The 56,390-nt window shown below is 38.1% G+C and overlaps 3 protein-coding genes across 3 annotated transcripts; 1 reads left to right on the top strand and 2 right to left on the bottom strand.

Annotated features, from left to right (window-relative positions):
- Positions 1-6,299: 6,299 nt before the first annotated feature.
- LOC139714001 (mitochondrial inner membrane protease subunit 2-like) lies at positions 6,300-9,772 on the bottom strand. Its single transcript, XM_071625726.1, has 5 exons — positions 9,643-9,772; positions 8,642-8,745; positions 7,804-7,869; positions 7,373-7,475; positions 6,300-6,579 (listed from the first exon to the last, which is right to left on the bottom strand). Exons 1-5 carry the CDS (start codon positions 9,763-9,765, stop codon positions 6,370-6,372), a joined length of 606 nt encoding a protein of 201 aa, XP_071481827.1. The 5' UTR covers positions 9,766-9,772; the 3' UTR covers positions 6,300-6,369.
- A 5,325-nt stretch (positions 9,773-15,097) lies between these two features.
- Positions 15,098-35,172, bottom strand: LOC139714003 (protein NEDD1-like). The gene is made up of 14 exons (XM_071625728.1): positions 35,148-35,172; positions 32,473-32,637; positions 31,504-31,598; positions 31,145-31,261; positions 29,934-30,074; positions 29,230-29,459; positions 28,608-28,809; positions 25,907-26,114; positions 25,265-25,381; positions 24,320-24,507; positions 23,024-23,195; positions 17,346-17,601; positions 16,264-16,330; positions 15,098-15,604 (listed from the first exon to the last, which is right to left on the bottom strand). The coding sequence occupies exons 2-14, from the start codon at positions 32,606-32,608 to the stop codon at positions 15,500-15,502; spliced, it is 2,034 nt and encodes a 677-aa protein (XP_071481829.1). The 5' UTR covers positions 32,609-32,637; positions 35,148-35,172; the 3' UTR covers positions 15,098-15,499.
- A 5,843-nt stretch (positions 35,173-41,015) lies between these two features.
- LOC139714002 (TBC1 domain family member 30-like) lies at positions 41,016-54,770 on the top strand (the record flags this gene model as incomplete). The annotated part of the gene is made up of 5 exons (XM_071625727.1): positions 41,016-41,679; positions 43,004-43,168; positions 43,614-43,675; positions 52,726-52,917; positions 54,585-54,770. Coding segments are annotated over exons 1-5 (1,206 nt in total), but the record flags the coding sequence as incomplete, so codon positions are not given.
- Positions 54,771-56,390: the final 1,620 nt, after the last annotated feature.

Here is a 56,390-nt window from a genome sequence, read left to right as displayed (position 1 = left end):
AACACATGTGTAGAGCAGGCAAGAATGGTAAGCATAGAGCATCGTGTCAGTTTACACTTCAGCCTGCAGCCTCATTCTTAAATGCATTCTTCATGTGCTTAAACGCAGGCCTAAAATGTTGTGCCAATAAATAACCTGTTGCCTAAAATTCTCACTGACATCATGTCTGTAGCCCCAAATACAACTCAATAGCTCTGACGATTACATCATTGAGTTGTGTTATACTGTTACAATCAATGAAATTATTCCTTTAAAACAGGGCCCTTTACTTCTAAACATGACTCTAAAAAGTGCCAGTGTGTGTGTGTGTGTGTGTGTGTGTGTGTGCTAAAAACTGACATGTGCCATATAATGTGTATTAGAATGTTATTTTAACAACCACTGTTGTTCAACTATAGCTGCTGCTTCAGAATGTTGTTTGTTAAAATGTAAAGACTGAAACTGAATGTACATACACTTTGAAAGTGTGGTTATGTTATGAGCCTTGATGGTGGCAATTTTTCAGCACAAAATACACAATCTTTCACAGCTCATTGTTTAGCTTACAACGCTGTGATAAAAGTTGGGTTGCATAATATGATTTGAAGTGGTGAACACATGAAAATAAAATCTTTTTCCAGTAGGAGCTTTATGTGATTGTAAAATTATCACTTTTAACTGCATACATACATTGCAGATCGTATTATGCTTTTTCAAGTCTCCATGCACAATGGGATATGTCACACTAGGAGTTTTATTTTCCTCCTATCAAGCAAATTAGAAGAATAACCAGTGATTAGGAATTTCTGAAAGGCTGTTAATTTATGGCCCTATTTTCTTTGTGTTCCATAACTTGGTGAACCCATGCAATCAAGGAATATGTTCATTCTGCAACAAGGGTTTCATAGCTTCTAATCACAATGTGCTGCATGATTTGACTCATTTCCAGCTGCCACTGCATTACTCTTTGTTTTCCGTTTTCATTTCCGCAGAATGTCTTACTGAAGAGGAGTGTTGAGAGTGCATCATAGCGAAGAAGAGCTCTATTTTTCAACTTCAAAGCTGTCTAGGACTGTAAATAATTTAAGATTTTTTTTCCTCCTGCTTCTCTCATGACATGCATCTGTCATTTTAAACAGTGAGAGTCAAATATTGCATACCTGCAATTTGACAGTAAAACTGTCTACTCGAGACAAGCTGGCCTGCATATCAAAACTTTAGCATTTAACTCTTCCGCATGCTTTTGTAAGTGTGCAGTATTCATTTGTTAATTTCTTTTTGGGGGCAAACGAAAACTAAGAAAATATTGACTAACATCATTCTTAGGCAAGCTGATCAATATTTACCATAAATTTTGTGCATCATTATGTCAATCCGTCATTTATAGAGTGAACTGGGAGTGTAGAAATAGGAATTATTTCAAATCAGCCATGCTTTTGTCCCACCCACAAATGTACACGTGAAATTGAAAGTTTTCCAGCAGAAATCCAAGGGCCATTATGCCCGAGATTTGACAGTATCAGTAAGACATCTCAGCTACAGTGTACTCACAAGGGAAATACACTGTATACTACAGTGTACTGATATCACTGCAGAGCAGTAATAAATACAAATGTACTCCTGCATGCAGACGTAATGACAAGAGCAATCTTGTATGAGCTATGCAGTAAGTTAGATAAATACAGAGATTGTGTTTCAGGACTTTGGTAAACAACTGATTTTGACCCGTGTGCCAAGGTTGAAGATGTGCTTATGCTGTATTGTGGGCATCAGATGTCATTGGAATCCACCTGCCTTTTATTCAAGGTGTTGTCATATTGTATTCAGTTATTGCTCATCCCTGCTGATAAATGTCAAAACTCTGAAAAGCAAGAGGAACATCAAAACTTTCAGTTCTATAACAACCGAAGTGAGCTGTTGGGTTGTGTTCTTATCAGTATGAATGGGACCACCCGTACCGAAGATGAGGCATTATACAGTAAAACGTCTAATCTGAAGTTGGTTATAATGACAAATTTGTTTCATCTCTGAGAGATATTTTGTGATAAAATATAACTACCAGTAAATGTCTGTTCACATAACAATATTTGACAGAATATGGCTTAAACTGTTGAAATGAAGTTCATCTTTTCCTGCCAATCTTGTTGAGGGCAAGTGTATGTGATCAGTCAGTTGAGAAGTACAAGGGCATCATTATATTCTCTTACTATGTTTAGGCCCTTCTGGTGCACAATTTACAAATGTTAGCACACACCAGGATGTACTGTAAGCTAAATATATTTTGCTGCTGGTGATGCTGCTGGTGATGTTGAATACACATATTGCATCATTCTGCAAGACGTTAACAATTAATTCATTAATTCAAATTCATTATGACATACCTGTTGATTATGGAGAAGTTAATAAATATTTGTAACTAAAGTTATGATCCAGTTTAGGTCAGTGTGTTTCAAATACATTGTCATGTATCATGGACAAGATACTGTATGTCCAAGTACAAAAACCAGGTTGGTATTGGTCAAATTGTATCAGAGAGAGAGGAGAAAGGAAGAGAGAAAGAGCTGCTTATGTAGTCGTACCACATATTAATATTTAAAGACATGGTTTACAAAAAAGCATCAATTTTGACTATTAAAAATAAAGAATGCATGGTATGATATAAATCTCTGTATCCCGTTTTCAAGAAGCATAATGGATTGATGGCTGCATTCTTGGACATGAGACAAAATGTTTAAAAAAAAGAAAAGAAAAAAGAAATGCCAGTGTTCGTGCAATCTTGAATAAACATTTTGTGTATGAACACATGAATTCATTGTCTTGCAGTTGTTCATTTTGGTGCTTGGATCATCTTCAGCTTTTATGTACAGTGCACTACTGTTATAACAAACGCGGTTATAACAAAATTCCGGTTACAAGGAAGTAAAAGTTCAGGCCGCAACATTATCCACTCTATGTATTTTTATTGTTTATTTGTTCGGTTATAACGAAATTTCGATATAAGGAAAGAAATCTGCCAGTCCCGAGGACTTCGTTATAATGGGAGTCAACTGTATTTGTGAGCATGTGTCTGTGTCTGTCTACGTATGTTCGGATTTTCTTTGGATCATTTCTTTTTGGTGATTTGATCGCCATTGAATTGTTTGGTGTTAGAATCTGGAGGGGAAAATCCACGCCATGTTAAAGTTGGCGTGAAGAGGGGGCAAAAAGTGAAATTTCTGAACAGCAAGTTTTGTGACAATTTGCCAATGAATGGAAAGTTATGAAATTTTATGTTTTGATTTCACCATACTTCACAAGGGTACTTCTGTACAAACACAGAAAAGAAGAAGAAAGAACAAACAATAAAACAGACACAGAAGTTCACTCCTGAGAAGCTAGTTGTAGTACATACAGTACTATGTACTACATGTACAATTATGTACATCTATACACCTACATATGTGAGCTGTATCCTGTTCAATGTTGTCCATTGAGCTCAGTAATTGGCGATTCCAGCAGACTTAAATGTGAAATAAATATACATTGTACATGTACATGTACAACTTGGGCAATACAAATGTACACGTGTACCTTTACATGTGCATACACTGCAAGTTTGTTTCTGTTTTTAAATGGCTTCTTCTGGAGAGAGAGAGAGAGAGAGAAAAAAAAAAATCAATACACATGTTCCTGAGCCAGAGTTGAATTAGGTACAATTGTACAATGTACATCCTAAGAGCAAAAACATGTACACTGATTTCCATACAATTTACTTTATTTACTTTATTTATTTATTCACAAGGTACTGCAACAGCCCAATATATCACGGTAACAAAAACTGAGAATACAAGTGAAGATACAGGGGACCGTGACAAAATATTGGGATCACAGAAATTCCTGCACACAAATTGTATTGCAGCGGGTCTTCACAAATCGGGGGTGTACACAGTGTACTATCATCTATTTTACTCTGGGTAAAATCTTGAGACAATGATCTACTTCTATAACAACATTAAAGGAGACCTCCAGATTTCTACATTTGAACAACTATAAATTAGTTATACATGTACTGAGGACAGAGTTTCAGAATTTGTGATAATTGGGATGAAGAATAAGAATATTTTCAAAATTTAGAACAGATTACAATGAACAAGGATGATGACATGGCAGGGTCACCATAAGAATGTATGGAGTTGGGGCTCAAGGAAGCAGAACAAAAGAAGAAGGCATGCATTGATTATACACAGGTGAACTTGCAAGCAAGCAGTATTGTAATGGAATTACACTGCTACATTTCTGAAATATGTGAACCTCCTATGTCATCATCCTTGTTCAGTGTAATTTTTTAAAGGTTTTTCAAAGTATTGTTTCTCTGTTCAAGAACCACAATAAATTCCACATATCTATACATGCAGTTGTAGATTTATGTATACTACATTATGTGACATCATGAAAATCGTCTAGAATGTCCCTTTAAAGACTACCCACAAAGAATGAACAGGAGGGGATCTCTGCAATGGCATTTTCAAGAACAGTGTTTTCTTCCTGTTGATTTGAACAAACCTGAGCTCAGTAACAATTTATGGCTATTTAGTTATCAGCCAGCACAAGGAATGATAGACACGATCACCTGCTAAAAGCTGAAATGATTCATGTTCACAATCTATCATACATGCTGTACCATTTCACTGAATTGTAAACACTGAAGGATAATACTGGTACGGAGCATGCACACTTAAATGGGTCTCTTGATGAAGTGTGTGCTGACATTCAAGACATATTTGGCCCAGCGCTGACTGAATTGGCTAAAGTATACATATATTTACTCTACGCAACTTTTACATGAAAAGTTCAGAATCTCGAGGTGTAACCTCCAGTATAACACAGTATAAGCACTGTCAATACTCTGGCTCACTCTGTATGAGATATCTTTCACTAGTCTGTTTTAACAATTCAAAGCAGAGATGGATAAAATATGTTATACATTCAGAAAGGTAATTTCTTCTCTAAACAGGTAATAACCGAGTACTCAAAAAATTTCTCTGGACCTGCATTCAATGCTTTAACTTCTCACTTTCTCTTCAAATCCATGTCCAATTTTTACACTAAACTTTTCACCTCTACATGTTAGATTACACCATTCACAAGAGTCCATCTCAACTAACACAACAGCCTAAAGCAAGGACGGCATTCATGACCTAGCAAAGCTCAGCTGTAATAGATTATTTGTGGCTATTTTGTGCTGCATACGACAAATCTGATTTTGTATTGGACATCAAACAAACTCTTCATGTTTGAGTACAGTTAAACTCGCCTAATAAGTCGACATTGCATATGTCGAATAATTGCGCAAGTCGATTTTAAAAAGTCCCGATTTTTCCCCATTGACTTACGTGTATTAATTCACTAACAAGTCGAATTTTGTAAGTCGAATACTCGCCTAAGTCGATGAAATTCTAAGAACACTTTCACGGAAAAAACATTAAATTCACTGTGCCTAAGTCGAATAAGATTTTATTGTGCAATAAATAACTGTCAAAATCACGAGACGCCAGTTTTTGTTTACATAAGACCTAGCCCGACCAGACAGGTGACAAAAAAATGATCTAAAGTATCAAAATTCAAAGCGATCGCATGCGATTGTTGAACTCTCTTCGTGTCACAGCCTAGTCGCTGGTACAGCCCTGTCACGATACGTACAGCGACTGGGCTGTGTATAGTTGTGCGTACAGCGACTGGGCTGTGTATAGTCTGTGTATGTTTGTAGTCTGCGCTGTGCAGCGGATGGATGAAGCTGAGCTGAGTTTTCAAAGCGGAAAGTAGGGGGAAAGTTACGGGCACGGGTAAATCAGAATTACACCTCTACACGCATTTCAAGCCACGGTATGGTAAACTGGAATCAATCGCTGCTCAAATATCGTTCATATTCACTTCCCCAAGGTTTAACAAGGGTGTAAAGTCATCGGACCTGTGCCAATACTAATGCACTGTCCATGCAAAGTTAGCCGCGGCAGTGCCGGGCGACCCGTGCTGCGGCACACCTCTCCAGCTCTCCGCTCCAGAGTAGACAACATAAATGTACATTTATACATAATGTATGTGTGTGGTGTAACTGTTGTTAAGTCGATTTTTTTTCGACTTACGCACAAGTCGAAAATCGCCTAAGTCGATGTGTTTTGCTCAGTCCCGAGAAGATCGACTCATGCGAGTTAAACTGTATTGTGTTTTCTACAGAAGCTCTTACTTCACTCATATACTGTACTATATAGCAAAAAAGTTTGCTCAAGCTACCTCACATGGTAGTGCATGAGGTAACTGGATGTGTAGTCCCACGTACACGTATTGCACAGGAGAAGCAGAGTCAATTCACTTTTCTTGCACACTGCTGACGGCGTACACAGAAAGCCTGTGCTACCTGTCGTCTTCAAACAGTTCAATGCCACCCTCAAACTGGCTATCAAGGGATTCGTCACTGCCGAAGTAAAGTTCCGCCATGGCCTCCGAGAGATGGACTCCGGCCAGTGGCTTGCGGTCATCAAGCTGACAGCTCTTCACCTTCTGATATCGTTGTGGAGGCCAAACGATGTGGCTGGCCTTTGCATGGACTAGACCCAGAGCAATCTGTCATCCAGTGAACAGGACAAAAGCAATGATAAACACTAACATACAAACTGTGCAGTGTATGAGTGTAAGAGAGAAAAACTTTTCCATGGACGTCTATTCTACTGGGAAGAAGAACTCACTTACATGAAACAGCTGACAGAAATACTTCTATGATGCAACCTCAACGACATCATCAGTTTGTTAAATTGCTAGCTCTAAATTTCGTACTGCATTTCTTAAATTGGAAAGGGATTAACAGTAATTTGTCACAGCCATAAAATAGGCAAAAAGAAAAATCAGGAAGAAATTGTACAAAAGCTGCCAAATTGAAATGAAACCAGGAACTTTAACTCTTCTAAACACATCTTCTTAAATATGTTAAAACATTGCCAAATCAAGAATCAGTTTAGTCTAGCAAGTTAGAGGCTTTTGTAAATTCTGCTACCAAAGTGAACATTATGAATGACAAAGACATCATATGAAGGAGAATTCTAACTCTACATTCTATTAATGAAACACTAGCAATGAATAGGAAAAATCAAATTAAAAATATATGAGTCAATGACTCAGGAACCACAAAAATATGGTTTCTGGGAATTCTGTTATTGGATTAATGGGAAAAGCATGAATGTACAACATAGGGGTCATGAACATTGCCAGTCACACAATCACGAGTTTCATGCTACATGTATGCACTATCTATCCCTCAACTAATCTCTACACTGTCTTTGCATGAGTACACAAAACGTGGCAACTAAGGCATCTTTATGTGAAGTGGGCACATTGCCTGCACATTGCACACTTTACTCACTGGTCCAAAGTAGTTGCTATCCAAACTAACTCCATGGTGGTCACCCTCTAACCAACAGTGACCTTCAGGAATGACCACAAACCGGTTCTTATATCCGAGTGTCCTGTAACAGAGACAGTATAAAATATTGGAAAGACAACAGAAAAATATACAGAAAGTGGTAAAGCTGATAAAACTTGTAGACATGCTTTCTAGGTTTATCCATTTTTAAATATCTAAATTGACTTATCTACTTCCTATGAATGCAAATTTAAAGTACTATACAAAAGCATACAAACATGAGAATATCTGTACGAGAATGACATCACAGCACAAAGTGATAGGAATTGTAGAAATATTAATTTTCATAATCATTCAGAGCTACATATTTATTGTAAAACATGAAAGAGCAAAAAACCAATAAAAAAACACTGAAATATGAATAAGATTACCTTATTGTGTCTCCCTCTAATGCAATCACTCTTTTGATAAGCACTTCCCTAGGATGGTGCGGTGATCTGTAAAGTAAAACACAAAAAGATGTTTTACAATTTCAAATCAAAGGTTGTCTAGTGTGCACCCTAGGGTAGAATATGATGCAAGGCACTGATGGAAACATCAGTCCAGAGAGGAATAACTTTTGTGACAATGGAAACGATCATCTATTCAAATAAAAATCACTGAAGAATGATAGGACAAAGCATGACCACGTGAAGTAAATTCATGCTAGGATTTCATCTACAAAATGTACAATCTAAAAAGAAAAAAAAAAAAAAAACCCAAAACAGACAAAAGCCCTTTGCTGTACAACAGGTAAGCTAAAAGTAATCAACAAATTCTTGGCATGTACCATAATGTAGAATGAAATTATGATTATAATGATAATTTATTAATAAGAATGATAACAGTTCTGACGATAAAATAATGATATCAATAACGATGATGATAAAATAATGATAATAAATGTTATTAACAATCACATTATTATCTGATCATTGTTATCTTGCATGGTAGTAGTATGGTGGATAAGACTCCTGTCAAGATATCAGGTGATTGTTGCTGGCTCCCAGTTCAGCTTGAATACGGTATATATGCCCATGAATTTTTATCTTAGTTACCACTAAAACACTGAATAACGGGTGCTTAATTTAAATTAAAGGGCACTTTGTCAATCACTTGCAATAAAAAAAAAGTAGACGCAAGAATTCAACAACATGACATTTATCTAATTCTGAATGTCGTATAAGATACAATGTAGATCTCTGACTGTTGATAGCGTACTAGACTTACATAACAGAAACAACATCTCCACGATGGATGTCGTAATCTCTCACAGCCCATCGACTCAAAAACAGGATGTCTCTCTGCCTGGAAAATTCCGGATTGAAGATTGGCTGCAGTTTAAAAGAAAAGAAAACATAACACTCAAGAAACACAGGTAGCTGTGATTAATAGAAGACAGTGCATAAACATTTGTAAAACAACAATTTTCAATCAAAGGATGATGAATATAAGGTAAAATAATTTAACTTTCAATTGTCTCACAAAATAGTCACATCTTCATTTTGTTAACAATAACACTTGGTTTGTAGCTAGACTTAAGAAAAAAAAAAAATTAGGCAGGGCTTTAGCTTTTATCGAAGTACGTTATACTTATAGGCCCTAGATGGCTAGAATTTAGAAAGGAGAAAGTTTTTTAAAAACCCGTTTCGTACTCATTGATTTTCTAGACGTAGGCTTTCTAATTATTGGGCCTGTAGATGCTAGATTGGTCTGAACTTTATTTCTAACGGCACGTAATAGGTTAGAACCTAGTAAAGCTCAGCTTTTCTTGTAAGTTGTAAATTTAGTTATAACGAACGTTTAGTGTGTAAATTGCGTATCTATATGGGCATAAAGACTAAAAGTGGCAAAGGAGGATTTCTAAAACTTCCACAAACTTTCTATTTTCTTAATTCTAACGTTAGTCGAAGAACCACTGCATACAGTCTCACAGAGTTGTTACACCGAATGAACACAACTGGCAACTTTTTTTTTTTTTCAGCTCTTCACCATATCGTAGACCACGCACGCAAACGTAAGACTTAAGTTACATTACTAAAATTAGGATTAGTGTGTAGCGGATTAGCGTCTAACCCCGCCACCGCCAGTCACTGAGCGGTCAGCCGGGGAGGCGGACGGCCTAGCGTACTGGCGTAGCAAAGGAGGAGGAGCCCGCTCAAGGCATAACCCTAGAGTATAGAATGTTGATGTTGAGTGAGTAAATAGTTAGATGTCCAATTTGTACGTACCTGCATTGACTTGCCTGAGACTGTTGCAAAATATCCTACATTATCAAAGAATGTGAGAGACCCAACAACACCGAATGCAAATCCACCGGTGAATATTTTAAAGGCTTTTCGACCAGCGCTCATGTTTCGATATGACCCGAAGATCTAAAGAGAATCGCTCATGCAGAGCTAGCGCTAGCCTCAGCTTCACATGCTCGTAGATGATCGTACTCTCTTTGCTGAAGATATCAATTTGCTGCTGCTAATTTCAGTTGCAACATTCTACGGTATCCGTAATAAGTCAATAAGGATGCATGACCCATTGAGACCGAGTACATTTACTGGTACTACATGTACCGGGTACTCAGTACCGGTACTGTAGATTTACATTGTACATGGTTTAAGCTGTATCCCCTCCCCCTCCGTCCCCCCCCCCCCCTTTGAACATGGGCCTTCATACTGATGCTGCATTACATCCATACTTGACAACATACACAAATTTCTATGCTACCCCTAGCTAACACACACTGACGCTCAAGAGCTACCAAGTCTCACGCATTCTGCATGAGACTCAAGCATTTAGGGTCTGTCTCACGATCTCACGCATGGCACCCATTTTTCTCACGCATCTGGTGAAGTCTGCAATTTGGGCCAAAATTAAGGAGCATAGCTCAAAGGATTAGAGTGATAGTTGCAATTGAAGGTATATTTCCCTTTTGCCTTTCAAAATATAGTAAAAAATAGTCACTGAAGTACCTAGATCGCATCATTAAGAGCTAATAATTAAAAAAAGCTCCCTACCATGGGAGGGGGACACCCTCCTCGTTCGCGTGCGCATGCGCACGAGCGCCGAGACGCCGAGTCATAAAAATCTCACTCATAAAAGTTTTTTTAACTTGGCATCTCTGACGCTCACATATGGTACTCTAACATACAAAGCCACATCTCACGTGCAACACAAACCCTATGTAACTTCAACTGCAATGATTAACTTTTATTTTTTCAGATATGACGTTGCCACCGCATGGAGAATCTCCATTTGCATTTTCCAGTGTGAGCAGAATGTAACATTGAATTATCAGATGTGAGTAAATTGCCTATTAAACATCCCCCCCCCCCAAAAAAAAAAGAAGCCTACTGCAGGCTGGCAAACCTCTTTAAAGAAGCATAACTATCGAATAATTGACACGATGCTTTTGGAAGTTTTAAGTGGTTGATATACCATAGGCGTGCATGTAATTGCTTACAATAACAGTACTCACGTGATACACATCCCTTCAACTATGCAGTTTTGTCCATTGCACATTTTCATTTCTTTGTTTCACAGCTAATGTTCCCACAAAATTCTATGTTTGATATTTGCAGTTCATGACTTTTTTATTTTCTGAAAAAGATTTGACACAAAGACAGAGACAGATTGAAACAACAACAACAACAACAAATCAATCAGCCCCATTTTGATGTCAATGCAAAAGAGATTTTATTCTCAGTATGCTTAAATTCTGCATTTTTCATTTTGAACAATGTAGCATCAGTGGTATTTCAGGACATTTGCTACGAGCAAAAAATGGAGCATGGAACATCTACGGCCATCACTACCTCTTCTCGTCAGGATCCTCAAAGAAGTATCTCATTGATTTCCATGAGAGAAAAATAAAAATGAAACTTAATGAATGTATACAATGCAGAGCATTTGTGTGAGAGTGGTTGCTACTGAGCAATGACACGCAATGTCAAACCACTCTCTTTCTTGAGTGCACCGCAGCGCATCTTCTCTGGCAACAAATCTATTGAAGGTTTTACTAGTCTTATTCCATCTTGTTGGCACATCATCATTTTAAGCTGCAGCGCATTTGCATGCTCATGAAATGCTATGATCTATGCGATGCTTTTTTTTTTTTTTTTGGTGCTGTCAAAAATCACGCTCAAGCATGCAATGTTTTAATCTCATTCCAGAACACTAAATCCCTAAAATTCAACACAAATGAAATGCTGCGGAGAAAGCTTGAGAAAAAGAAGCAGGCACATGTAGTTCCTGGGTGTTTTCCTTCCCCTTCCCTATTTTTGCCTGCTAGATAAAAAAAAAAAAGTATGATCTTTTGTTTTCATTTTGTTTTCATTTTTTTTTTACAAGACATGGAAGACAAGGTGAAAAGAGATCTGTACACTCTTACAATTACAATTCCTTTCAGCGCTTTAAATACCATTGCTTTGTGCAGTCCAGAAGCAAGACATTGGAAATCACAAAGAGTTCAACATTGCACCAGTTTACATTTCATTTGAAGCATTGGGCACAGTTTTATCACTCCTCTCAGATATACATACATGTATTGTAAGGGTTATGGCATTTGTCAACTGCATACCTTCAATGATAGAATCTGTCAATTTCATTTGATGAGATAGGTGGGCGAGAAGTCTCAGCAAAGATATAGACCGATTCTGTGATGCGCTATGTGTATTTTTGGCATGGGCAGCGCCATTAACGAGGTGTCTCAGCCGACCCCCCCTCCCCTCTCCCCCACCCCCTTCCGCGCGCGGAATGAAAAACTGATGCATGGTCGTTTTAGCCAATAGGCGTCTCGTACTGAGTGCGCGAACACTTGCTTAGTGCGCGAACCTTTGTTACAAATAAGTGCGTGATAAACATGTTGCCCGGGGTGGGGTCGGCTGAGACACCCACTATGGCTGCGCCCAGTGCCATGAAATGTCTGCTGCCCTCAAAGAACCCGAATCGGTCTATACAGAATGTGCATTGTGTGACTTAATGTGAAGGCTTGAGCATTGATTAAAATGTATGGTGACAAAAGTAGATAGTTTCATCCCAGGGTATCTAGCACATTCAACAGGCACTTGGAGAGGGAACAAAGAAAAATCAGGTCACGATCTCTTGCTTCAACACCAGGTAGTTTGAGCTGGAATTTGATCCACGTAATCTTGTCTGCCGACATTACTGTGAGTGTCAGATAAAATTTGGCGGACACTTCATGGGTTCACTGGATCAATGAAGTGGGCATAGTCCTGTCTGTATTTTCCAGCTCAAAGGTGAATTCTGACTTCTTTAATATCAGCTTCCACTTATTTCAAGCGGAATAGTATTGTATCCACTACCTGCAGAACAGTAAGGACATCAAATAATTAATGCACTCTCTTTGACTCACATTTAATGATAGTGTATTGTGGTGATGAGTTAAATTAACATGCTCTTCATGCTATTATCCACAATGATTGCTTAGGTACAATGTACATACTTGAGCTCATTCTAAGAATGAGCCAATGTCAAAATCATCATTGCAGCCACAAAGCTGGTACTGATAATTATGATGCTGATTTTTTTTTCTTTAACAGCTTTTAATTGCAACCACATCACCTCTGTACAAAAAATAAGAAAAAATAAGAAAAAATTTACTGAAACAAGCCTATGAATAATTCATAAGCCTATTGTAGAAACTCGTTTCAAACAGTAAAAAAAAAATGAAGTAGAAAAGATGAACCTGTACACAATGTTATAACAGGAAAGAACTCAACCAGGGTTCAGTACTTGTAGACACACACTATCAAAGAATATCACTAAACAGCAAGCTATGTGACAAAAGTACATAAAAATTGGTCGTACTTAAAAAAAAAAAATCTTTTCAGGCAAAGTTACCGTCTCAGAAGTTCGGCACTACGATAGAGATATCCCATGAATGTACAAGGTCTCTGGACAGAGTGAAATCAATGCTCAACAATTCATGCCACCATTGAACGAACCACAACATTAGTGGTTACAAGCCTTGAGTCAATGGTTTTCACTTTTCCTGTGCAGTTGTCTGCTTGTTTGTTTGTTTTATCTTTTCTCAATAAGAATAGAAATCCCCCATATAAATAGACATAGGCAAAGACATACAATAAACCATAGAATGCAATATATTACAAATAAATATCTTCCTTTTCACTAGATTTACACTTCATCACTAGATTTGACTTAATCAAGACGAGATGTAATTTGGTTATGACGTCATAGCATTATGCATAACTCTGCAGACACAAGGAGTAAATTTAGAAGTGAGAGAAATCTTCCATCATTCTACATGCACTGATTTTCTTATTCCAACTTCCACTCCTCTAGTCCCTTGTTCTCTTGATATTTTGCATAGCCGTGGGAAAGAAGCACTTGTGTATTGATTAAGAAAGAAATGTCTTCCCATTTCTTAAGAGTATTCACACCACCTGCCTGCAGATCTGAATGCTTTACATTGAAAAAAAAAAAGCAGTCAACTATATACAGGCATATCAACATATGTGTCATGGAACACCAAGTATCACATGTTGCTTCTTTTGTAACACCAGCATACCAATTAACCCCATCATCACCAAAGGTTAGTTTATCATGTACAACTGCAATGACATGTGGATATGATAGTCCTGAGAGGATTAATAAACCACTGGCTGAGTATTGGTCAATCCTGGGCACATATTTAACCTGTTGAGGACGAGTCCGAGTATACGCGGGCAAGTGTCTATGGAGAATGTGTGTTGTAGCAAAATCAGCCCGTCCTCACCAAAATAAGAAGAATTTCTTCTAATAGATGCTGTACATTGCAAGCTAGGTCCATTCATTTGGCTACAAAGGCATTTACAGCTACCATTTAGATTTAGATACGGCAGGCACTTACAGGTTCATACATGTACTTTTAAGTGACACACATACACTTGTCACAAGTATCTTATATTCTTTTTGTCTCGTCCCAATTTGGTGTACCAGGTACTCCATGCTTTCCAATGCATGCATGGGTAATTAGGAGCACAAGGTGTATATTCCTGCTTTAGGCAAGGATTACATGATTTTTGCATTACCTACATACAAGCATAATTGCCACAACTTTCCTAATCATTTGTCCAGTTGTGCTAAACTTTGTAGCAATCTCTTGACAACAATTCACTCATCTTTTTCAGGACTCTTCCTTGGTAATGAATATTGTCAATCATTATGTGCAAAGAAGAAAACACTTAACGACCATGATACAGTACGCTCTTTTGCAAAAAAAAAGGAAGGGAACCACAGCTCGAACTTTGACCTAGACTAGTTATGAACTTGAAAACCTAATCTTGAAAGATAGCCTAAATTACACTCATGACAAAGTTGGAAGAAACAAAAGGTGGGCATAACACTTGTAAAATCCAGCCTGGAAATATATACGCTGTACACACGTACCCATAAAATGCATCTTCTGTGGAAGTCAAGAATGGTGCCAGTGTGTGAAATGAATTCACTCCAAGTAATATTTTGCCATAGGTTGAGAGAATAGCTGCATGGTCCAATATTAGAAGTAAGTCCACAGCTATTTCTTCTTGAAGGTTTTTTTGTCAGGCACAAAATGAACATACATGTACAATTTACAAACATTTTTCCATGAACATGCTGAGAACACATGAAATGTTGGTTTTTTTGCTATGGGGGCTGATTGCCGACACTATATCATACCATGGCTGGGTTGTCAGTGCAAGGCCTTATTGTCACTTGTCAGCAGAATGCCATAAAATGTGCATCAGCCACAGAAAGTCCATTGTAGCTGTCAGAGGGCAACACTCTGGACATCAGCTTATAGAAGACAAAACCTGTCTTTCACCTTGACGATGTCACACAGGGACTGGTGGTGCTAGCAGTGTAGACCTCTCAGGAACAATAACCAGGCAAATATTCTCTAGTTCACAAGCCAACACAAAATCAATGGTAGTCAGCATTGTCTGACTGTCGCGTCACTTCCAAATTCCTGTGATGATATGGTATTTGTGTTCTCCTCTGCTGCCAGACACAGTCCCATAGACTCAACAGTATCTATGCTGACAAATGGTCTGTGATTGCAGTCCCTCTCTACACAAAACACAATGTTCACGTTCAATACTTTGCTTTGAGCCTCTTGTTCTCCTCCCGTAGGGTCTCAATCTCTGCCAGCAGTCCCTCGTTCACCGAGTACCGCTCCAGGAGTGCTTGGATTTCAGTCTGGTGGGAATGGGGTGAAGAGAGATCTCAGTAAGCAGGAAGCATCCACTCTCATGTCTTAAGCTGTACTTATACGGTAACAAGACATTTGCTCCTGTGGCAATTGCTCCTGTCTCATTTTCTCCAAAAACTTCGGGTTAGGGTCAGGGTTGTGATAGGGTTTCAGGTTTAGTTAGATGTGAGGATTAGGGTTAGGGTTATGGTTATGTTTGTGGGTAGAATTAATGTTTGGCTTAGTGTGCAGATATTTCATGGGAGCAATTGTCGCAGGAACAAATGTCATGGAACCTATACTGACAACTCGGGATGAAGTTTTCACCAAGTTAAGCAGATATCATACAAGCACAAATAATGGTCACCGTCAATTCTGTTTACTTCTGAAATAGCATAAATTGTGAGAACATGCACAATTACACATTTATTAATGCACCTTCCAGCCCTAATTATGACATGCTGAGTCTGTTATATGCTAAAAGAAGTTATATAAAATGCATTTCATAAGATATACATACAATCTTGTTATTCACATCATGCATTACCTGGAAGATGCGAGGACAGTTAACGACTATCAACTGTGTCTTTGCCATGGCAACGTAAGGGTTAATACAAACAAGCCTTAAAAAAAGTCCAAATTTCATTGACGAGGGAAAACTACAAACCTGTTGGATTTGAAATTGTCGAAGCATCTCTAGCTGGAGGTTGGTGACATCTCTGTGGATTGCCATCCTGTCAAGGAAAACAGGGGTATACTGTGAGACACTTTGTGAAGTTAACATGAATTGGGAACAAATAAATAATTTTCATTTCAAACAGCACATAACCATCAGTAATATATTATGGCAATATTGAGATTTTCTGCCGACTTAAAATTTTTTGTTTTTGTTTGTTCTCTTGAATAGTGCTAAGTAGTAAACAAAACATGCATTCATGATTTATGGCTCTAAAAAAAATAAATCAAAACAGTATTTGTTTGTTTGTGTGTTTGTCTGTTTTTTTAAACAGGGGATTTCCATTACAATGAGGTCCTCGGGATTGGCAGTTTTCTTTCATTATACTGAAATTTCATTACTGCCAAACACTCAAATTTTGGGAATTTCTAATTCATTGTAATGAGAGTTTAGTTATAACTGTGTTTGTTATAACAAGACAGCACTGTATTGCTTATCCTACAGGGTGAAAAAAACAAACAAACAAACAGCTGATAAAAGTCAGGAGGGCGTTTATCAATGCTACCTGAGATATACCACAAACTTAAGCATCACATGTGAAATAAAATTGTTGTAGTTGCAAAGGGTTTTCATGACAGTGCACACATATCTTATGAAGGAGACATCATCTTTCCTTCTCTTTCTTTCTACTTATCCATTTCTGAAGACAGAAATCTTGATCTCCTTCTTTGAAGTTTCTGTTGCCCTGACATGTTTCTGTTACTGATCCTATAAGAAATTCAATAAATACACAAAGCATCCAGAACCACTTATTGAAATTATGGATTTTGAGGTAACAGGAATGGCACTATGAGGGGCACAGCCTCAAAGAAAATAGTGCAATTTCTGTCACCAACACTTTGTCTCCAACAGGAGCTGTGTTTGGAATATATTTGGTCACATGATTAGATGTAGACCAATCAGCAAACAGGATTCAACCAGTGTTTAACTGACCACCCCCTAACAATTTAAGCCTTTAGTATATCTTAAATACTGCCCTATTCATCAGTATGATCTCTGTTGCCAGTCAGTACCTGAACTCTTCTAATGATTCTTCAATCAGGTCCTTGATGAAATCTACTTGGAATGTCTGGAATGGCGTGTTCTGTAATGAGCTCCCCGCTGCAGCAGCCCCTCGCGGCCCCTCTCCTTCCGCTTTCTCCTTCTCCTCCTCCTCCACGTCCTCCTCCAATGGGATCCTTGGGTTCAGCTGGTCGATGAATTTGGTGGGCTGGGTGGTGGGAAGACTCTTTGGAATCAACCTGGAGGGTGCCTCCTCGGGAGACAACACTACAGAGGTAAATGATCAAAGGCAGAAATCAATTACACAACTGGCCGAGAGAAAAGGAAATGCACATGCCCCAACGAAAATGGAATGCATTCATCATAAACATTGCTAACGGCAGTTCATCCAAAAAAAAAACTGGACTAGTTATTGCCACACGCTATGTGCATGGGACAACATGGAGTAAAGGCACTGTAGGGCCAAAACCATTAAAAATGTACAATTCAGGTTTTGAAATTTTGAAAAAATAAAGTTTTCTCAAAAACATTCCGACAACGAAAAATTGCTAGAGGATACACTGAATTTCAACTTAAACAAAAATGAGCAACAAATGTTGCAAACTTTTTATGTTCTGAAATTTGAAGCTGAACATGAAAATTTCACCACTGTAACTTACGTTACTGCGCTTATTTTTCTTTAACCATATTCATTCTGTTTAGGGATGGACAATCCAACTATCCTTCTATTGGTGGATAGTTTCGAAGATATGACCATTCTTATTTCAATGTGCCTGCTATATTTTTCATTCATTTGATGAGTTACTGTAACCGTGAATTAAGATATTGATAGATATGATGGAGGTTGTTAACTATGTAAAGTTAGATTGTTTCCTATATTTTTTTTATTCGTACACATAGAACTTGCAGAAAACTGCCAAATGATTTTAGATGGATTTGTCCTACACATATTCTCAAACAATGTCAGTAACCATATGACAAATGAAAATGTGACTGTTTAAACCTTGGTAACGTTTGTTACACATATGAGTCACGTATGTTACATAAATATATTAAACACTAAAAAAGAAGATAGATTTTAAGAGTTCTAATAAATATCAAGAGTGCCAGCGTTGCAAGACCTTCAGTACTTCTGGAAGCAGATTTATTTAATTGCCGTCTGATGTTATCGTCCTTATAGTATAATGTACCATACATTTGGCCTAATATTAAAAATTGGAATAAGATACAGTATTTAAATTTCAAGAGTTTATTTTGTCTGAATATTATGAGTTTCACTGCAAAATTACCTGTTGAAGTGCCCTGTTTAAAACCAAAGGAATACATTTATATAAGAGTCACTAAAGACATTGTCAAGAATCCCTAAAATGTATCAGTGTGTACTTTAAACAATTGTAACGTATGTTTCAAATGTTTCCAGATTGAAATATTTATCACTCGAAAGTGGAGATGCATTGGAAAGTGCATTAAAAAGGAATGATGCATCGCTAAACAACATTGCACAGTGTGAGTGCACAAGCTGGTCAGCACTTAACTGTTTAGCATATCAAAGTTTACATCAATAAGGTATATCAGGCATAAGAGTGAACAATGTGAAATAAATCACAGCGAGCCCATGAAGTTTAAAATGCAAACACCAGCACTGCTTTATGATTAATAATGCATGATTATCACGAGTTTCATTAATGAACAAACCATGCATTAGTGTTGCTTAAAACGTACAGATTTCTTGGCACATTACTCAATAATGTGCCATGGTAAGCTTTAAGCAACGATAATGCATGGATTTGGTAATAGTCACAAAAATACAGAATTATGAACAATTTAAGAGTGGTCACGTAAATAGACAGCTTTCTCACGGTTTTAGATTGAGAGTATAACTGACCTATGACACACTAAAGACAACAATGATAAACACAAAAAGGCGCACCTTTCATAAGTTGGATACCCCCTTGTTTTGTTCTTTTTTTTGGGGGGGGGGGGAGAGGCAATGGAAAAGGCATAGAAATGTCAGAAGAACAAATTGCAATTCTTCTATTTCCATTACATAGAATAAAAGTTCGGTGACATATAAAATGTCTTCAATGTATATTACATCATTCTAAAAGACAACTGTAAACTCACAATCTGGTATTTTTCTGCAAAAGGCAACTTTCAATAAAAGGTATAGTGGGTAAGCCAGTGTTTAGGAGAAAATAATGCAAAAGTGGCGAGTTGTATTAGAGTGAAATTATATAAAATTTGGTATAAGAGCGTTAGTATGACGCTTTCTTCTATTTTCTTGGTTAAACATCATATTTTCATTAATATCTCGGAAGAGTTTAGATTGGGTAGAAATTTTTATGAATGATTTTCGGTGCATAAACAAGGAAATTTACATACATTTCATCCTTTCAATTTGATATCTACAAGCCAACACTTTTAACCAGTACCTTTCATTGTAAAGCATACATAAGTATACATCATTAGCAATTTTTCAAATTTGTGAATCAATTTCGTTGTCAATCCTTGTCAATCAAGTCGACATTATCACCTTCCCTTTGGTGAGATCGGTTTAAGTCTTCTTTTATTTTCTTGCCGAAGGCTCCGTGCTTTTTAACTCTTTCATTTTTTTATCTGCGCTCTTGTTTTTCCCAACTCTTAAGATTTTCCACAGGAACGTAATACTTTTTTATACGTTGTTTCTCGGATTTACTCTCTAAAAAAAAAAATCAAGTGAAAGTATTCACTCTTAACGGGGTGAATAAAAAAAGAGTGAATTTAGAGTGAAAATGTTCATTTTCACTCTTTTTAGAGTGACCTCAGGGACCACTCCTAAATCTTCGAGTGATCCCTGAGCTCACCCCAAAATGAGTGAAAATGAACTTTTTTTCACTCAAAATTCATTCCAATTTTACTCTAAATTCACTCTTTTTTGTATTCACTCCATGAAGAGTGAATATTTTCACTCATTTTTTTAAAGAGAGTATAAAGGAAGGCTTCTTCTCCAATCTTTTCCTTTTTCCTTCTTCAGTAATCGGCCTGAATCTTGGATCTTGATTTTCCCATTTTGACCTCTTGGAACCCAAGGAGTAATGATAAGATTCCCTTCACAGAGAAATAAGAAAATCCATACTGCAAATCAGTAATAAGATATTCTTACATAATTACGTAACCTACGTTACCTCTAATTTCACGGAATGAAGTGTCACATAATGAATTTGGTAGACTACAATCACTATAACTTTGAAGTAAATGATATGATAATTAAAATGAAAACCATTATTTTCATCATTCATATATCATTAACATACATATTAGATTGATTTTGATAGAGTGATTGAAACCTACGTTACCAGGGTATTCTGGGCCTCATTGACAACGATTATCGCCAAAAAGAATGGTTAGTTCAAGCCTAAAAGTTAAATATGTTTTTCATCTGTTTATTTATGGATATTAGTCTTTTTTAGGATAAAGCTTTGGTGAAAAGTACGACAGTGTACATGCAGATGTAAAATTGAAACCTACGTTACCTTAAGTGAAACCTACGTTACAACATTGACCCTATGTTTAGGTACCTTAATGTTGTATAAATATCTGAGTGAGATGTAAACTTGCTATTCTCCTCGACAAAACAAACACCAAAGTACTTGCTTATAGTAGAATTGTACCAATATTTGAATGTAATTACGCTAAACATGACTTTGAAAATATATATACCGTTCGCTCAGATACTGAGAAAGATCTCGTGCAGTTCATTCCCTGTTAGTCGTCAACGTGATGCGCCATTTTGTCGCAAGGACTGTTTCTAAGCAACTATGGAGTAAGATGGTTCTAGATAGCACTTGTTATCGATGAATGGTTGCAATGTTAGTGAATCTAATTAAGATTATTTTTTCGGGGGTAACGTATGTTTCAGTAACGTAAGTTAAATCTGGCCTTCGATGTGACTTTTTCAAGCGATTAGTAATGGCTCATAATTGAAAACTCAGTGGAGAGATTGGGGTACCGTATGCCTATGTTTGGTATCTTCCTTGTAACATTTTCATTTTTAATTTTCCATAGCGGTGGTAACGTATGTTTCATTTCTTAACCATACGGTCTGAAACGTGTTAGTGCTTGAAGCTTTTTCTCTGCAGCAGATAACCAGGTGGCACAACTATTGTTTATAGCATTGGACGAGATATTTTCTAAGTTTTTAGGACAGATAATTCACAATTTCAACCCCAGGGAATGTTTTAAAGGAAAACTTGAAATCATGGTAACGTATGTTTCACAGGCCTTTGCGACAATTTTGACTTGTAAAATAATTCAACTAAATAGTTTTCAATTATATTTCTTTTTATTCTAACGTGTAGGCAAATGGCTTAATTTGCCTTAGAACAAGTTTTAATGAAAAAAGATCATGCTTTCATTTGCATAATAGTAACATATCGGCAAAACTATTAATTTGCGACATACTGTTTTTGGCGGGTTTACCATCTTTATGAATGCATAACTTCCGAAAGAATCATAACTGGATGTTCAAATTCTCGGCAGTTCTAGTTAACAATGTACTTACGGTAACTATTACCCGAAACTTATGACAATCGGTCGTTGCTTTATTTTTTCTTTGGTAAAACTATTGCGACAAGTATTTCACTAAATTGTACATATTTAGTGGTTTTGAACCTGTAAACACTTAAATTACTGTTTCAATATGATTTCAACGACAACATCTGTGTTTCAGCAAACTCCTCCCCATGAGATGAAATGTTCAAACACAAGAAACTTTGTGACATCTCACAATAGTGAAAGAGTGCTATGCACAAGTAATGAAGGAAAAGAAAGTAAAAGTTTTTCAGTGTCTAAAACTGTATTGCATTATGATTATCATAGCACACCAATCAAGGTTGCAATACGATGGGGGGTTTAATGAATTCACACATGTCAACATGGTCCGTGGTGCTGCATTTACACCATGTTCCTGGCGGCCACAGCAGCCCCGTTTGCCCGAAATGTGGTGCGCCGTGGGTAGATGAGACATTCTCCTGTTCCCCTCCCCCCTTCACATTCTAATCTTGTTCATTCCAGTCCTCGCCCCGGTGAACATATACCCGGTAGCTATCAGACACTGTTCTCATGGTGTCCAGTCAGGCTAGACTATCAATATTTTCCATCGCGTCCCGCTATGGACCGCCTCCAAATTTTGTTACAGGCTAATTCTTAATACTTGCCATCATGTTTTGTTGCATTCAGCATGTTTTATCACAGCATTCAATATTCATCATTAGCACCCTGTCTGCCGTTGCAAATGTATGGACAGTTTAAAAATCTGACACAGCATCCACGAAAATCACAGCCTGTCACATTTGCTTATCCTGTCACACTGCGTTGTTTCACGTCCATCCCATTTTGTCTACAGTGGCCTGGAATGTGACTGCCGTGAACATGGTGTAAACACAGCATAAAATGAAGCTAAAGATTGATGGTTGTCACTGTCACAGAAAAAGTTCATCTATCTTAATGGGCTATCACAAACTTATCTTAAGCTGAGGTGGTTCAGTTCAGTTTATTTGCAATTTAGCTTTGCTGATCTGACATCAATTATTTCTCATGACCCTTAGCCAGTGGTTGCATCAAGCCCTGGCTAAACTTGCAGCGGAGATCATATTCATAAATGAAAGTTGGCTTCGCCAGAGAATAGATTGGCAGTGTACAAACAGCACACCTGGTCTGTGACTAGTCGGTGTTGTGGTGGGTGTGGCCTCGTCTCTGCCCTGTCCAAAAGGGGCTAGGTCCAGCAGGTTTGGAATGTGTCTGGTATCTGCTACACTGGACGGGAAGGAGGTCCGTCTGGGGGACACTACTGGGTCTCCTGGAATGATGCTGCTTTGTATAGGCTGTGTAAACAATAAAATTGAAATAATACCCTAATACCTGACAATCACATGGGAAACATTAAAAAATGAAACAGCAGGAAATTACCATTTCATGCTACCACTGTACTATAAAAGATAACTGATACACTGAGAGACCATGTTAAGATATCATTTAATAACACAATGTATTAGCACTGATACAGTGATGTTACAGGAATGATACAGGAATGTACGCGTGCATTTTAATTTTGCATATTTCGAGAGTGGCAACATTCGCAAAATTAAAATGCATGCAAAAGTTCCTGCCTACACAATGTGCATTGGACGCCAGTGGCATTTCGCGAAAATGTCATGCCGCGAGAAAGGTCGTCGGCTCCAATTCGCAGAATTTTCATGCCGCGAATATATCGTGTTTTACAGTAAGTACAGGCATTCACTGTGATTCCTGGGGCCCGTTTCATAAAACTTGTTATCAGTGACAACTGCCACATTTCTATGACAAATTTGCCCTCAGCCAATCAGATACAAGGATTTCAGTAGCTTGTCACATCTATGACAACTTGTCACTGATGACAAGTTTTATGAAACGGGCCCCTGGTGCTTTTTAACCATGTGTTAACCATAACACAAGCCTTACAGAAAATTTCATTGATGACACTCATGAAATATGAAAACTACTCAGAAACCTTCTCCCTTTTATAAAATTTCTATTACTGGCATACTGTGTAGAATACTGAGTATTCAGTATGGCACACTGAGTCCCTTGAATAAATTGCATGTCTTCCATCTGTTTGTCATTCTGAACATATCTAAAACATCTAGTTCCCATTGACGTACATGTTAAATACAGAAAGCAGCTACCAGTCTTTCATAGTTTCCTCCATACAAATTATTCTGCACATCCTTGCTAAAATTTAGCAGGCATATTTTGGTTGAATAAAATGAAAGATCTCGCAATAGAGAAGGAGAAGTGTTCTGGAAAGAGCACATCATGGTTGCAGTAATCATATTGTATGAATGATATTTGTACCTTGTATTTACAAACTATGACATCTTTAAAACAACAAGTAAATATTATGCAGTTAATCACAGCTACGCTATAACAAGTTATCTATACTGTGCCTTTAAGGGGACATATCACTGACCGATTTGAAACGAACACTGTTGATTGTCGTCCCATTGTCTGCGCCATCTACATGATTAGGTAGGGCCCGCCTGATTGGTCCAAAGGGGCTGGCTTCCAGGGCTACAGAGCCAATGGGATTTCTCCTTGTAGAACTGTCAATGTTTGGGTTGTCCACATCTGACGACAGAGGGGAGAAGATACCGGCTCCTGGGTTGTAAACATAAAGAGAATGTTAAAGAAAGAGAAGAGATCACAGAAAAACAAAGCAACTGACCAAACACATTGACATAGAGTAAAGCAAGACAAAAACAGGATGTCGGTTAGTCAGCATGAAGGATGTTTCACTGTGATAAAAACCATGACCATGGGGAAATAACATGTGCATTTGATGAAAGCACCCTGCCAAAATGTGACATAAATTGCACAATGTTTTGCACAATCACAGGATCCCAGAAAATGATCCGTAAGAAATATATTTATAAACGAACTATTGGGTTGGAATTGTTCAATTCACAAAGGAAGTTCATATTTAGGCCATGAATAATGCAAATTTTTCAACTGCGTAAAAAAAAATGAGCATGACATATGGCATACACTATTAAACAGACATCCAATAATGAATGTGGACTGGCGCAAGCATGTGTAGGGTATGCCTATTTCATGCTTGTTTGAGTCCATGGACTACATTTAAACAATGAATTTGATTTAAACCACCTTTGTAACTTCAGTCCCATCAGTACTATGCAGAGGATAAACTTTTGGAAAAATGACTATGATTACTGCTAAAAGCAATGCATTTCGATCGAGTCCATCTACTAACACAGAATCTGACATGTTTCTACCCATGAAAACATCCTGAGGTGGCAGGGGAATGAATTTATTTTGATCCAAATTTATTTCCTTCAGCTGCAATGTAAAGCTGTGCTTGCTCCGAGAAAAATAAAAGATATTATGTTGTGCGTACCCGGCAGGCTACTATGTTTCTGTTGGGTCTCTGCCTTGCCCACCGTCTCAGGTCGGTCATCTGTGATAGAGGCGGGGCCATTCCTCAACGGCGCCCTCAAGTTAGTGGAGTCACCTCCTGTGGGTACACAGATACAAAAAAAAACAAACCCATCAATTTTTAATATGGTGTCCTAATTGTACAGCCTCCCAGCAACCCCCCCCCCCCAACTGTGATGAAAATTGGCACACTCATTGCCTGCGACGTAATCTTCAAATTGTAGAGTTGACATCTAAAAATATATATATAATTCATGCTAGTTTATATGTATACTGTATATGTGTGAAATCAGACTTTCTGCTACAAATCACTAAATAAAGCTCCGAAAAGGCATAAGTTTGGTGTACATAATGCATATTTTCTTTCTTGTGTTCATAGCAAATGTTAGTGACAAAAATTGCGCCGTCAAAAATATCAAACAGAATGCTGAGAGGGGCCCCATGCACCCCCCCACCCCCCCCCCACCCCCCACTCCCCCCAGGCTTGTTCAGGGTTAAGGCTCGTTCTTCCTCTTATATTGGCAATACCAGTATACCAAGTTAGCTTGCACATAGTGTAGTATTACACTTTCCCCCGAAAACATCTGTTTTGGCTGAGGCTTACCATCCCTGATTGGTGAAATAACATCCATGTTGTCGATTTGGTTTAGGCGGGGTAACGCGTCGCCCTGACTCTTTTCATTCAAACTCTCTTTGGAAGCCTTCATGTTATCTGGAACCATGGAGCCGAGCTCGCCCGGTTCCGCACTCGATGCTGACGACTTCTTCTGCGAACTGACTGTCCTCGAACTTTTGCTTGCTGGCCCATTGGTCTGTAGGTTTGAAAACCCATTGTCATATTAAAGAACAGGATTCAGGGGTGAATGTAAATCATGGGAGTGTCACAACATGACAAACATGGTAATATGTAGAAATGTTGAAATAACAAATTCATCATTAATATCATCATTACCATCATCATTGTTGTCATTGTCGGTATCACTTTTCTTCTTCATCTTCTTTCTCTTATCATTATTACTTCTATACTGATTATCATTACTGGTAATGGTAGTATCATCACCATCAGCATCACCATCATTGTTGTTACTATCACAAGTATCAAACTCCAAGATCATAAAACATCATTGTTATTGATGCTTGAAGCAATATTACTGAGAAGTCTACATTGTAAATAACATGCACTGGAGGACAGATAATAATCTCGCTTAACAGACTCATTAGGATGTGATTGCTGCAGTGCGTAAAGACACTACTGACAGCATTTTTGGTCTGGTCTCCAAACCACGCGGGGAAAAGAATAGAACTGAATTTGCTTCCCAGAACATACCTTGACATATGACGGACCGTTATTTTGTCACAAATTCATTGAACTCATTATAAAGTGTCTGTCCTAAAGTGGCACCTTTGAGCAAGGAGTTATAGGATTAACAAACCCAAAATATTACATACACCTAACTTAATGAAGATATACATATACATACATATCATGTGCATATTTAACACTACAAACTACTGTATACGCCATATATCTAGCAAGTCTAATTTTTCATGAATCTAAATATTCCCGCGTGTGCGAACAGATTCAGATTCAGATTCAGATTCAGATTCAGATCGTTTATTGTCATGCACTACGGCATAAAAATCTTTGCAACAGTCTCCATAAAAATTTCACATGTAAAGGAAAATAAATATGTATACATAACTGAAGGACAAGGAACATAACACTAAACAAAGTACAGCAAGTGCACGTACATGTATTATAATAATCAAAATATTGCACTTGGTCCCTGCACATGTACATGACTTATCTTATTACACGCAAAAAAAGCATGCATGGCTCGTGACCCGGCTACCCATCCAACACTCAAAAACAATACATTGTACACGCAAACCCACACTCATCCACCCACACACACACACACACACACACACACACAGACACACCCGCACCTCCCCACGCCTCATACACGCCCACATCACAAATGTACAGCTGAACCAAAGGGCTACTGTAGTAGCTCCGCGGCTCTACATACCCCTACACAATAATCCACACCCCCAGCGTCAGTGTGCGGCTGCGCACCCAAAACACTGACACATATCCACCCACTGCAAAAGCATACCACATACACATACCCAAGCAGACGACATAGACACACACTTACACACCCTATCAAGTTCCTGTTTCCATGTACCAAAACATGTGCGCACATGTCTGCATCAATTGGAAGAAAATGCACAGTACACGTGCATGTGCAGGGATGTTATTCAAACAATAAATGTCTATACATTGATAAATGAAATAAAGAAAGGACACATACAGTTTACATAACATGTACAGTATGTTAAAATCATAACTATTGCCAGAATTGGAATATAAAGTACATTATAAACATACAAATCAGTACTCTGACAGATTATTGAACCCCTATATTCCGATATGTAAATATCATCCACTGAAAAACCAAATACATCGTACATGTATGTGTGTGTTTTGTTTTGTGCCCGTGTGTGTATGTGTATGTGTGTGCATGTGTGTGTGTGTGTATGTTAGTGTGTGTATAAAACATGCACGGGGTGGAAATACATATAACACATATACTTTCCTATATACTGATATACAATCAAATATCCTGAGAAATCCAGTCCTGTCATGTTACAACACCCATACCAAACTTATACATCACCAAAAAATGCCAAATTATCACACCCCTGTATCCAACAGTACAATTTAAGAGTCAGACATTGTTTACATGACAGACATTATCCACCTTCCTCTGCTAAATTTGCTATTATAAAGCATCATTGCACTTGGTAAAAATAACCGTCTCAACCTATCAGTCTGCCGCCTAGGTAATCTTATCCGACCAGACCTACTGAAAACCAACTCCCCATGTACATGTAAGGGGTGGTATGAGTCCTTCACAATGGGTGTATGTGCTCACACGTGTGTGTCATGTGTACAGGTGTAAGTAAAAATACTATCACTGTACAATGGTACCAAAAAAAAAAAAAAGAAGAGATAATAATATCATCATCCTGCTGCTTTATATAAACATCAGTTTGTCTCCAAATAATTACCGTATATTGCCAGACTAAATCCACACATGGGTACATTACCGGTAACCCTTCAACTGTACAATAAATAGGTCTGGTCGGATAAGGCTATCTAGGCTGCAGATTGATAGGTTGAGACGGTCAAGTGCATCCGATTCATGAAATTCGTGAAAATAAAAACCTCATGAAATATTTGGCGTATACAGAATGTGTTTTTCAAACTTGCTAGCATCTCCATGTAACATTCACACCTTTGACGACCCAGACTGGTGCTGGAACCTGATGCATTGCACGGATGATTTGTGGGCGCTCAGTGTGTTCATCGGCGATGAGCCCATGCGCAGGTCAAAGATGTAGATTTTGCCCCTCGTTGAACCCGTCGCCAGGGTCGCCCCGTTGTGCATGAAGGCCAGAGAGGTCAGCGGAGACTCCACCGTCATAAACCTGATTGTCCTGAAACACACAAGTATTCTCTGCTTTCATATGTAGATGCTTATACAGGTCACAGTGTAAAAACATGTGTGCAATGGCTAAAAGTTGCCTGGCTGGAATATTTTGCAGCTAGAGGAGGTGAGTGCATCAGTGACTGCATTATTACAAATTGCCAAGGCCTTTGCGCACCATGATGTAGTCCAACTATGCTCCATATAAATACACAAAAAACAAAAATAACAACCATATCTCTCACATAATTCAACATGATGTTGTCATAGTTCTTATTATTTACATCGCTAACTTTAGCACAGCATATTCAATGACCACTTAAAATGCATGTCTAGTTCACTGGCATTGGGCTCAATAGAGCTACCTCAAAAACAAAAACAAAACATGAACAAGGAAATCAAACGAACAAAGAGACAAAAAAAACCTTACTTTCTGCCATTGACGTCATAGCACACCACTTTCTTGTCGAGCCCAGCGCTGGCGAGAAGTAAGTTGTTCACCGGTGAGAAACACAATGACATAGCGGGTGCACTGTGCGCATCGCTGAAAGAAGACACCATCTTGTTGGTGTTGGTGTCCCACAGTGAGAGACTGCCGTCATCTGAGGCGGCGGCGAGAAGAGACTTCTTGAAGTGCGAGTATCCAATGTCCCTGATGGTCTGATAGGAGGACGAATAAAACACATAAATTTCATTTCATCACTGCATACAACAAAGGGAATATAGCAAATCTTCATATCTTCATATGCAATCATTAAAAAAAAGGTGTAAAAGTGATGGTAAAATACAAGACATCATTTTATACATTTCTTCTAGCACTGTTTTACCACCAAAAGAAATATCATACACTCACGACTGACTCAAAGGCACATCAGCCAATGTATGCCTGTTTATGATTTGAAAACATTTACTGTTCAAATGAGACTAAGAAGTGAAGGCCTCTACCAGTATTCATGCTGCGGAATTCTTCACTTGGTGAGATCTACACATGTATGCAGTTTCACGACCCCATTATCAGTTACGATATGAAATGACATTACAAGCTGATATAGGCGATGCCTTCATTCCTTGGCTCATCCTGATCAATGGGTGATAGATATCTTTTATCTTAGCAAATAGCTGTTTAAGTGTTACCTGGCCCGAGGGAGTGACCATTGGTGGGCCTGGCTGACCAGATACCACATTGTGCACCAGAATCTCCCCACTAGCTGAGCCTGATGAGAGATACGTGTCATTCCAGTTGAAGACCACACATGTGACATTGTCTCGATGCTCCTTGTATTCAGCAGAAAATGGGAGGAAAGTTAGTAAAAATCAGTTGTAAGGAACAACTTTACTCTGGTGGTATTCATCCAGGAGCACATCACAAACTTTGTTTGTATCAATGTAATCTCCATATTATAGATCATACTAGTTAGTATATCACTCAGCTTTAATACAGTTGTATGTTTCGCACCTTGTTAACACAATACTCTATGCCCACTTCTTAACATTTATCTTTTACCTGTCATAACTTCTTCCATGCATAGATGTGCACTAACAAACACACACCTCACATTCTTTCTGGTACTTTATATGAATTAATGTTCTTGGGATTCATTGTTTATGCACCACACCAGCTGCTGTTCATGCAAGAAACACTACTTCCACCAATGCTACATGTGCATGCGTTCACTCAAATCTTTAATTTGCTTGACAATGACATGCTTTTGATTGCATACTTCTTTTTGCAAGCCAGGCAAGTTCTTCAGTATTATCAGTATCAGTAAATGATATTGTGCAAACTAAAATGCACAGCTACATATTTGCACTGACTTTCTCACTGATATTCTATATAAAGTAAATCTAACTTCATGCCAAGTTGTGTGCACCTGTAGTAATTTGCAATGAATGTGTATGTACCCTTTATCCCCCTAAAAGAGGATAAGCTTTTAATCACATAACTTTATTCTATGTCTGATTTTGATGGAACTTCTACCAATCTTATTGTCTTATTTCAATCTATCATTCAAAGTCACCTGTATATGCAGTGGCATCGCACTTTACAGAACATCTGAATGAGCTCAAGCAGTTTTCTATCAGAATTCATCACACGAGTTACTAAATAGAATATTGACATGTCTCTGTTTCAACTTCTGTGTTTCTTTAACCCATTGAAGACAAGCTAATTTTGCTATAACATGCATTTCCCATAGACAGCTGCCCGAGTATACTCGGGACTCGTCCTCAATGGGTTAATGCAGCAGCCAGCACTGCTCAGCATCCATATAATATTCCTCTATATTTCAAAGAATTTCACATTTCCACCCAGTGTGCATGAGAGAAATCTACACATTAATCAGTACCTTGTATGTTTTCCGTAACTTTTTGCTCTTCAGGTCCCAAATGCTGACTAGCTGGTTCTTGCCTCCACATGCCAGGTAGCGAGTAGTTGAGTTTAGGGCAAGGCATGTCTGTTTCTCCTGAAATGAAATATTTTCAATGCAGTTCACAAAATGCACTAGAGATGTATGCATGAATTTGAGTGTTGGATATATGTTTACTTGTAAAATAAACATAAAGCATTACAATATAGAGTCACAGTTTAAACTCTTTCATCTAGAAGCATGACAAAAGTTTCTTCAATTAACGTGACTACTGACCAGTTAGTCTAGATACCTAATCACCTAATATTAAAAACAAATCTTGTCCAAGGCAAACTTACCCCTTCAGCAAGCTCGATTACATTGGTGGTCACATTCTTTGTGTACGTCAGAACCACTTTGTCACCCACAGACGAGGCACTGGCAAGCAACTGATGTGAATTTCAACAAGTTTAAGGAACACACAGTTCGATGTACACTTCACATCCCACAGACCATGCCATGACAACATTGATATTGTAATTTGTATAATATGAGTATTTTTTCCTCTTTATGTCTGTTCTTTTATGAGATGATTATGGTATAGAACTGAAAAAAAAAAATTTGATTCAACAAATTTGCTTCAAAGCAACACTTTAGCAGAGGCAAGGTCATCTCCATACACAAGTCTCATGCAATGTGTTGTAGATATTAACATAAAGACTAGCCAGTGCATAAATATGTACTTGTGTAGTGGCAGAGAGAGAAAAAAAAAGTTATACAGACATGCCTGTAATAATAGCTGTACCTCTAAATCTGTATTAAGAAGTCATCCTCAATAATACATCTTGATTTGTTGACAAAATGTGTATTTTTACCTTTGTTAGAATGTTCTTGACCTACAGTGGCCCTTACTAAATACAATGCATCTCCTTTTAAAGTGTACCTTATTTTTACTATCAGCATACATGTACTATGACGGAAATTGACTGGTGGTAGAAGCATGGAGCTACACTTTAGGGTAGCTCCATGGTATAAGTATGGGTTTGAACTGTAATGCTGTGAAATATCAGACAAAAAAAAAAACACATTTAATTCTTTTTGAATAATTATTTTATGTTACCAAGCTCAAAAACAAAGATTAACATTCTAGAATTCATACTTTCACATGAATCATGGACTACATCATAAATTGATGACTGTTAGAAAAAAAAGAGTAAATGAAATATGAAAGATGAGTGGATGCAGTACTTATGCTGTTAAACTTCTTAAAACAAGTCAACAAACAAATGATGAGTGGACGGACATTGTACATTTTTTATAAAGGATATTGTTTTGGCTCCAACACAGACTTGAAACAGGCCCAGTATGGGGAGAGAACTGCTGCAGAGGTGCTGTGCTGGACAAATCCCAGATTTTTATGTCATCACCACCAGAGCAAAACTTGACCAGGCTTTCATCCATCATTCATCTTTGTCCATCGGCAGCAACAGCATCTAATTTGTTAAACATCAATAGGGAAGTTTAAGCTGCAAAGGTCAATAAAGCATATAATTGTACCTTGTTGTATCAGAACATTTTGAAAGGCAGAAAGAAATTGAAAAGCAATTCCACATTTCTTAGTACTACTCTACTAGTGTGGTAAGATTGTCTTGATGTCATTCCAAGCTCCAACATAGAAGTAGAACATAATGGAAAAGGTCAATCAGCTCATCCTGGTACTTTGGTTTTAAGTTTACACCCCTATCTAAATGGTACAGGGTAAAATGCAAATGGGCCAAGTGTAATTTGATGGGACAAATATCAAGCAGTGCAAAATTGTTCTTTTTGATTCCTGTAAGATGTAGTTGGACTTTGTATGCAAATCACAGAACCAGTTCACAGACTTTCTTCAGTGCAACAACAACAAAAACCACACACAGAAAAAAAAACAGGAAAAGAAAATATAAAAGTCAAGCGGTATAATTGTGGAGACACAATGACCTAGACCTATCAGAGCTCAGACATCTAATTTCAAACATGCTGTAGCGGTTTCCAATATTTCTGTATTTTTTACCGTCTGGCTGCCGTCAATTATGCTGTCTGACAGCAGCATTCTGTCAACATCCACGCGAACTTTCTTTGTGCGCCGGCACACGACAGGTGCGCACTACATTCTTCGCCTTTGTTACCGAGCCGAGGTACGCGTATTTCACATTCGAACAGTAGTCGGATTTTCATAAACACACCCCTTGTTTTGCTGTCACGGAAACAACCTACCAATTAGTGGCGAGCTGCACATCTTCATCAGCCAATTACCACTCTCAAAGCTCCTGTCCGTGACACGTTTTCTCCGACCACGCTGTTTCATTTTTCACGCTTCCTCACTTCACGATTAGCTTTCATCCCGAGAGCACGTTCTAATCGTTGAAGTCACTCACGTCCGCATACTGTACTTCCCACGTCTTCTCGCGCTGACGATACCTCGCGCCGTGGACGGTCATTTCATACGGATTATACTCCATCATACGGAATATCACACTTCCTCGGATTTTACACTTCGCGGCATTCGCTGCTTTTCACATCGCGGCTCGCCCTTTCTTCAGGCTGCACTCCAACCTGGGGATCTTTACATCGCTACATTCAACGCGATCGGCGCCTCGTAAACATCGCTGCATTCAACGCGATTCGCGTCCCGTCACATCGCTGCTTCGGTCCTGCTAGCGAGCTGTCTGTGGTGTGCAGACTCTGCCACAACCAGGGACCGCGCAGTTCTTCTATCCAGCGCTCCAGCGGTGGATCGACTCTACCCTCGCTTGTGCTAGCCACGGCACTCGGAGGATACTCCACGCTGCCGCAGGATCTTTTGTACATATTTCTATGGGACACTGTCGTCTTCGGACACCCTAAGTGCATTCGGAGTTAGTCCATATTATTTCGGGAAGTGCAATACCCATTACAAGGACACTGTTCACCTTTACGGGTGCCCTGGTGCATTACACTACTGTCATACGGTCGTCTACCACTCCTGCTGGTGGTGCCTTCAGCTTCAAGTCCCGTTAGCCACTCGGTGAGTAATTGTTAGGTATTACATCATAGGCCCGTACCATAATACCTACAATGCATGATTTACACATTACAGTATTCAGTTTCATGTAACATGGGCAATAGCATTCTCTTGAAAACTTGAAAGAAAAAAAAAAGTTTCCAAATTCTCTAAGGGATATGAATCTTGTAGTGTAGCCTTGTGAATATTATTATTGATCTATGTGACATCTAGACCCTATCCATCATCCATCAATAAAACCTATTGGATGTCATGTCATCATGCATGTGCGTATGTGCATGCTGCTGCTGACAGATGCTGCATGCCATAGTTAACCCAAATTTGAGTAGGCCCTGGCTAAACCCCAGTTTATAAATACTGAACCTCACACAATTTTACAGTAGATTCTTAACTTTTACCAAAATTTACACTTATTCAAAATTAAACCTAACGTTACAGTTGCTGTGATCGCAGTCTTCAATATTGAATTTAAATCATTTGTTAACTTTGCCACCCCCCTTGCCCTAGCCTAGGCCCTGCCCCTAAAGCCTAGCAGTAGCAATTTGCCTAGCCTAGACTAGCTTTGCCTTTGAGTTGAGTCTTGTTATAAATAGGAAAAAACACTGTCAGTGTTATTGAAAAAAATAATTGTTTCAAATAACTCCTGTCGCTGAAGACCCTGAAAATGTATTTCCAGGTGCGAAACAGAAATCACATGATTCCAGTATTAATCATAAAAGGCTAACATTCATATTCCGGGCAATACCTACCAAAAATTACACCGTGTGGGACTATGAAGCTACGCGAAGTCGAAGCAGAACTGTAGTCTATGAGTAGATCACTACTGTACACTGTACTAGCTATAGTAGTAACACTACGTCTGTCACGTACGATCTCGATTGACCAACATTGCAATCATACACCAAATGGACTTATTACTCTTGTGGTTAAAATGTACTACCACTCGGCTTAGATACTTACAAATTGAACAGCTGGTTCAATAGCCTCCCATCAGTTAGAATCTAGATTCTGTTCATCAACAAAACAATATTCAAAGCTATTCCACTGTTGTCGACACACCATTCGCAGCATTTATTCGCCACTCAATTCTCATCGAAAACTTGCGCCAATGGTTCATATTGTGTTGTAAATGCGAAAATGTAAAAGGAAAAGCGCTATTTCCGTTTTAGTAGGTTTACGACGCTCAAAATTGTCCGTCTGCAACCATTGCACACATCTCAATGGTCATCTCAAAACATACCGGAGCACTCACTTGCGTACATTACCAGAGTAAAAATTGAATCAAAAATGCGAGTTTTATCTACTTGATATTTTTGTGTAATGATATTTCATAAAGATTATGTCTTTTCATCCAACAATGATTTTTTTTTTCATGTTTCAAACTCATCATGGTTGCGGGGGAGGGGGTCAACTTAAAACGTTCTTGCATGCTGGGGTTTAATAAGAGAGGGGATATGTTTTGATGATTACATGATTCTGATGTTACACCACAGATCATTTTTCTATTAAAAAAAAAAATCCATCCAGACGTCAGTCACTATGTATGGTAGGCCCCTACAAAACATCGAGATATTATATTCTAAAAGCACTCAAATACAAAAACATGAGCGCTCGCATAAAGAGCTTTTAGACAAAATGAATACCTTTGATAGATGCTGGAAAATTAGAAAAAGAGTGCTGTTAGATAGTTTAATCATGAATCAAAATAATGTAATCATTGTAAATAACATAAGTAAAAAAAAAGTAAAAAAATAATGTAAATAATGTGATAATACAGGGAAAAAAATCCTGAAATTAATAGGAGCATGCCATGCTTTCCTTCAGTGCCTGCTATTGGTATCCACAAGAATTGCTTTTAAATATATACAAGGCAGGGGCGGATCCAGGGAGGACCGCAACCGGCGCACGCCCCCTTTATCTTTTGTTGAAACAAAAGAAAATAAAGAAAAAAAAAAAAGGGGGAGGGGTGCGTGCGCCCCCCTTTAATTTTGTAAACACGCCCCCTCTTTACGGAATTCCTGGATCCGCCCCTGCAAGGAAACGTCAATTTAGACCTACAATTTCAGTTGTCACGGACAGTGGCGTATCTAGGGAAAACGGAGCCCGGGGTAAACGCGAAAATTGCTCCCCTATCAATTTCTGAAAAAGTGTTCAACCCCAACCCCATCCCTGTGGGACTAAAAAAAAAGTCCACATGGATATGCTTTTGCAAGCACGGGGTCTTTTGAAGGTGATTTAAATGTACTAAATTGTGATAAATTTTGGCGAGTGAGCGAGCCGAAAATTTTTGTACTTCAGCTTACAAAACATGGAATTCTTGTCATTTTTTGGTTATTAAATCTTACCATTCTAATCAAGATATAGTGACGGCCTTATAGATAACAATTTATACCAACAAACTGAGGACTTGAAAAAAATACTTAATTAGTACGAGCGAGTGAGCCGAAATTTGCATATTTCTGTGTATAGGAAACATTGCACTTATTTCATTCTTCGTTGTATAATGCTGGCACACTGTTGGCTTGCCCTGGTGGCTTGCCCTGTACAAAATAACAGATCATGCGACAATAAAATCCAAAAGCTTGCTAAAACTTACAAATCAGTGTGAGCATTTTCTGAACATGTTCGTATATAGGAAGTACGGGATTCTCTTCAATAATAGATTATGGTTGATACTTAGTAATTCAATGACATGTGTGAACAACGTCAACAATAAACATTGTCATTTTGTCCGCGTCATCATCATGTTTTGTTCTTATCTTGTTTGACTTGGTTTTTCTGCCCCCGCCAATGAAGAATGTGACGTGTCCGGGCGAGGGTTTGTGTGTGTGTGTGTGTGTGTGTGTGTGTGTGTGTGTGTGTGAACAACAATAAATGTGTGAACAATAAACTCGGTCATTTCTATCCGCGTCATCATCATGTTTCGTTCTAATCTTGTTTGAGTTGGTTTTTCTGCGCCCCCCCCCCCCCCCCCCCCCCATGTTCGAAACCGTTGGCGCCCTCTTTTGATCCAATCGGCGGATCGCTTCAGAACGAAGAAATTGCAGCCGCTGCACCGAAACATTTTGCCTGCTAAATATAAAATCAAGGGCGGATCCAGGAATTCCGTAAAGAGGGGGCGTGTTTACAAAATTAAAGGGGGCGCGCACGCACCCCTCCCCATTTTTTCTTTTTATTTCTTTTGTTTCAACAAAAAATAAAGGGGGGGGGGGGTGTGCGCCGGTTGCTGTCCTCCCTGGATCCGCCCCTGAAAATGACATGTGTGAACACAATAAACATTGTCATTTCGTCCGCGTCATCATTACGTTTTGTTCTTATCTTATTCGATTTGGTTTTTCTGCGCCCCCCCCCCCCCCCCCCCCCCCCCCCGTCAATGTTCGAAACCGTTGGCGTCCTCTTTTGATCCAATCGGCGATCGCTTCGGAACGAAAGAAATTACAGCCGCTGCGCCGTGATAACATTTTGCCTTCTAAACAATATAAATGTCATGTGTGAACACAATAAACGTTGTCATTTTGTCCGCGTCATCATCATGTTTTGTTCTTATCTTGCTTACACGAAGCATCTCACTTTAAAACTGGATCGCTAAGCAACTTATGTTAAATTGAAATATTGTAGGGGGCCTATATTGTCTCTAACATTAACAATGAGAAAAATGAAATCATACACATTTGAGTGCATCTTGAGTTCTCAATTTAAAATGCGTAAAAACTAAAGTAAAAAAAACAAACAAACCACAAACACACAACGAATTCTACAAACCAAATGATTTCCTGGACCATGCAGCTGTCAAATATTAAATACATGTCAGCGCTCGATCAGCATATTGAACAGTGTTACATCGTGACTGCATATCTACGGTACCCGTCCCCCATTTTCGGATAAACAAACCGTTCGGAATATAACGAACCGTAAGATGAAGATCACTCACAATAACTTTGTAAGGGGTGTGATGTTATCTTTACCGCAGTTTATATAATCATGAAAAAATGATATCATGATCCCCCCCCCCCCCGCACTAATGCGGTCAACCATACAGCACATGATGTGTAATAGGTATATAGAACGATACAAAGAAAATTCGATATATTTGAAGAGTTTGTTTGCAAAAACCGATAAGTCCATTTTTGACGATTTTGAAGTACGGTCTCTGTCATAAAGTACAAAATAACCTTTTAAATGATATATTGGTCACTACATATAAAGGTATATTTTTTTAAGTTATGGTCAAAAGAAGCAAAAATTTTCTTATTATGAATTCTCTTTATTTTTCTTGACCTTTAATCGCAAATATCTCCATTTGACAAATATGGACTTATCGGTTTTTGCAAACAAACTCTTCATTTTCACTCTTCTCGCATAATAAAAGAACGCATGACTTGTCTCTTTCAGAAGGCAGGGAGAATAATATTATACCCTTGACATATCATACGTCAGTGACAAGTAGAAAAAATATGCTTTTAAAAATATTAAATTTTGTGAATTTCTCTTTATATTTTCCTTTTATCGTTCTACGCATGTGACATCAAAAAAGTAGTATAGTCTTCTCATCCAGCAGTGACTGCGCAGATGCTTTAAAAATTCATAACTTTTGAACGGATTGGTCCGATTTCCCCCCAACTTTCACTGATGTGCTCTACAAATGAAGAGTTTGTTTGCAAAAACCGATAAGTCAATTTTTGAAGATTTTGAAGTACGGTCTCCGTCATATAGTACAAATACCTTTTAAATGATATATTGGTCACTACATTAAAAAAAATTGAAGTTATGGTCAAAAGAAGCAAATTTTTTAATTTTTCTCTTTATTTTTCTTGACCTTTAATCGCAAATATCTCCATTCGGTAAATATGGACTTATCGGTTTTTTCGAACAAACTCTTCAAATATTGCTGCATTCATTCAATCCACATGTATAATGTAGAGGCATGGACTTGTCCTTTGATCTAAAACCCTACGTCATACCAAACAAGTTGGCGTCAACCCTTGGTCCTTGGAGAAAATAACACTGCAGCAATCGTCGCACGAGCAAAACATAATGTCGTGATGCAGAGTTGGATAACATATAAATAGACGTAAAGTTTATTTTAGTGACATTCAAGTTGTAAGTTGCTTCGGATTCTTGTTTTCTTGGTTTTTTTTTTTTTTTTGCTTGCTTTTCTCATTCATTTGTTCCCTGTGTTCGCTCCTACGGATGTACAATATAGGTCTCTATAATTATTATAAATGCTCAAAATCTCCTTATTTGGTGTGTGGTGGCGCACTAAAATCAAGTTGTTGTTTTTATGATTAAAAATCGGTTTGAGTGCACGTGAACCTTCCTGTGGGGAATCAATCTCGTGTGTGTTTTATTTGTTATTGCTGGATGAAATGAAATCTGAGTTAAGTGTGATATACTTTTGGACAAAAATATTGCATATACCTCCAGAAATTGATTGGAAGGTGTTGTTTGATTTCAAGTTTGGAAAGTCATTTAATAATAGAATAAAGCAATATAGTTTTAAATTATTAAATAGAATATTACCACTTAAAGAAAATTTAGTAAAATGGAAAATTACGTCTGACATGATTTGTAAGAAATGCAGCGAAGCTGAATCTATTTGGCATGTTATGTTATATTACCCAGATACGAAGTTATATTGGGGAAAAAATATCAAATTTTATATGCGTTTATTTTCATATTGATAGGGCCTATCACTGTGAATGAGCGAATGATATTAACAGGATTTAATGTAAGAGATAAATCTTTGATGTTGTTGAATTTTTCGATATTAGTTTTTGCCCAATATACGATTTTTCGTTTATATATACTTGGCAATTATACAACAAAAGCAACGAATGTTTTCGCATTATTGACAGATTTTAGAACAGAGCTCATTATGAATTTGAAATTTTTGGTTTAAAAAAAAAGCTACTTGATTTCACGCAAAGGCAATTTTATGAATTAGAGCAGAAGTTGAATCATAAAAATTATATTTGATTAACTGTGGATGCAGAAATTAATATGTTGGGGTAATGACACGTGCACTCGTGAAGTATCTTGGATATATTTGAAGTATAATTTCACCAGAGGAATCGAAATTCATGTGATGATATGATTTTGACAATTAGTTGTTTGTACCCTTATTTTCTATGTTCGTACATCCTGCTCTCTGTATGTTTTTGTGAAATTTTTAGATATCTGAAATGAAATAAAGTCCCTCGAAGGAGGATAAAGAAAAAAAAAATCTCGTGTGTGCGGTGGTGGTGAAGTTGTTGGAAGGATTATCAGGTAGAGCTAAATACATCACCTTTTGCAGTAGGCCTGTAATGTATCCTTCTAGGGTATATATAGGGACCTGTCTTCATGATTATCAATATTTTTTTTTCAAAGTTTAATATAATCTCATTCTGAACATCAGAGATCAAACACGGCTTTCCTTTCATCCAGTCAGAATCCAGTCAGTTTTTTCACCTCTTTGAGTGTGTGTGTGTTTTGTTTAAAAATGCATTTAATTTGCCTGAATTTGTTTTCTCCTTTAATCCTCTACTCATCAACTTTCTTTTTCAGACGAAGCATAATATGTATACATGTAGAGAAAAACAGGTGGATTCTTCTGAAACAGGTACTAGTATAAGAAAGCGATGATGCGGCTATGCACGTAATGAGTAGTGTACCTGTGTCAAGCTGCTGCAGTGACGTGTAAAGTGTTTACGTGTGTACCGTGTGTGTGATGTGCACTGCTAGTACTCCGTCAACGCACCGGAGCGCCGCGATGCGGCGGCGGCATAGATGCTGCATTCATTGCATGCAGAGAATATCTACAGTTTATGCAGTACGCGACGATAATGTTGTACATACAGTGAAGCAAGTTGGGTGTTTCTAGACTAAGATGACCAAGGCCAGGTAACCAATATGGAAGAACCGGACGATAATTCAGATTTGGATGATTTGTTTCTCCCTTTCGCATTGTCGAGAGTATTACATAATCAAGGTGTCCAGTCCTCTAGTGTCACTGCAAATGTAGAAACCAGCGGGGAATATGTCGAAATCGTACTTGACGAGGACTCGAATTCGAGCGGAGCGGAGGCCCAAGTACAGGCCTGCGGTAGTGGCCAATACATGACCAACCTCGGCGTTTTGGATGTGTGCGATACGACCTCTCCATGTCCATCACCTTCTGCTCTTTCTCCGGTCAACCCTTCAGATTCTCAGCAAGACCTCTCAGACTTAAGTCGGGCTAATGCTTCATTTAAACAGCAGCACATGCTAGAAAAGTTCGACAGCTTTGACAGCATCGAAACAGAGAGGGACGAAAGCGAAGTCCGCGAGAGAAAAGATTCCATCTTGGATGGCCTGCTGTGTGAAATCTACGACAGGTGTCACACAAACATTCGCCCGTGTGTGGATAGTGATGGCTTCACCGAATGTTCATCAGACGGTGCCTACCTGAGCAGCAAGGGCGACAGTTTTCAAGAGTCATCTCGTCTCCCCAAAGCTATTCTTAATGCCAAATGTGAGCACAGAAGACTTAAGAAAGTGCTTTTGTGCAGTTAGTTAGATGTTATGTTTTATGGCTTTTAATTTTATAAGCCGCTTGATATACGATTGGTGTGCTGATCGTTGTTGGCCCTACGACGTATGTGATCTCTTAAAAACTCATGTCATGGAGTGTTATTGTCAATAACTGTAATTGAGTGGGATGTTTATTTATTATGGTGGTACCGGTATGGTATACCGGTATTTGGATGCCCTAAATAAACTTGATTCAGAATTACTTCCATTTGTGGAGGTATTATTATTAAGGCAATACATTGTGTAGGCCTAGATGTTTTAATGCAGATGAAGTGAATTATTGGACTTTTCATAAAGTTGAGTTACTGCAAGTTGCTACTAAGGCCAAGCATGCCTGGCCACGAGTGGTAGAGGTCTAGACCACTGAGCAAATCAGTTTATGGATGAGTTTCTACACAGATGAAAAAGAAAAGAAAAAAAAGAAAGATCAAATCAAATAATCCTGATTCTGGACCTTGTGAATCGCATAATAGAATTGAATTGAAATGGAAAAGCAAAGTAAAGGTAATATTTAGAGCACAATGTACAAAACTTGTACTAAATGTATCTGGTCATTGTCTAGATGCTTTGCATCATGTATAAATAATAATCGTAACATGAAGAAGTTTAGGTGGCTTTGGGAGAGTATAGGATTAGAGTTTACTCAGTTTAGGATTAGGGTTAGGGTTAGAGTTAGGGTAACATTGATCTCCGTGTCCTACACTAGCTAGGGAAATGCAGACTTCAGAGGAAGCTCATACAATGTAGATCTAGGTGTATTATAAGTGGGGGGTACATATGGAAGTCTTTCCGTCTAGACTCTTACAGGCTACTTCATAATGTGTCACAGGTTGCATCAGATGGAATCTTTATATTTTGCATCTGTGAGTGTGAATGACCAATGAGGTTTAAAAGACTGAGATATTTAGATATGTGAGCTCAGGATGATTCTGTGAACTATTTATCTTATTATACTAGTAGTTCATCATGAATTCAAATCCCAACTGCTACAAATTTTTCTTAATGCCACCAACTTTGCTAAGTGAGAAAAATTCAGTCAACAAAAGTATGTGTGAATGACATTTTACAAACTTACTTACTTATGCAGTAAATCATTAATTTATAGCTCAAAAGCTGCACCTAATGTGACGTCAAGGATCAGAGTATTTGTGCTTGCTCAGTAGATTGTAGTTTCTAAATTGCTTTGGTTTGTTGATTTCAATATCTGTTGTTTTGATGTCATTTATTATCACTTATCTTTTTTACCAATATACGTATGCTGGCAGCCTCCAGTGAACTCCGTGATATGGTGAGAGACCTCCAGCATGGCACGGCTGTCCTGTCCGGGCGACTCATTAAGCAGCTGAAGAGGCGGGATCGCTACTTGGCCAAGCGGCAGAAGAACCAGGATGTCCTGACAGCCATTCTCCAAGCTGTGTCGCAGAAGCGAAGTATGTCTGCGTTGATAAGGTTGTGTTGTGGGCGTATGTGACTACAACACCTTGGCATACTTATTATGAACATTGCTGTCACAGAGAACAAGTACCATGCAAGACTGTGGCAAATTCATCACCAGTCCATATGACAGTGTACATAATTATCAATGCGTCTAAATGATGGCTTGGTAAAATTGTGACATTGTGCTGAGGATTAACATGGTCATAGGTGATTTTACTTCAGCTTATAAGCAAGCAGATTTTATTTACAGTGAAAATGTATGCTTCTTTTTGAAATTATGTCAAAACAACAGATAAGAGGACCCATGTTGCAAAATAATGTGCCTCAATCCATAATGTATGCAAACAATGAACTAGCCACCATGCACAAGGAGAAAGACACTTCACCATGAGACATTTTGTGATTTTATCACTTGCTCTTTTCATCTTTCATTTACAGGGGTGGATGCTCAGTTGAGATTCAGCATTGAGCCGCTTCCTGGCAAGAAGGCCTTCAGACAGGTAAAGATACACACAATATTATGAATCAATGATACCTTCATGGCCAAAAACTAGTGTATATATATCTACAATCTACAAACAAATAAACAGATTCTCTTAAACAACAATGAGACAGTATATTATTTGGCAAAACATCAAGTTCATTAGCCCTGTTTTGTACAATTTATTTTCATTGCACTTGAAAATTATGCGTAAGATGTAGAGAAATGATTTCAGATGTAGCTTTCTTAACTTAGAAAAGTAGGATGTAAATCAAAGCATACATTTCAAATTTCAGCATTCATCAAAGCAATATACTGTACTTGCGCATCCTGGTTGTAAACCTCAAATCTTGATTCCTGCTTCTGACAGGGAGTGGATTTGAATTTAAGTTTAGTTTGTATTGATTCAACTTTGTATGACTTTCTATATTCTGAGTATTAGTTTTAATTTACAAAATGTACCTGATACCCGAAATAGCTAGCATCTAGGATACTTGTAGTAAAGAAGTGAGATAACTATTGATGATAATACTTGAAATTAAAAACTATAATAGTATAAAGAAAATCAGATTTCATTTTTAAGTATGGTTTAGCTTGGGGTTACTCTCACCATTTCAAAGACACTCTCATCTTTGGGACATAAAAAAAAAAAAAAATAATAATAGTGTATGAATCCTGGTACACAAAGAGAGGTGAGAAACAATGCTTGAAAGGTCATGCAAACACTTGACAGAAATACACTGTACCTGTAATGTTTAGTGGGAGTGTTGCACTGACCTGCTTGGTGATCTATGAGCATCTTCGGTGTGTTTCAAAGAAACATGCTAGAATTTTAGCCAGATATCGGAAAGACATTCCACACATCATGCCATGCCAAACATGGATGGCATGCCAAAGGCAACGAACTTGCAGGCGACCATCAGTATGCAGATGACCAGATACCAAAAATCTATCTGAAGATGAGATGCTTTGATTACAGCTTATTTTGCCATTGTCACATGTTAAAAATTAGACCCTTAATACCAGAGAGCATCTAGAGCCCTCAAGCTAGATCCTCGCTTCAAGGGACTTTGAACCGTGGTGCTTGTGATATGTGCTTTATGCTAGTACATATATGCATTCACAAACAGTGTTACTTTTTTTTCCGTTTTTGCACTCCAATTTGGCGCAACTGTTTTGGCAGTCCAACTTGCATAATTTTCAGAGTATAGACCACCCTGGTGTTGACGTCAACCCAGTAGACTAACACCATAAGTTGACCTACAAATGAATTTTCAAGTGGTTCAATATGTGCCTTTCCCAGAAATATATCCCCAAAGTAAATGACCTGTGGGACAGAATGAATGGACATTTTGGGCATGCACAAATGGCATGGTGTTAAAGTAAGTTTCTGTGTTCATGTACAATGCATGTCTAAAAATTTAATGTCTTATCCCTGATTGCTACCTTCTGTAGCACCACAATTTCTTGAGTCTGTCATAATAATGTGCTTTGTCAGAACAGCTTCAGTATAATGCCATTTCATTCAGTTATTATGGATAAAGTTTAAGTTCAGGTTTAACTTGCAGGATGTGTTTGAATAGATAAAAGCGGGCATGATTAGCACTAGCAGCAGTGCAAAATATTATGCAGGAGTTTGAGGCATTATGAGCTAAGAAATCCTGAAAGCATAATTCCCATGATTTTCAGTGTTTGCAAGTGCTTTGCTTGAACTTGCCATAGGGTAATGTCTTGTCTTGGCTTGTCTTGTCTTGTGATGGCATGGTGATATCAAAATCATTCATTTTTCTCATGTTTTCCACCTTCACATTATTAAACATCCTTCACGTGCCACCAACTTTGTTTTAAAATATTGCTTCTTCTTTAAAACAGATTATTGCACAAGAGATCTGGTTAATTGTTCAAATCATTCAGACATGTTTTGCTTACACTCTAATGAAGTGCAGTATGCAATTCCTTAAAAATTAATGGAAATGTAGATGTAATATGCTGTGAAATTTTACTTCTTGAGTTCCAGTTATATTGTAGTGCTCCCTTTCTAGTGTTGATACAGTGTATGAGTATATGCTGTGCTAAGCATATGGTATCCAGTCAAGAATTTTAAAATGTTAATGGCAACTGAACTGTTTCAGCACACAGTTGTACAGACAATGGATGATCAGTGTGATGGATGACTTCCAGCAGAGCGTCCTACTTGTACATGGGGTATATATTTCCCAGAACAGAGTATTGTACAAGCACTGGTATGTCTGGACTGTATACATGTATGGTATGATAGTAGCTGTGGAAAGAAGGATCAGAGCCTGTGTACAATTTGGTTCTAAGATTAGAAAATTTTTGCAACATATTTCATATGACAGCAAAAGCCTTTAGTGTACATGTAGGACTCTACTCTTGCTGTGGGCTGATTTTGTCAGAAAGATGTATTTTGTAAAGGTAGATTAAACTGGAGGAAGTGGTCTTATATGGTGTTCCATCTATAAATATTGATCATAATCTAAACTTCACCATATCCTCAGCATGACTTGTGCAGTGGAAGGCCTATTCTACTTATTATACATTTGCACTGTATGTGAAATGAATATCAATGGAGATTTCTACAGTTGCATGGTCTTGCAAATGAAATTCTTCTAAAGGTATCAATGATTTTTTTTTTTCAAGTGGAAAACCAGTTCTAGAGTACCCATCATACCTATTTCTTCTCTACATGGCACTGAATTGAAGGTGCCAATTCTATTCTGATGGCAAATGCTGCCAGACTTGTCATGTGCAATGTTTAATTGCAAATGCTGTTAAATGTCAGAGGGCATTGCACACCTCAAGGTGTGCGTGTTCAGTGTACACAGCATCCTCCTTTAATGTGCAAACATGTGGTGTGTACTCCACTCTCCACATATACCGAGCTATTCATTCACTGAATACCAGTGCATGGTGCAACTGCTCATGCTCAGACACAACAGGTGCAAAAAAACTATATCTTTTCTCTGTCTTTGTTTTTGCAAAAGGACGATAATAGGGAAACCTCGAACTGACCTTTACTCGTACATGCATGTACATGACATTTTAAGTTTTTAGTTAAGACTGGTTATCTGAGAGAATCTTGTAATGATCATGTACAAAATGTACAATTTGTCAGCTCTCTATTTAATAATCCGATGAGGCTGTCGAAGGTAGCAATCATGTCCCCTCCCCAAAAAACAAAGAAACTAACAAACAACCAACCAACCAAACAAACAAACAAACAAACAAACAAACAAGCAAACAAACAAACAAACATGAGCAACTGGCAATAGTATAATATCAGAATGGTATAAAACCAGCATCTCAAGCTTCCTTTGTATTTAGCAGTAGAAAATTTGAGATTTTATTATGTTATTTTTTTTCTTTTAAAGATTTGTACAAGGCATCAGATTTCCTTGTCAGAGAAATAGAAATGGACTTATGTCTGCCTATGTGTGCTGTATCAATTTCATGTAAGCTATGATATGTACAAACTGTTGCTTTGCAAATAATATGCTTGTCTATTTGAGATTCCTGCAAGAGAGATAATGGGAAACTACATATAAAGCTAAGTTAGTATAAACTGTTTGCAGTGATTCAATTAAGTGTTGTTATTCTATAAAAGATGCCCTTATCAGTAATTTCTGTGCTGGATAGGAATGTTACATAATGTTGCCATGCAATGTACAGCATGTGCACAGAAAATGGGATCACTGATTGTTTGATATTATACAAATGATGCACAGGATAGAGTGTGTTAGTGTAGGCGTGGTGCACTCGAGGGTATTTACAATTGTGAAACATGCACGAGGCGAACCACGAAATAATCCTGTGCATCATTTGTTTTATAAAATGGGTCGAAAATTTGAAAACTAACATCATTTTTCAGCGTTTTTCACGTACCTTTGTGGGTCAAGACGTCCGAAGATGTTCGTCCCAAACATTTATGCACGTCGCACTCGCGGAAGTCCCGCACATAAAATGGGGGGTTGGGTTTCCGGACACTTAAGTTCCCGCATGAAAACTTACTTATTTTACATAGAATATGCACCCTTTACCTTAAAGACTTGATAGAGACTCCTCATATAGGCCTACTAGACAACATACTCTGAAAACGGTGTGAGAATTAACCTGCTAAATCGTTGGATTTGCTCTTCAAAGTGACTCCATGTACGCGTCCGGTCCCATAACGCTTGGTCTACTGTACTGTACAAAGTGTACGTATAGTAGAGTATACGTACGTACGCCACACATGTTATGCACAAGGGAAGACAGGCCGGCCAGCCGGCAGCCCGAACTAGAAGTTGTTTACAGGATTGACAGCGCGTATGCATGCAATTCATCAAAGGAGCCGCCGCGCGCATAGACGATCGGCAATCTACCATAGGATTACAGGCAGTGCAATTGTACTGAAGTAAAGGAAGGAGGTGTGTCTCATTTCAGCGCTTCCTATTGGCTACATTCTTGAACCCATTTTATAATATATAGTAACAGGTATAAGGATTGCAGCCTCATGGTACTAATAGACTGATGATAGTATGTGAGACTGGATCAGGAGAGCTCATACATGTACTTGTATATATATCATATGATTTTTTTCCTGAATCTGTGTGGCTCATTTATGAATAGGATGGACAAAAAGAAGCGTATTTGTGGTTAGCTGTATCAGATGTACTGTACACTGCTTTGAGCTTTGGTTTGAGCTAAGCATCAAAACTTGAAAGTGATCATGATAGCAAATATAGAAGAGTAGTACATACACAACAATGCATCACAACCCACTTGAATGCAGTGTGTTTTGTTACTTGATTAATGTTACTCATGGATATTGATGAATATTGACTACTGTGATGTGGTGATGACGATAATCATGATTATAAAAAGTGTAAAAACATTCAGTGAATCAGAATTGACTGTGAGTTATCATGTTGTCAATACTGTTGCAGTAACTACTGTAGCATAAATAATTTTCATTATTCAACAGACATGTTTACAATTGTCTTTAGATTAGTCAAAAAAAAAAAATGAGAGAATACTCTAAAGCTGGAGGAATGTACAAAGCATGTTGATTATGTTCTCTTTAGATTCACTTACAACTCCGTTCCGTAGTGTTTGGGGTTTCATTTGAATGTCGTTTGGTTGCAGCTCAAAAGATTTATTGCTCATCCCTGTCCACATGAAAGCACATGAGTAGGCAAAATAAAGCAAATCTCCTATCCTCTTAACAGCATTCCCTTCTCCTTGTAAGCTTTTTATGACCACTGTATCCTGTATTAAACGCATCATAGACAACACTCTGTTAAAGATTCTGTATTGTTTCTTGAACCCATGGTTCTGCAAAGTGATGGTAGAGTAAGTACTGTACTTGTTGAAGCAGCCACAAATGTCATCTAGTGAAAAAAAAGTCAGATTCTTTAGAAGGTTTGTTTTTAAAATGAGAAAAATTAGAACTTAGCTGTAAAATACATGTTGAAAGTCAAATAAAAGCATCTAGATGTATCCTCTTTTATTAAAAACCCATTTTTAATACAAGTTGCCTGGATCCAGAATGTGGTTTTAAAAGTCAAGTGGCTTTAAATGGAAAAGACAGAAACTTGTATTTTTTAAATCCCCCCGAAAAAGTCAGAGTAATTCTTTGAGTGACGTGAACTACAAATACAAAAATTTTGATAGTACACTGTACGTACATGTATGTGGCATTTACAGCCTGTAGCTGATGCACTAATCTAGTGTTATCAGTGACTTCATAGGAGCAGTGGTTGTACTGATCCCATCAGAAAGAGGGAAAGAAGATTCAGTGTTTGTATGTCATGAGGAAAAATGCAGTTTCGTGCAAATCCATTGTACAGTAGGCCTATATGGTCATGTGATTCACAAACTACCAGTACAATGTAGGTTTGTAAGTTCCTCCATGACGATTGCACCTTGTGTGTTTATTCATATTGATATTGTGGCAGCAAATGACAGAACTTAATTTCAGTTTCATCTGTTTTGAAAGCTGAATCACACTAACAGTTATGATCTGAATGTTTGTTTTGATCAAATTCATTTTGCTTGACCCTTTGTAATGTACTGTACACTGTACATACAATTGTATACACTACAATGATATTATGTCACCATTGTAAAAGTACACTTTTAGAACAAAAAACAATTTTAGTTAACATCTTTTTGAAAGAAATCTCAACAACGATTTCTGTAGTTTGTTCATTAATGAAATGTATGAAATATTGGACCTGGGTTGTGAATCATTCTGCAGACAATAGGTACAATGGTATAATGCCATTATTCACATAATGTACACTGTATGTGCAGATACTCCGTATTATTCCAACTTGTATTGAGCAGTGCATTTTGCAGTGCACCATTGTATCAGGGTTCACAGCAAGTCAGCTGTTACGGTCCATGTGTGCTTACAACCGTTCAGACCATCTGACCTGATGACCCCATGTGACTCTTTGTACTCCATTCAGTGATCCTGCCAGGCTCCATCAGACATGCAGCACCAATCAGGATTATAGACTTAACCATTCATATCACATGATCATGTTTATGTCACCAAACTCAGTGTCTGACAAGTGTCTGAAAACACTCTGCAAGGACAGATTTGATTTGCTTGTGATGTCAGTTAACCCCCATTTTTTTCCTTATAAATGTAGCTAATACACATGCCAGAGAACCCTTTGTTTGAACAGTACTAGTGTGGATGGAGAAGATGAGAAATAGCGTATTGACAGTGCAGAGACTCCAACTCTCCCGTTTTCGACAGGAGATCTCCCGCCGAAAGCCCATTTTTGCACAATCTCCCGTTCTCCCGTTTGAGATTTGATTTCTCCCGCCCTGGCTCTGTGTCTCCCGGTGGAAAGGATTTCTTACTTATTTCTATCGTATGTTGAAAAAATAAGCCTTAGATAGCACCAGAGAACATCTAGAATCCTAGGAACTTCGCGCTTCGCACACATTATCTTGGAGTCTCCCGTTTGCTAGGGGTTTCGGGCGGGAGAATCTCCAGATCAGAAGGTGCTTGGGGTTGGAGTCTCTGACAGTGTTGCACTTCATTCTTTTTTTCACCATTCATCTGTCTATTTGTAATGAAGATAGCTCTGAGAGATACAACAAAGACACCAAAAGCAATTTTTGAATCTGTGAAATCCAGTGAATAGCTGTGTTATTGGCATGCAGGGCTCAGTGGGATTTCTATATAAATTCTCCATGAAACCAGGTGTATTGATCTGTCAAAATGATTATCATGTAGACAAGGTCTTCTTTTGAAGATAGGGTTTAAGCTGCTACTGTTAATATTGGTTGCATTGGTGTTTACAAACAAAGGAGGCAGCAATATTCAGTTTGCCATTGAGTACAGTTGTATAGCTCTTGACCTCTTTGTGAGAAGGAAAATGGTGGCAGCTTTGGTATTGCCTCACTTTGCCTCTGTAAAATGAAAGTACTGTGATGGTAAAGAAGACAGCAGTGTTCAGTTTGCTGACATTGAGTGGTATAATCATTGTATGTTGCCCTTTCTATGAGAAAGAAAATGGCAGTTTTTATGTTGTTTCACTTTGCCTTGTAGAAATTAAATTACTATAGATGATGTTACACCAGTCAGGATTGAGGAAATGTGATAAGTAAACTCCATTGTTTGTTGAAGTTGACTTTGCTTGAAAGAGTAAACGTAAAGCAAATGGATTCAGTGGAAGTTTTACCAAATTTTTAAAACCTAATTATGATGTATTCGTACATACAGACTGTAAGAAGAAACTGTGATTATCAGTAGCACTCACTTAATGGTACATGTATGCAGTATACTGTATCATAGCCTGCAAATTTAATAGCTACATTGCATGTGTTCATTGGTTTGTTCACACTCACTTTTCCCACTTGTCTTTATCAATAGATGAACAATCTGTCGTTTGTCAATAAGTGAGCTACCACCCCCCCCCAAACTCACCATTGCTACATCATTACAATGTCCAAAAAAATTTGATGTCAAGCATATCAAAAGCTTTTGCAGCATAGAAGAGTATGATATACATAGGGTTTTGTACTTTATGAATGGATTTATCATATGTGTTGACTTAACTAATAGCATACATAACTACTTATTGAACTCAGTCCATTTTAAAACGAAAAACGATGTGCAGATTTGTGTGGAAGAAAATGGTAGTCTTAGGAGGCCATGACATTTTCACCTCACTTACATTTTTTTTTACATGATTTATAGTGACCAGTATCACTGTTCTGGGAAAACACAAGAGGCTTGAAATTTGTGTTTCTTTTTTGTGATTTTGACAAATCTTTTATGGTACGTGTACATTTTATTTTACTATTCAATTTGAAAATAGAGAATATTCTCATTCTAAATACTGTAAAAGTGGTTTCTTTCGCGGTGGTTTTATTTTCGCGCTTTGAGGTTAAACCGCGAGTTTAACATCACGCGAAAATGTTTTGAACTCGTCGCTTGTTACAACACTATCATTTCCGACCGCGAATTTAAACACACGCGAAAAAGTCGGCACCGATGGAAACCGCGAAAGTTTCTGTACGCGAAAGAAACCACTTTTACAGTAAGCAATACACATAAAGGGTCAAAAATCTTGAGATGAAGTTTCAAAGAGATTTCGTTTCATTAAATAACTATAAGCATCAACAATGAAGCATCAACTGTTCTTCATTTCAATTGTTATGAGAATTAGATATTACATTGTATATATTTGCATGGAATTTACAGGTTGTAGCTTCTTTGTCATGCAATGAATTACTGTAACACACCAAAAGATGCACTTGTATCATCCTTGAAAGCAGATCACAACACTATTGAAGTGTCCAACAAATTTTGGATCATTACAACAGTTACATGAAGCACCCACTGTGCCTCATTTCATTTGTTATAAGAATAAGATCCACACATATATGGAATGTAGCTTGTTATGCTGTAAGTTGTACACAATAAGTTAGGCCCCATGAAATACATTAATAGGCGAGTGCAATGAATGGCTTACTTGCCCATTCAAAGTATTGGGGGCACTTGCTCAAATTTGTGTCTTACGTTTGGTTGTCTCTGTGATTCAGTGGTACGACGCACTGCGAGCGGTAGCCCGTCTACCATTCGGACTGCCCCGTGAGCTGCGCAAGGCAGTGTGGCTCAGTCTGGCCGACAAGCACATCAAGCACCTCAAGCTGGACTGGGAAAAGACGGTGCGGGTCGCCTTCAATGACCACTCCAACCCGGATGATGATAAGCTTGGAGTGCAGATTGTCAAGGTAAATCCCCCATAGTATGCCATGCCCTTGCCTGTTTTCTATGCAAGTCACTTGACCCAGCTTGTTCCTTTTTTTTCTGTCTACTCCTCTTTATTCTGTCTTTTTCATGATCAATTGAGGAAAACAAATCTATCATCACCTGTCCTAGAAATCAAAAATGCTTCTGGTTAGTCCCTTCATTTGTTGTATGCCTGCAGATATTGACAAGATTTACAACATGTATCAGAATACCCCCCCCCCCCCAAAAAAAAAAAAAAAAAAAAGAAAAGAAAAAAAAAAGAAAAAAGAAAGAAAGAAAAGTTGCCTTCAGTGGTGGGTGGTACTGATTACAGCTTTCAGACGTTAATGTTTAAAAAATGGAAGCACAAGTGTTGGCATCGGAGATGTATTGTATGTAAACCAAGGTTAGTGGTATATAGATTGATTCAATCATAATTCTCAATATATAAACTTATTTTGTTGTAGTTATACTGCATTTGAATACTGCTTTAAGAGTAAGTTCCTCCCCCCGCCCCGGAATAGAGCTTTCATCAACCATCAGGTTAGGCCAAAAAAAAAAAGAAGGTTGTATTGGCGTAACATGAGATTTTCAAATATGGTCAGTCGGGCGGATTTTTTTTTTTTTTGCTACCTGCATTTTACGTGTAAAACTCGTGCTCAGTAAACAGTTACAACTGCTGCACCGTATGTGCTGTGTTCATCTATTCTACAAATCATTTATGAGGCCGATATTACTTGAATTATACCCCTTCACAGAATTTAAAGATGATGAAATCCCTATCCTGAATGTTTTCACTTCATATTTTACTATTTTGACTTAGATAAGATGGATGCAAATTGACCCATATGTACGATCTTTTCATCACACACGGCGATCTCTAAAACAGTCCCACATATACAGATTCGTGTAAGTTCTCCACACAAGAAACCTATGGCAAAACTGTGCACAATACATTGCAGTCTGAATGCTTAAAGTATACACTGTATAAATCTTGATAGAGTACGCATCCGTGTTGGAAACAGATGACGTACTGATCAAGCGAGGCTATGCGAGGCGCTAGCGAGATCTCTCCGGAGCTCCCTCGTACATCCGATATCCCCAGAGCCGTTTCCACTTCCGGGTTTTTTGCGATCGTGATCGCAGTCAACAAGATACTTGATATCGATAGCAAAAAAAAATAATAAAAAACATAGGGTCGGGCGGGTTACGCCAATACAACAATTTTTTTTTTTGGCCTTATGGTCATACTGTTCGTGTAATGAACACTGCACTCACACTAAGCTCCCTTTGCTTCTGATACTGAGTGAATTCCAACGGAATAGATTGATATTACTGTGCGGTGTGGCATAATCCAAGGTAGAAACCCAGTAAAATATATTCAGACATGAGTATTTTATTAATATTGTCTTGGTTGATCCATTGTCTATTCAAGAGGTGATTTCAAAGATGACCATAACCTCAAAGACTTTTGTTCCGATTTGGTATATAAAGTAAGAACTAGAGGATCATCGTGTGTACAGTATTTTGATGTGCGAACATAGCTGAAACAGTTGGATCTCACCTGTGTGACGTTATGAGAATAATGGTCAATGCTCTTGTGACGAGATAACCCATCAAACCTGTTGCGACTTTGATGCCCAATTGTTTTTGCGGCACCTCCCACCAGGATCTACACCGCACCGGCTGCAGTGGGTTCTGCGGCCAGGGGGCGGAGGAAGACCGCGTAGTCCTCAAACGAGTCCTCCTGGCCTACGCCCGCTGGAACAAGTCCGTTGGATACTGCCAGGGCTTCAACGTGATTGCTGCCCTCATACTGGAGGTCATGGAGAGGATCGAAGACGATGCCCTAAAGGTGAGTTCCTCGCTCTAGTGCGCAGACAGGTGGTCAGTGGTCATCAGAGGGGTATACAAAACTGTTGGGCAGAAGGGTAGAATTCATTGGGATTGTAGGCACTCAGTAATCAAACTTTGTATAGGGCATGTCTAAATTAACAAATGGTCATGTTGTGTCCTAATATTGTGGCTTATACGATAAACTTACTACATCATGGAACAATCTATGGTGCCAGGGCAATATATATGCAGTAAAACAGACCCTTCAGTCTTTAGACAGTTGGAAGTAATTGTGAGTATTTGAACCGTTCTTCAGGTGGCTCCCTGAACGCTGAAATGTCTCTTCATTATCCAACCTACAGTAGCTTTCACATGTACAGAGGGTGCTTAATTTGAAACATGATTCTTATGATGCATCACCTGAATCCTGTTTCAAATTAAGCATTCTTGCCGTGTGAATGCAAACTGGAATCACAGAGGTCGATGTGAATCGTAATTTTAATTGTGTTTGAAATCTCGGTTCGGAGGTGTTTTTCAATCATGTTTCTCCAGAATTAAGCAGCAAAACAACTATGTGAACATAATTGACCTCCAATGGTGCTTTGGAGCGGAGCTTACAGCGACTTTTCAATGACTTCTGTAGAAAGACCGCACTCCTCAAGTGCAGGCTCAAAGCAGGCTACCTATGGCTCAAGAGTTTATTGATTGAAACTTTGAAATAAGCCAAACATTCTCTCCTCGCTCTGAAATTCAAAACTGCAGAATCCGAAAAGCCTTCCTCGGTCCTATGAACGAATGATGATTTGAATCACAATTGCAATCTTGTTTGTAATTCAGCATTCAAATTAAGCACTCTTGGTACATGTGAAAGCAAGGCAAGAGAGTATTTATAAAAGTCTCCCTCATTTGGGATTTGTACTATATACTTTTGTTCATTGATAAATGTCCCCCTGATAGCTCTCTGAAACCTTGCGGATTTGAGTGTAGAAATGCTGGCAGGTCCGGAAGCTTCCATGAGATTCAGCATGGCTGTGCGATTACATCATCAGTCCCATATGTTAGCTTTCTGTGGAATGGTGATTACAGCTCAACTCCATTTAAACTTCAGTCAGATGCATACTGATAAATTTACTGCATGATCAGATGTTCCTTTTATGTATCCAATATGTGGTGTGCCAAAGAATTTGGGAGTAGTACCCAAAATGATTCACTATCGAGCACTTTTCCCCCTATATGTGTGTGTTTTTCAATAGAATTTTAGTTGTGCCTTTGAAAAAGAAAGAAACATTATTTCTGCAATAGACAGTCCTCATTGAAATAAGTGACTTTTGATGATAATTCCATTATTGTTAATAAACTTAAAATCAGCTTTGAGGCTGGAATAACAAAGCAATGGAATAGGCCAATTAGATAAATGAGTGAGGAGGTTAAATGCAGACAGTTCCAGACAATGTCATCCATGAAAGAGAATGAGCTTTCTCATTCCAAATATCTTGTATTAATGTACATGTGAGCATGCATGTTTTTGTTATGCATTTGCTATTATGTCTGTAACAATAATTTAATGTACAACACTGTACATGCACTAGAACACAACAGCTTGAGAAGAGAGAAGAGTAGGGAGACAGAAAGAAAAAGA

This window comes from Diadema antillarum, unplaced genomic scaffold, assembly GCF_040938485.1.
Source record: "Diadema antillarum isolate AM-2024a unplaced genomic scaffold, OU_Dant_1.0 seq00002126_RagTag, whole genome shotgun sequence".
NCBI lineage: Eukaryota > Metazoa > Echinodermata > Echinoidea > Diadematoida > Diadematidae > Diadema > Diadema antillarum.
The sequence above is the reverse complement of the archived record's forward strand: the minus strand, read 5'-3'. Positions and strand labels throughout refer to the sequence as shown.

Excerpts from the sequence above, each read along its gene's own strand:
- LOC139714003 (XM_071625728.1), bottom strand. The coding sequence starts at position 32,608 with ATGATGGATGAAAGCCTGGTCAAGTTTTGCTCTGGTGGTGATGACATA. Across the intron at positions 31,262-31,503 it reads TAATCGAGCTTGCTGAAGGG|GAGAAACAGACATGCCTTGC; the intron begins GTAAGTTTGCCT and ends ATTTCATTTCAG. Across the intron at positions 28,810-29,229 it reads TATGACGTCAATGGCAGAAA|GACAATCAGGTTTATGACGG; the intron begins GTAAGGTTTTTT and ends TGTGTGTTTCAG.
- LOC139714001 (XM_071625726.1), bottom strand. The coding sequence starts at position 9,765 with ATGAGCGCTGGTCGAAAAGCCTTTAAAATATTCACCGGTGGATTTGCA. Across the intron at positions 7,476-7,803 it reads TTAGAGGGAGACACAATAAG|GACACTCGGATATAAGAACC; the intron begins GTAATCTTATTC and ends TCTCTGTTACAG. Across the intron at positions 6,580-7,372 it reads ATAGCAACTACTTTGGACCA|ATTGCTCTGGGTCTAGTCCA; the intron begins GTGAGTAAAGTG and ends ACTGGATGACAG.